At 48.7% G+C, this 72,089-nt stretch overlaps 1 protein-coding gene across 1 annotated transcript; it reads left to right on the top strand.

Annotated features, from left to right (window-relative positions):
- The first annotated feature begins 3,636 nt into the window (after positions 1-3,636).
- LOC146179722 (uncharacterized) lies at positions 3,637-47,575 on the top strand. The gene is made up of 2 exons (XM_084580257.1): positions 3,637-4,805; positions 47,398-47,575. Exons 1-2 carry the CDS (start codon positions 3,637-3,639, stop codon positions 47,573-47,575), a joined length of 1,347 nt encoding a protein of 448 aa, XP_084436383.1.
- Positions 47,576-72,089: the final 24,514 nt, after the last annotated feature.

A 72,089-nucleotide genomic window follows, 5' to 3' on the forward strand; every position in this document is an offset into this window, starting at 1 on the left:
GAGTCGCTTTGGGACGTTAAACCCCACAAACCACCCAAACGAACCAGCCTAGTATAAACAGCAATAAAAAAATATTGAAACGAGGAATAAAGTAGTTTACCAAGCCATGGGTCCATGAAAGAAAGCAACCCACAGCGCTTGTAACGCATAATAGTTTAGGTGTTTGTCAAGCTTTTGCACTCACTGTTGCCCTACGTGTAAGCCAACCAAGCCCTCGGTCATCGCCACGCTTCCAGAAATGTTTACATACAAATAAGATTTAGGTACCAGCAAAATGGTGTCCTCGCTGCTGCGCTTGCCGGTTTTGAAGCTTTGTCGCACCATTTTTCTTGAAGGTTTGTGCTACAGCTCCTTTTTCCGCAAAATTACGTCCACAGTAGCTGAGAAGGACCAAGGAGCTGGGGCTTTTAAATTTGCCAGCGCTGTGAAACTCCAGATGTTAAAATGATTTCAGTCCACAATATGGTGCTCATAGACATCGAGAACATTAGTTGCAAGTCGTGAAAGCAGGCAGCAAGCTCCAATGATCAAAAGGTTGTAATTGTTAGAGCGGCAGCGATGGCCTGCGCACTTTTAAACATCCCAACATTATCATTGCAGCCATGACATGCAAAAATATTTGCAAGGTTCCCAGTTGTGAGATTGGCAGCCTTACTTCCCTCCCCTTTCTAGATAATAGTGTATTAAAGCAGGCTCACAGGGTGCGTATACAATCAGCCGCAAAGTTTTTCTTTTGTAAACTTCACACGTCAACAATACCTGTTAAAACGTGCCTTCGTGCACAATGAACTTTTGTGTCATGGTCTATGCACTCGCCTGTGTCAGCAGCCAGAAACTATAGAAACTATAGAAACTTTGTGTAATGCCGTGATTTTTTTTAATTGGTTCACAGGAAAGGAAAGGCGCAGTATCTGTCACACTAGCTCTGTGGACACCTGAACCGCTCCGTAAGGGAAGTTAAGAAGATGGAACTGAAAGTGGAAAGAGAAAAAAGAGAGCCGTAGTGGAGGGCTACGAAGTAATTTCTACCACCTGGGGCATTTTAATGTGCGCTGACATCGCACAGCAGACGGATGCCACTTCGTTTCACCTCCATCGAAACGCAGCCGCCGTGGTCAGGTTCGAATCCAGGAAGTTCGGCATAGTAGTCGGGCGTCTTACCACTGCCCATCCCGGTGGGACATTGTCGTGGTGCAGGTTTTTTGGAGGGGGACATTCTCCAAACGACTCTCAAAAGGGACATTGATATTACGCCCTAGACTATCCCTAGTGAAAAATCCCGTATCGCGACAAACGGGTTTGAACCGGTCCTGTATTACCCCGTATAAATTTGATACCGGTTTGCCCAGTCCTGTATGAAGCTTAAACGGGTTTATATCGGACAGGTAATGTCCGGTATGAATTTTAATCCGGACGGTCCAGTCCGGTATAGAGTTAATACAGGGCAGACCATTTCTGGTATGCATCTTATACATGACATCCCAATCCGGTATTGATGTGAAACAGGGCGGACCAGTCCTGTACGAAGCCTAAACGGGTTTATATCGGACAGGTCATGTCCGGTATGAATCTCAATCCGGACGATCCAATCCGATATCGAGTTAATACAGGGCAGACCATTTCTCGTATGCAACTTATACACGACATCCCAGTCCGGTATGGATATGAAACAGGGCGGACCAGTCCTGTATTGAGCTCATATACAGGACAGGCCATGTCCGGTTTAACAGAAACCGGACAAATCCGATATGAATGAAACTGATACGGGACAGAGTATTTCCGCTTCTCAGTACAACACGGACGGATCGTGAAGCTCAGCCAGGATGACCACGTCGGAATATGCCTTCACGCTAAATAAGCATGAAACCATACTTAAAATACGTTAAAACTTTTCTGTATATGTGGAGTACGCGTTGTTTCGTACATACCTAGAATATATGAAGCCGTGGATGTGTGCGCTAGCAAACGCACATGCATCGCGTTTTGTTTTTGCGTGTGCAACAGTCGCTGCAGCTTGTACGATCTTGCGGTGCATCTTCATAATCTGCGACTGAAGATCTGCCATCTTCAACGCGAAAGTGCAAGCAAGAACGTAGCGTTTCGTCAGCGCGGATAAAATGCGCTCGAGAATAAATGAAACATCGCTGACCATCGAAATATGCACAGGTCAGCCGAATATCGGGAGTCGCTTCCTCGAGTGTTTACGCATGCAAAACACTTGGTCAGAAGTAAATTCATTGACGTCGCGGCTCCGCGCTGGCAGCAGGTGAAGCTAAAACAAGCAGTATTACAAGTGTTGGTGCACCGCATATATCTATATGTAGCAAAAATTGCATGCGTCGAAGACGATCACAAAACACATAAGCACTAGTAAATTGTGACATTCGGAGGTTTGTCTGCACGAAAGCGATACATTGTAAAGATACGGGACACGGATAACCCTTCGTGATAGCCAGGAAAAAGATGCAGCGTGTTTAAAGGGCGATCGTTCAATTATGACCACAAATTCTACACCCTACAAAAGTACACAAACTACAAAAGAGCAATCTCGACTACATAGGTAGATATATAACCACCATCACTGTGTCCAGCTGTAGTGCAGTGGTTAAAGTGCATGCTTGCCGGCCTAAAAGAGCGAAGTTCGAATCACATGTGACTTTTTTTTCCTTTTCTATTTTCTCTTTGTTTCTTTTTCTTTTTTTCTTTTCTTTTCTTTTTCAAATGTAGTAGTGTTATGTATTATTGAGCCTGTATCAATTAACCAGAAACCGGACGAACGCGTCATTTCTGGAACTGATACCGGGCAGAGTATTCCGCTTCTGAACAGAAGCCGGGCCGATCGACGAAGCTCGACCAGAATGACCATGCCGACACGCCAGCGCACTAAATCAGCATGATACCAAACATGTTATACAACTGTTCTGTATATCAAGGGCGCGCTTCGTTTCACAAATACCTCGAAAATTCGAAGCCGTCGAAGTGTGCGCTAGCAAGCATATACGCGCGTCGCTTCGCTTTTGCGCGTACAACAGTCGCTGCAGCTCGTACCATCTTGCGGTGCGTCTTCATATCTGCGACTGAAGATCTGCCGCCTACAACACGAAAGTAGAAGCACGAACGTATCGTTTCGCTAGCGATGACAAAAAACTGTTCGAGAAAAAATAAACAAACATCGCTGACCATCGAAAGATGCGCAGATAGCGGCACACCACGCGACGCGTTCTCGAATGTTTACATATTGAAACCGCTTAGTCGGAAGTGTATTCATTGGCATCGATGCTCCGCTGGTAGCACGTGAAGCTAAAACGCCCAGTATTACAAGTATTAGTGCAGCGGATATCTCTATGTAGGAAAACTTACAAGCGTTCGTAGACGATGAAAAACACATCAGCACTAGTAAATTATATCTCGAGGTTTGCCTTCAATAAAGCGACGCATTATAAAGATACGCCACATTTGTGAACCCTCGTGATAGCCTGCAAAGATATTCAGCGTGTTTAAAGGGCGATCGGTGAATTACGGCCACAATTTCTACTACGAAGGAAAATATACAAGTACGAAAGAGCAAAAGTAGCTACATATACTGAATAATAACCACTGTAACTATCTGGCGCCGCCGTAGCGAATGGACGTGTTATGTTGGGCTCCGTTGGAGCGGGTACAGCGGTCATGTCTGGCCGCGGAAACAGGCTTTTTGGTTCGGACAGTGATTATCAGGTTGTACTGCCAAGTTTGCCTACAGGTCGATTTGTTGAAAATACTGTTTTTTTGCACGGTGACATCAGGGCCCGCCCATACCGGGTGGAAGACTTTCGTGATGCGCTTGCTCCGCTTTCGCTCATGCCGGATGTTATCGCCCTGGGGGCGTACCGCATGAACCACGTCTGGGCCGTGACCTTCAAGGACGCTGACTCGATGAAGAGGATACTTCGCTTTGCAGACCTGCAGGTTAAAGGTGCTCGGTGTCTCGTCATCGATCCTGCTAACCGAGACGTCCGAATGAAGGTACACTGGTTGCTGCACAGTGTACCAGACGAAGACGTGCGGCTCGCCTTTGCTACTTTCGGGAGGGTGACAGATGTTGCAAAGGAGAAGTGGAGAGCACAGGGCGTGTCGGATAAGGGTTCAACAACAAGACTTGTGACACTCAAGTTGAATCCAGGTGTCAAGCTCGACGACCTTCCGCATCACTTGAGCGTCAGTGGCGAATTGGCTCTAGTGGTAGTGCCTGGCAGGGCCCCGCTTTGCCTGCGCTGCCAAGGTACAGGTCACATACGGCGTGAGTGCCGCATTCCGCGATGCAGCTCTTGCCGTCGGTTCGGACACGAAGAGAGTCAGTGCACTCGCACATACGCAAGCGTCACCGGTCCCGGCAAAAGCGATGAAGCGTTCGAGCTGTACATGGATGAGGCGGACGCTGAGGAGACTTCGCAAGCAGGAAAAGGACCAGCGGACAAGGAAGTATTGCAGCCTAATCTTCAAGTCCTTGTGCCGCAGAAGCCTAGTGTTCACGCTAGCCCACCGAGCAAACCAATAGTTACCGACCAAGAGGATTCTGCGTTGGAAAACGCGACGAACGACGACGAATCGAACATCGAGGGCGCCGAAGCACCCGCAATGGACGTTACTCAGGGAGCAGCTGGCGTCGGTGCCGGTATACTTCCCGGAAAGCGGCCGCGTGACCAGAAAGATACCGAGAGTGAGCAACTGGACGGCAGTGGCAGCGGGGAGCCGCCACCAAAAACAACCGGGAGACGGCCGGCCGTCAAATCGCGGCCGAACCCGAACGTCCCATCCGAGTCAAGGCAGGCGGTGAAACCGCCTCCATAATCCTTTGGCCTGTGTGGCCAGGTGGACTCAGTAAAGACGGTGCTGGCTGTGATCTGTACGGCGCCTGCGAAAGACTGGATTGGGGAACGCTGCATGGAGGCTTTATGCACTGTGAGTTTAGTGTTTTGTTACCCGCCACGAACTCTTATTAGCGGGGCTTTTGTTACTAAACATGGCGGTTAATCTCGATGTAACACTTCGTCTAGCATCTTTAAATGTCCGGGGTTTGGGAGCAAGAAGACGACAAAGTCAGCTGCGACGCCTAATTCTTGAAAATGACCTTGACCTAATCGCTATCCAAGAAACTAAGATTGAAAGCGAAGAGCTAACTGATCGTATGGCGTCGTCCTTTTCTTCTTTGTATGACGTATGCGTCTGCCATTCCGTCGGCGCGTCGGGTGGCTGCGTTTTATTTATTCGTAAAAGTTTAGGCATCAACGTTGCTTCCGTTGTGGCTTCCCAATGCGGTCGCCTTCTTGTTGTTGACTTTTCGTTTTCAAATTATAGTTATCGTGTTGTCTGTGTTTATGCTCCGAACGCGGTGAGCGAGCGCAGAACATTTTTCGAAAGTCTCGAAATGCATCTTAGGTGCGACAAGGTAGTAATATTGATAGGAGACTTCAACTGTGTTTGTTTCGCTCAGGACCGCGCAAAAAATTTGCCAGTGAGGGATAAGAGTGCTCAGCTGCTGCACTCTTTACTTAATGAGTGTAATCTCGAAGACGTTGGCTATTTGTTCTCTTACGACGCACACCCTAAATACACGCATTTTCAAAGGGATAGCCACGCCAGATTAGATCGCATTTATGTCTCTGTTGAACTGGCTTCATTGTGCACAGAGTATGACGTTAAGCCCGTAAGCTTCAGTGACCATTGCTTAGTAATTGGAACATTTGGCAGGAAACAGCGGAGGTCACGATTTAACTGGCACCTGTGGAAATTTAACGTGAAGCTTTTAGAGGACGACAGTTTTGTAAGAGAGACAACGAAAGAACTCGATAAATTACTTTTGACGCAGGCCGAAAGCTATATAGTTGAGTGGGAGGAGCTAAAGCAGAGAGTAAAGCTTTTAGCTATCAAAACTGCAAGCGCAATTCGATATGAGGAAAAAAGAAAAGAGAAAGAAATGCACGAGGAGCTTGAGTTTTTGCTTAGCATGGATAGCATCCAGCCGGGAAGATATGCAGAAGAAATAAAAGCCTTGAAACGACAACTTGAAAACATTGACACTGAAAAGTATAAGGCAGCAGTGATAAGAGCAAGGTCGGAAAAATTTTGGGCGGGGGAGACGCCAACTAAGCGAGCGCTGTCAGATGAGAAACGGCACGCGTATCAAAAGGAAATACGGCAAATTGACAACCGAGGTGCTGTAACTAGTGACCCTGCTACTATCAAAAATACCTTTATAGAACACTACAATGAATTGCTTGGCCGTAAACGCGAAGTCAAAAATGGCTTTCAGGCAGAATTTTTGCGCCAAATGCCAAAGCTCGATGAGGATGTTAAAACGCGTCTAGAACGACCCATAAGTTTGACAGAAATAGAAAGTGCGATAGACGACCTTCCAATGGGAAAGTCGCCAGGACCTGATGGGCTTGGCGCTGCTTTCTACAAAGCATTTAAAGATTACACTGCCCAGATTTTGCTTAAAGTGCTAGATGAGTCATACGAACGTAAGCAGGTCCCACCTTCGTTTTCTACCTCGCACATTGTTTTGATTCCGAAGTATGATGAGCCAGGAAAACGCCTGTTGGTGGGTTCTTATCGGCCGATAAGCCTCACCAACGTGGATTACAAAATATACATGAAAGTGCTGGCGAAAAGGCTTCAAAGTGTAATACCGAGTCTGGTTGGGCCACACCAGACGTGCGGCATTAAAGGTCGAAGCATCGCAACTAATGTGCACGTGGTACGAACTGTTTTGGAGTGTTGTGACGCGATTGGATCTCGAGTGGCAATGATACAGCTGGATCTCGCCAAAGCATTCGATCGCGTTTCGCACGATGCCTTGTTCGAAGTATTGACACACTCAAACATAGGGCGAGTGATTGAGGAAGGTGTTCGAATGGTGTATGCGAACTGCACGACACGGATAATTGTGAATGGAGAGCTCACTGACAGCATTCGTGTGCTGTCGTCAGTGAGGCAAGGCTGCCCCCTGTCACCCCTACTGTTCGCGGCCTACCTCGAGCCTCTCTGCCGGTCTATCATAAACAATGAACGTATAACTGGTTTTATGCTGCAGTCAGCACAGGTCAAAATGCTGGCATATGCAGATGACATCGCTGTATTCTGTTCAAGCAGAGAAAGCATTCAAGAAGTTACTGCCCTTGTTGAAAAATTCTGCCGACAGACAAGCTGTGAAGTAAATTGGGAAAAAAGTGCCGGTTTCTGGCATGGAGACTGGGATGTTACGCCTGAATACTTTTCTCGTTTGCAATGGTCAAAATTGCCGACCCAGTATTTAGGCGTGCCGCTTGAATCGTACCAAGATCCCACCCCATTCTGGGCTGGCCAAGCAGAGAGAGCGAGAGAGAAAGCTGATTCATGGCAGGGCAAGCCGTTGTCAATGTTCTCACGCGCTTATGTGTGCAATGTTTTCCTTGTGGCAAAGATATGGTACGTAATGAATGTGCTTTCGGCGACGCGTGTTAGCATTCAAAAAATTCATCGTGTCTTTGCCGTTTTCATGTGGTCATCAACATGGGAAAAGTGCAGCAGAACCAACCTCTTTCTGCCTGTTAAGGCGGGGGGCTTGGGCCTTGTGCATCTCTTTTTGCGACAGGTTGTCTCGCGTTTTTTTTTCCTTCGTGATCAAAACGACAAATTCTTGAGGACGGTCATGCAAGTACGACTGTGTAAAATGCTTCCAGAATACGTTGTCTGTTCTGGTGAGAATATGAGTGGCGCTTTAAAAGGGTACATGCGCGAAGTTGTCTTGTCTTTCAGAATGTTGCATGCGCGTTTTTCAATGGAATACTTGAGCAAAGTGTGTAAGAAGAAGCTGTACAAAGATCTTCTGGATGTGATGATACCGTTGCCGATTTACCGTGCACCACACCGTGGAGGCCCCGGACAGGATGTCTTAAAGCGTGTGAAAAAGATGCCAGTTAGGCCTTCAGTTAAAACGTTCTTCTTTAAGCTACATTCCAACACATTACCTGTTAAAACCTGGTTACATGAAAGAGGCTTATTCGTTCCCTGGACAACAGACTGTCTCCTTTGCAAAAAACCAGAGACAATCGAGCACGTCTTTCTGGATTGCTGGGACCCAGTCTTTCACTGGGATGTTCTCCAGAGAACACTAAAGAAAGACCTTCCGTTAGATCCGTATGGCATACGGTTCCTTCCAGTCGAGAGTGAGGGTATTCCTTTGGATTTAGTCATGGTCCTGAGCCTCCACAGCCTGTGGAAAACAAGGATGCAGGTGCAACATGCAGATGTCAACACGCGTTCTGTACGCGAGAACTTTATCGAGAGTGTGCTGCTCCTTAGAGAAACGTATCGGGTGCTTTCTGATCCACCTGACTGGATCAGTGTGCTTGATGAACTGGCTGTCCTCAAAAAATTTTAAACCTTTCGTGACAGCCGAAGTCTGGTTGTTGCGAGTTTTACCATTATCGTGGATCTTTTTTGAATTGATGTGAACTCAAAACAGGCAATAAAGAAAAAAAAAAAAAGCGCCGTAGTGTAGTGGTTAAGGTGCCCGTCTGAAGACTATAAGGACCGAGGTTCGATTCCACATTCAGTACGGAAATATTTTTTCATTTTTTTTTAATTTTATATATTATTTTATATGTAGTCATTTTATTTTATATTGTTGCATGCTTTTTCTACCCTGGCGACGCGTTTCTTTCCGGAAACGAGGGCCATCAACCATACAGGCCATTCCCGTATCAGAGCTCCGCGCGGCTTCATTCCGGACTTTCCAGGGCAGTATAGGAATTTGCTGAAATAGCCCCCAATCCTGTATCCCAGATCCTGTACAATAAACCTGTATACGATTTCCTGTACGAATTTTATACAGGATTTTTCAGTAGGGATGTGATATTTGCCTACAATAGAGGCTTCTGAGGCGCCATTTACCTGCATGATATATCGGCACGCAGAGCGACCACGTTCGTCGAAGTCTCTGTTCAGAGAACAATGCTATGGTGCGGGGATTTATGTTACGCATTATTGACCTCCTGCCTGTTTACATTTACTAGATACATGTATATGTGTCCGGAAAGTTTGACGTGCGGCCAAAGTGAGAGCTCGATGCTGATGAGCCTGTATATGACAGGTTGCGAGATTCAACCTGGTTAAATTAGCTCCAAGTACTTCCATGAAATAAAGAAAAAGCAATTTGCGTGGCGGAGCGGTTAGCGCGAAAGCGCGAAACGCTACGGAACAAGCGGTTCTCCTAGAACTTGTTTCTTTGTTTTATTTTTCAGCTTTTTGATTGTATTTTAGGGTCTTCGTGCCTTTTTAGTTTTTGCTTTTTATCCGAACCCTTTTTTTCACCTGACGATCAGTGCCACCAGTGCAGAGCGTGCAACGCAACCCAATAGTACTGGAAGGCGATCCTGCTCGGCTCGCACTAGTTACAGGCCCAATAAGCCTTAGTCGAGCGCGCCCGAGCGGGGGCAATCGCCACTGGTGTCCCAACCTATGGGCCTCGACCTAGTACTTGTAAGGACTGGTTCCTGATGAGCTGTTCCAAACATACCTCCTGGCCCTTGTATAGCTAATAAATGTTCTTACCACCACCATCGTGCCAGTGTGCCGCGTCCAAGTGCTCCCAGTCTACAGCATCATACTGGGCCCATCATCAGGTATGATGCGGGGACGCTGGGACACAGCGACGCTGGATTTTGCAATAGGAATCACACCTTCCTGCCGTCTTTGAAATGCGTAAAAAACGTCTAGAGGGTCTTTGGACCACTAAAGTGCTATGGGGCGAAAGTGTGGTAGATCGTAACCCTCCACAACGGCACTTAATTCGATCTCCCTGTATTCTTTCACTCCCACCTTCCTCCCTTCCTTGAGATACTGCGCCCTTTTTATCCTGTAAATCAATTTGAAGCGTCGCTGATGCCTTCTGTATTTACGCCCTTTAATGTCAAGGTACATTTTCGTACTCTCAGTGTAGGTGGCATGTACAGGAAGGCGGACATAATCTACGTAACAACGTTCACAAATAATAAAAAACCTGGAAATTATAAATAAAAATGCGAATTCCTTAGGATTTTGGAGGAATTCATATGGGCTTAAATTGAAAGCTTTCAATGTTTACGTTCAGTAGAAGCATAATTGTTTTTATTTCGGTATGTTCGAAATATCAAAGCATCAAAAATACCTAGTACGAGGCTGAGCTGGGTTTTCTGCAAATATAAAGGCCACTTGTTATCATAGACACTTCCCCTGTAGTATTAAGCGAAAGAGACCTTCCAGGATTCGCAAGCCATGGATTACAATGCAACTATTTGAAAAAATAAAAACTAAACACAGGCTATACGATAAATTTATCAAATCACGTAATCCAGATGACTGGACTGAGTTCAAACGCTTTCGCTATAGCCTCACAAACGAACTGCGCAGCGCTAAAACCAACTATCATACCGACCTGTTTAAGTCATGTGAAGGCGACAGTCAGAAGACTTGGAAACAACTTAATGTCTTACGGAACCATACGCCGAGTTCCCAACTACCTGTGCAGATTGTTAAAAATGGTGTACAGATAAGCGATGAGTCACTGCCTGACTCCTTTAATGAATTTTTAACCAGCACTAATGACATTCCCGTATGTATGACCGCCTGCGATTTCATACCAACAAGCATTCTGGATACTATATTTATGCATCCAACCAATGAATCCGAATTAACCTGTCTCTTTTTTGAACTTAGCAATAGTCGTAGTCTGGACGTAGACAGCCTGCAGATAATGCCAATTAAGTATATCCTAGATATCATTGCTCCAGTGTTGACATATGTTTACAACTTATGCCTAAATGCCGGAATCTTCCCGCAGAAAATGCAAGTCGCTAAAGTAATCCCGTTATTCAAGCGTGGTGACAGGACCCTAATAACAAATTATAGGCCCATATCAATTCTGCCAGTTTTTTCAAAAGGTCTCGAAAAGATAATATTTAAACGTCTCTCTGCATTTCTTGAGGATAATTGCCTCTTAACTCACTGCCAGTACGCGTTCCGCAAACACCTGTCTACTCAGCTTGCCCTCTTGGAACAAAAAGAATTTATCCTTAGGAACATTGAACATCGTTTACTTACACTCGGTGTACTAATAGATTTTACAAAAGCTTTTGACTGCATTAATCATGAACTTCTACTTAAAAAGTTAACTTACTATGGTATACGTGGCGTTGCTCATGAAATAATTAGGTCATATCTGGGCTCTAGAGCTCAATATACACATGTCAATAACATATCCTCTCAAATAAAAAACATAAGAATAGGAGTGCCGCAGGGTAGTATACTTGGACCCCTCCTCTTCAATATTTATGTTAATGATATTGTTAATATTGATCATGACACCAAATACATCATCTATGCTGATGATACCACACTCCTGTTTTGTTCTCATGATACCTCACACTTAATAAGAATTGCTAATAAAGCACTAGAAAAACTACATGTATGGTCGATCAAAAACGGTCTCATAATAAATGCAACTAAAACAAAAGCCATATTATTCCAAGCCAAGAACAGAAATGCTACACTACCTGCAGACATCACACTTAATATGGATAAAATTGAACTAGTGAATTCAGTAAAATGCTTAGGAATTTTTTTCGACCATGACATGTCATGGAACAGCCATTCATCATCACTTGTAAGCAAACTATCCCAGGTAGTTGGACTAATTTTTTCCCTTAGGTATCTTCCCCGTAATATAAAATTGCTTATGTATAAATCTCTCTTTATGAGTCACCTTAATTACTGCTGTCTTGTCTGGGGTACCACGTCTGCCACAAATGTAGGTCGGTTATTTTTCCTTCAGAAAAAATTTCTGCGCGCGATATGCAATGTGAACTGGGATTTCCCAAGTGAACCTTTGTTCCAAGAGCTTAACATATTGAAAGTGCATAATTTATACAACTACATGTTAGTACACGCATACATTAAAGAATGCAAATTGAATAAGTTTGCCATCCGTTCAACAGCCAATCTTAAACAAAATCTACTTCACTACAAAACGCGATGTCCGGAATACTGGTATGTAACACACACGCGAACTAATTACGGTAAGCAAATGATTGCTCACACCCTACCTGCCTTACTCAATGCACTAATCTCGGAAAATATTGATGTTTTACATGTTTCATTATCTACTCTACACAATTATTTTGCCACTAATATTGAGTGTGTATTTATATTGTCAACCATTGGGTTAGTCATTGTAAATTAGCACTATATATGTTCCTTGCCAATTGTACTTCTTTTGTGACTGAGTGAGATTATTTTCATGCTGCTGTATTTTTTTTTCCTTTTTTACTAACCTATGTAGCTTTGCAGATTCACCTTTTTTGTTTGTTATTTTTGTTTCTTTCTTCATGCTTGTGCTTTATTGTATTGAAAGCATTGCCATTCCGCACAGCTGCTGCTGCCAACGAACGGGTTTTATGACCTGTCAAGCTGTTTCCGCAGCTTTTTTCCTCGAACCTGTCCGTTTACAACTGTACTTTGCAAACGGAAAATAAAGCACTTACTTACTACTTACTAAAACAGCATCAATGAGCGCGGTACCATATAATAATAATAATAATTGATTCACAGGAAGAGAAAGGCGCAGTATCCGTCACACTTGTGTCTGTGGACATCTGAACCACGCCGTAAGGGAAGGGAGAAAGGTGGGAGTTAAAGTGGAAAGAGAAAAAATTGGAGGCTTATCAAGGTAAGCCCAGTGGATGCGAAGCATGTTAAGCAGCTGCCTCAGTGTGGATGGGGCTAAGTAACGGAGACGTGGTTTTAGGTTAATCGTCGTAGGCATCTTGATCGCATACACGCCCGGCGCAAAGACGCTGGCGCGGTTGCGGGCACAGAGACTGACGCGACGGCGGGCGAGCGCCGCTTCATCCCTGGCGTGACGTCACATATCACGTGATGCAGCGATGGTCGCGCCGCCGCCGCGTCGCGCGCGACGGCGCGAACCGAAGCGTGGAGGCCTCCGCCGGGCGACGTCCGACGGCGCGATATGAGGCCCCATCTGCAGCCGGTGTGACGTCATCCCGTGACTTCACATCATGTGATCTCACTTCAAGGTCAATGGTGGCCACCGCCGGGAGGCGACCGACGGCGCGATATGAGGCCCGATCCGCAGCCGGTGTGACGTCATCACGTGACGTCATGTCACGTGACCCCACTTCAGGGTCAATAGTGGCCACCGCAGGGAGTCGCGCGAAGGCCCGAAACCTACGTTAATATGCTTCGTATAAAAGAGGAGCCGTAGTGGTGGGCTAAGGAGTAATTTCGACCACTTGGGGATCTTTAACATGCGCTGACATCGCACATCACACGGACGCCTCTTCGTTTCACCTCCATCGAAGCGCTGCCGCCGAGGTCGGGTTCAGTCGGGCGTCTTACCACTGCACCACCCCGGCGGGGCAGCGGTACCATTGCCTAAATTCATTTTCGTCTTCATCCAATAAACAAGTGTATTTGTTTGGTTTGGTTTGGTTTTGAGGTTTAACGTCCCAAAGCGACTGAGGCTATGAGAGACGCCGTAGTGGAGAACTCCGGAAATTTCGACCACCTGGGGTTCTTTAACGTGCACTTACATCGCACAGCACTCGGGCGCCTAGCTTTTCGCCTCTAGGGAAAAGCGGCCGCCGAGGCCGGGATTCGATCCTGCGTCTTTGGACACAGTAGTCGAGCGCTCTAACCACTGTGCCACCCCGGCCGGGCACAAATGTACTTCAATAGCGCAACTAGAATAAAAGCTGCATGAGATGGAATCTCAGACACACCCTTGATATCGGCCTTCTATAAATATATATATACACACATGTGTGGAAATATCCTTTGACTCCTTCATACCTCATATACAAATGTACTTGTATATGAGGTATGAAGGCGTCAAAGGATATTTGCACACAATATATATATAAGATGAGGCAGGGGCGCACAAACGAAAACAAAGGTCGGGGCCCGGCCGAAACGTCGGAAATAAACCTTTGTTTTCGTTTGTGCGACTTTTATGAAATATATATATATATATATATATATATATATATATATATATATATATATATATATATATATATATATATATATACATATAATAAATGCTCTGAGAAGGCCTATATCAAGGGTGTGTCTGAAATTCTATCTCATGTAGCTTTTATTCTGGTTGTGCTATAGAGCTTTTTAATTGGTTCACAGGAAGGGAAAGGCGCATATCTGTCACACTTGTGTCTGTGGACACCTGAACCGCGCCGTAAGGGAGGGAAGGTAGGAGTTGAAGTGCAAAACGAGAAAGAGGAGCCGTATTGGAGGGCTCCGGAGTAATTTCGACCACCTGTGGACCTTTATCGTGTGCTGACATCGCACAGCACACGGAAACCTCTCCATTTCGTCTCCATCGAAACGCAGCCGCCGAGGTCGGGTTCGAACCCAGGTATTCCGGACAGTAGTCGGGCGTATTGAGTTTGTAGTGTTCACAGATCTCGTGGTACCTGTTTAACTACTAAAGATTTTCCACTACGCATAAAGAGGTAAACAACGAAGAGGTTAAAAGTCTTCGCAGACTACAGGCCGGAAATTGTCCCAACCCAGTATGGCTGTCGAAAACTGTAAACAATGTGGACAGAGAGGTACACTAGACTACATAATTTGGCAATGCCCGTTTTCGCCTGGGGCAAAGGCCAACATTCAAGATTCGTAATTTTTGGGAGTTTCTTCTACAAAGCGAAAACCTTGAAACCTAAAATGAAGTCGTCCACCTTTCGGCTCAGGCGGCGAAGAATTAGTGTATTCTTTCGCGCTCCATGTCGCGTTGTCCCACCCTTCCATTCTGGTCTGCATAACTGAGTAGGGGAGTATGAGAACCTCTTATATCTGTAGAGTTTTCAATCAGTCTAGTTGCACTATACATGCTGCGGGCGATATTTGCAATAAGGTCTAAAAATAAACCAAAACTACAAGCGAAAGAAACCGGTCGCATTTTGTTGACAGGAAAGTCAAGTGTTTGTTTTGTAAGTATTGAATTCAGGTTGTTTGTTACTAATGATAAATATTCGCTTTAGATAGTAAATTAGACTTACAGAGTAGCAGATTGCTTTCACAAATCCCAATTTCATCATTTGCGGTAAGGAAACATCACTTGTACTATTATTTACACTCGCAAAGAAATTCTGCGAAATGTTGATGCCGACTCTGTTGCCATCAAATTCGCACGCCGCTATACTGCTGCTCTCGACATGATTTCAGGAGACGAAACAACCTGCAGCCATGATGGGTGGCCCCCTTGTACACTAAGGGTGGTATGCTGATGATTATTGCTTCGCGTCCGTATTTGGTGCCCATGAAGGCGGGAGGTACAGTGAACGAGCCGCTCGCACTTTGCAATGGCGATAATGTCTACCAAAGGGTAAGGACATAAATGTGCGGAACGTTATATGTCAGTTGTAACCAATAAAAGCAAATACAGTCGTGTTAACGGTATTGCTGCCACGAACGAAGAAACCATCGCCAACTTATAGGTCTACCGATGCACTGGGCTGTAGGGCCAAGCCGAGGCGGCAATTGCATTTTCCATCGATCTGATTTTTGGGGTTGCTATACTTTATCAGAATAAAGTATAGTAACCCCAAAAACACAAAGATCAGATCGATGGAGAATACTTTATCTGGATATCACAGCCCTTCACCATAAAAATGCAGTTACACCACAACTCATAGAAATACACATATCAACAACCTCTGCTCGAGGACATAGTTTTGTTCGGTTCCGAGTCATGTCGGCAGTGGAAGCAATGAGAGAGCAGACTTTCGCGCTGCCCAAGCCCATGAAAAACGAATAAAGAACATAGATATACCATACATAGACTGCATGATGCTAGTGAACAGCAGACTAAAGGACGAATGGCAGTTATCATGGAGTAGGGATGTAAATAATAAACTGCAGTTGGTGAAGCCCACTTTAGGGAAATGGAAATCATGTCGCCATCAAGAACGTTTTATAGAAGTGATTTTATGCCGTCTCCGCATTGGCCACACACAGATGACACACAACGTTTTGTTGAGAAACGAAAACAAATCTCTGTGTGAAGAATGAGGGCAGGAACTCACTATAAACCACATTTTGCTTTCATGCAGAAGACTTGAAATGCTAAGAAAAAAGTATTTTAATCAATTTTACGATGAACACATTTCTTTTTATCCAGCTTTGATTTTAGGTGAAAGCAGACTTGTCGATCCATCATGTATTTTTAACTTTTTAACGGAAGAAAATGTTTTACGGAAACTGTAGAATAACTAGTGTACGCCCCTTACAACCTTGTGCTTGGCGCATGATAGCCTGAGCTGCTTATGCGCCATTAAACCCAACACAACACGCAACTTTATCTGCTTGAAAGACTGATCACATCAGGGCTCTTTATCGAAAATAATGAAGCGTGGTTCGTGCAGGTGTTCTTCAACGAAGAAATTGTAGAAGAAGGACGTTCAGGACGGCGTCGAGGTCGACGGGGAAGCGGGGCGATCAAAACCAACACGATCTGCGCGATGGAAATTCCACACACCTTCTTCTTTCTCATCAGCGTCCAGCGAAGGGGTCCATCTTCTTCTTCACAGGGCCCCCCAGGGAAAAAGGAGCCATCCTGGCGACTTAAGGGGACGAAGACACAATGGGGTCATAGAACGGCTTAAGACGCTGCACATGAACATTTTCACGGCCACGGCGTCGCAAATCGGAACATGGCTTAAGCGGCTCAACAACATAGTTATCTGGTGAAGTGCGCTCGACGACGCGGTAGGGCCCATGATACTTTGAGATCAGTTTTGTTGAGAGGCCGGGGCTGCCGGATGGAACCCATAGCCACACGAATGGGTCGGCCTCGAAGTGCGGTGCATTCGTTTGAATGGTGTCATGGCGATATTTTTGGCGCCACTGAGAGTCGGTTGTGAATGTCCGTGCAATCTGGCGGCATTCTTCTGCGTGCTGTGCATCTTCGGTCACTGTGGTACATTTTGATGCGTCAGGGTTGTAGGGGAGGACAGTATGAGGGGAGCAGATGGATACCGACCGTAAAGCAATGAGAACGGAGAGAAACCCGTGCTGGATTGCGTAGCAGTGTTGTACGCGTAGGTGATGTAAGGAAGGACAATGTCCCAGTTTGTGTGATTGATCTGACGTACTTCGCGAGCATGTTACCGAGGGTGCGATTAAATCGTTCAGTAAGGCTGTTGGTTTGCGGGTGGTAGGCGGTGCAAGTCTGGTGAATGATTTTGCACTGAGCGAGCAGGGCTTGAATGTCGTCAGATAAGAAAGTACGGCCTCTGTCGCTGAGTAATGCACGGGGAGCACCGTGACGGAGAATGAAGTTCAATAAGGAACCGGCCACATCGCTGGCTGTTGCAGCTGGGAGCGCGGCGGTTTCGGCATATCGCGTCAGGTGGTCGACGGCGACAATGACCCAGCGATTGCCGTCAGCTATGTGCGGAAGAGGGCCATAGAGGTCAATTCCAATGCGGTCGAAGGGTCTAAGCGTGCATCTGAGAGGCTGTAACTCACCAGCCGAACGGTGAGAAGCAGGTTTGCGGCGTTGGCAAGTCAAGCACGATCGAACGTACCTAAGTACCGAGCTGTACATACCGCGCTAATAGTAGCGAAGACGGATTCGAGTGTAGGTCTTGAAAACTCCGGTGTGACCACACTGCGGATCGGCGTGAAAAGCTGTACATATTTGAGTCCGTAGATGGCGCGGAATCACGAGGAGCCATTTCCGTCCACTCGAGTTGTAGTTGCGCCGGTAAAGGAGGTGATCCCGAATCTCATAGTGGGAAGCTTGATGGCGAAGTGCGCGTGAAAGGGTAATCGCTGAATTGTTGGAAAGGTAGACAATAAGGGATGCGATCCATGGATCCTTTCGTTCTTCAGCGGGCATGTCATTGATGTCGAGGGAAGATACTGCAGAGTCCGAGACGGAGCGGCTGGCAAGGTCGGCTGGCAGCGGTGAGAGAGACAAAGCGTCGGCGTCTGTATGCTTGCGACCAGATCGGTAAATAACACGGAGGTCATATTCTTGTAGACCAAGAGCCCGCCGTGCCAAGCGGCCGGGAGGGTTCTTGAGTGATGAAAGCCAGCAGAGGGCATGATGGTCCGTGACTACATCAAACGAAGGGCCGTAAAGGTAAGGGCGAAACTTTGTGAGGGCCCACACGGTGGCCAAACACTCGTTTTCCGTTACAGAGTAGTTTGTTTCGAGTTTTGTGAGAGTACGGCTGGCATACGAAACTGCGCATTCACCAAAGCTGGGGGGGGGGGGTGGAGGGCGCTGAGCAAGCACAGCGCCGATGCCGATACCACTGGCGTCTGCATGCACTTCGGTGGGCGCCTCAGGGTTAAAATGGCGCAGGATGGGTGGGGCTGTGAAGAGGCGGCGCAATGTGTTGTAGGCGTCCTGCATGCTGGTGACCACAGCGAAATATTTGAGGTATTGCCGAGGAGCTGAGTCAGCGGGGCGACAATGGAAGCAAAGTTCCGTATAAAACGCCGAAAGTATGAGCACAGCCCCAAAAAACTTCTTAATTGCTTGATGGTAGTAGGCGTCGGAAACTCGGTCACAGCTCGAAGTTTGGCGGTATCAGGACGTATACCCTTCTTGGACACAACGTGGCCTAAAATGGTCAGCTCACGAGCAGCGAAACGACACTTTTTCAAGTTGAGCTGCAGGCCGGCGTTCGCAATGCATGTCAAGACCTGCTTCAGACGAGAGATGTGGGTCGCAAAGTCCGGCGAGAACACCACGATGTTGTCAAGGTAGCAGAGGCACGTCTTCCACTTCAGGCCACGCAGTATAGTATCCATTATACGCTCGAATGTAGCAGGGGCATTACAGATACCGAAAGGCATGACGGTAAATTCAAAGAGGCCATCGGGGCTGACAAATGCGGTTTTAGGGCGATCTTCCGCAGCCATGGGTACCTGCCAGTAGTAGGATCGTAAATCGAGCGAAGAACAGAGTTCAGCACCTTGTAAGCAGTCCAATGCATCATCTATACGCGGAAGGGGGTAGACGTCTTTTCTCGTGATTTTGTTCAGGCGATGGTAGTCGACGCAGAAGCGTATAGAACCGTGTTTATTCCTTACTAAGACAACAGGAGAGGACCACGGACTGTTAGACGGCTCAATCACGCCATTCTCAAGCATAGTATGAACTTGGGCTTCAATAACTCGGCGCTCGGTGGCAGACACTCGATAGAGATGCTGGCGCAGAGGAGCAGGCGAACCGGTGTCAATATGGTGGGCAACAGTTGATGTGCGGCTCAAAGCAGGGTGATGAGAGTCGAATGAAGAGCGGAACTGATGAAGCAGTGCGAGGAGTTCAGAGCGTTGAGGGCCAGGAAGACTAGCATCGATGGAGCGGAGAAAACCGTCGGCAGAAGACTGGTCCAGCGCAAGAACAGGCGGTGTGAGTGCAGCCAAGTGAGCGGCCTGTGAAGCGGGTGTTGCGTCACAAGGGAGAATAGAATCAATGAGCTGGATGTTACCGAGGCATTCACCGCGACGCAGGGATAGGGGAAATAAGAACGGATAAAAAATTAAGATCGCGGTGAGGCCAGCTGATATAGAAAGTACAGCATAAGGCAGGGGGAGACTTTTGCGGTTTAGAAAGGTAGGTGATGGGGTGGAAACTACATCGGTACTGCGGGAAAAAGCAGAAGCGGTGGGCACAAGAACGAAAGAGCACGCAGGAAGATCAGTATCTCCGACAACGATGACTTTGGGATAAAGAACGTCCGGCGATGGTTCGTCTAGCGCAAAAATCTCCAGTTCGACACGAGCACAGTTAATCACCGCATTATGTCGCGACAGAAAATCCCAGCCCAAGATGAGAACATGCGAGCAGGAAGTCAAAACGACGAACTCTATTGCGTACACAGCTTCCTGAATGACGACTCGTGCTGTGCACACCGCTATAGTCTATCGTCGGGGCATTTGCCGTGCATAGCGACAATCCTGAAATTGGTGTCGTCACTTTGCACAATGAACGGCAAAGACTTGCAGCCATGGCAGAAACAGCAGCGCCGGTGTCGACCAGAGCCAGTACTATAACGCCGTCAACAGAAACTTCAAGCAGATTTTCAGGAGATACGTGAGGCCTTTGACAGTTCGCTCGTTGCGCAGTTCTCGCCTCAGGAACTGCGGCATGCAGTTTTCCTCATGCGCAAGATTGGGACGCCGACGCAGAGGAGATAGGGAGCGGCAACGCGGCGAGGTTGAGCGGAAAGTAGAAAAGGTAGTACGGTCTTTCGCAACGAAACCTGCAGATGAATCGGCGGCTGCGTACTGATCCCGGGTTGGCTGCCAGGAATGTGATGTTCGGAGCGATAGAAACTCATCGGGAGTGCGATTTCGGCAGTACCGGGCAGTATGGCTAGCACATCCACAAGAATAACAAATGGTACGGTTATCACTTGTTCGCCATGAACTGCGGCGCTGAGGTCGAGGCGGGACGAAAGGCTGTGGCGCCTGAAGATATTCCTGTACAGGCGCTGGAGGCGTAGCGTACATCACAGGGTAGCTAGGTGGCCGTGGTCGTGCAGCGACGGCAGCGTACGTCAGTGGAGCGACAGGGACGTTGGTGTATGGGAGGGGCTCCACGGCCGGCGCGGTCTGAGGCATGGGCGCTGGCGGAGGGGCAGATGGAAGGGCCTCCGCCACGCGGTCGGCGATGACCTGTCGAAGAGACGCCAAATTGCAGGACAGCTTGCAATTTGCTCGCAGCAGAGATATTTGGCGAGCAACTTCCTCGCGGATGAAGTCTTTGAGCTGCTGCAGCAGCGAGGAGGTGTCAGATGTTGCGGAGAGGCCAGAAATTGACTCTGCAGGCGCGGAAGGCTGTCGAGGGAGGATGCGCTGTTTGCGCAACTCATCGTAGCTCTGGCAGAGGTTTATAACTTGAGCAACGGTAGTCAAATCCCGGGAATTTTACATTTGAAAGGCGTCATGTTCGATGCCCTTCAGGATGGGCTTTATATTCTGTGGCTCGGACATCTGAGCATTTACGCGACTGCACAGGCAGAGTACATCGTCAATATAACTTGTAAATGTCTCGCCGAGCCGCTGTGTTCGATCCTGAAGACGTTGTTCGGCGCGGAGCTTTCGTACTGCTGGACGACCAAAGACGCTTGTAAGACTAGCCTTGAATGAGTCCCAAGTTGTGATATCGGCTTCGTGGTTACGATACCACAAGTTGGCAACGCCGGTCAAATAAAATGTGACGTTTGTTAACTTTGTGGCGTCGTCCCACTTATTGTACGAACTCACTCGCTCGTAAGAAGCAAGCCAGTCTTCGCAGTCAGTGTCGTCAGTCCCGCTGAAGAGCGCAGGGTCTCGCTGGCGTAAGCAGTCAGAGCAGACAATCGGCGGGGTCATCGGGTTAGCTGGGGGGTGTTCGTCGTTAGCCATACGAGTTAAAGGGAGTGTGCGGGTGCGATGCTCCAGCGTGAGACAAGGGTATCAGGCCGCACCTCCACCAAATGTAGAAGGACGTTCAGGACGGCGTCGAGGTCGACGGGGAAGCGGGGCGATCAAACCCAACGCGATCTTCGCGATGGTAATTCCACACACCTTCTTCTTTCTCATCAGCATCCAGCGAAGGGGTCCAACTTCTTCTTCACACAATTACTGTTTCGTGAGTAAGGTGAATATTCAGTAATTATTGTAAATAGTGTCAAATAAAAATTGCAAACGAAAACTTTCCTGAGGCGCTCAAGGCCTCCAGTATGTAACTCGCTTCCTTCGCCTGCCGCTGAAATGTATTTTTTTATCGCTAGCATCAAATTAGCCGGAACACGCATTGCATGCTTAAAAATGGTGCACCCTATATTTCAATCGACTTCATATATCATCGTATGACTACAACAACGAAAATCACCACTGATCACACTGAAAGTCTTGACAATATTTGCATGACAGCCTTTTATCACTTGAACAGGCTATAAATCACTCATATGAGGGCAGAATGGAAGCTAATGCTTTTGAAATATTTTCTAGGATGCCCGAGTGACACGTGCCCATGAGTGAAGTCCTCCGGGAAGGCCGCAGTAGCAGTCAAGCGATGGCTCGTAACAGGGAAGGATTGGAACGGCGGGCACAAGATCAAGGAAACATGACATCTTCAACTCAATCTATAAGTTAAAATCCGGAATAAATTGCCGTGAAGCCTAGCAATAAGGTGCGGTAAAAGCGCTACGTTTTATCAGGAGGGTTCTAGGTCTGTACCGAATATTTAAGAAAAAGTAATAAAAAGTGCTTTTTGAATCTACCTTTGTCGGTTCGCAGATCTATTTAAACTACGTAAGTATGGGTTGTTTTTAACCTTCCTGGAGAACATCGACATTGTTGATGAATGTAGGAGCTCGCATGGAGGAAAATATGGAGCATAAAATATACAGTCGTATTGCAGACGTTAAATGTGTGCACCACGGGTCATGAATGAGTAGACCACTGATTAGACATGGATAAGCAACCGGAAACCGAATACTGCCAACATGGTTGGACCATGCGTGGATAAGCCAAGGCCCATGTATGACCCTAGCGTGGCAGTAGGCCGGCCAAGTCAGCCTCCTCGACAGCCCTTCTTAGGCCATGGTCAATCACCGACCTCGGGCCGAGATGGGCGTACATGGTCGGCCGTTGAGCTTTAGTTAGCCCTATTTGCAAGGACCGAACGCAGGCCGACCGTGGGCTTCCCGCTTATGGCGTGCAGGACACTCTGACTAGGCGGTGAGTAATTTTCAATTTCTAATTATGAAGTTTTTTTCTTCTTTGCAGGTTGTTTGTTGGTGTTTTAGGACAGATGTCGATATCTTCTCTTGATCAGGGGACATCCCCCTGGTCAGCCAATTTTCCCGTAGACGAGTTTCCCCTGGACGCGTTCTCTCGAACTTGCATCAGCAGCGTTCCTGTTGCGTTTATCTCTTCGGATGGAGGCGTAATTAGGTTAAACAACTCTGACTCATTGCTGGCGGCGTTGAATGGGATACCTCCTTATATGCACATGTCTGATGTCCGATAGTTTGGCAGAGGATGCATCTTGTGCAGATAAGCAGACCACACCTGTTTGAAGAACTTCTCTAGTGTTCAACCTTCGGAAGTCACTCGGCGAGCGTTTCTAATCTCCTGCACTTAGCGAGTTCTGAAGTAATAGTGCGAGGTGTAGACTCGCGGTTAAGTCCTTCGGAAATCCTTGAGAAGCCCTCCCCTGCAGGGCTGATCTCAATGCGTCGTTGTCCAGTTTAGTTCATAGAGTTAAAACACCAACAGTCAGTAATTGCAACATCTGCTGGAACCATATGGCCATCAGAGGTAAATCAATGGCCCCTGCTTTTTAGGGTTGACCAGTTTTTGCCGCGGGCCCTGCAGTGTCGGAAATTTCGACACAGAGCAAATGTCTGTAAGTCAAATTCTATGTCCTGTGCGTGTGGTGCGCAGCATGAAACAGAACAGATCTGTGAAAAAAAAAGAGACATGCCTTTTGTTTAATGGTGGCCATCCTGTATGCTACCCTAACTCTTTTGCGAGGACACAGGCGATAAAAGGTTTGAGATAATAGATAAGCTTCGTTGCTTAAGGAGTGAGGCCAATACAATTGTGAAGAGAAGATACATGGTTACGCGAGTGTTGCAGCGCGACAGACACGTGAGGGATTGATATCTACAGCCATAGCAGCAGCGGTATAAAAGGCTATAGCAAAGGTCATCGACCATTTATTAGAAGCAGTTACGACTAGCATTGCTCAGCTAATGGCGCCATATATTTCCCCACTTATGTTAAAGCCAAATGCCTCTAAGGTACCTACGGCTGATTCCGCTACTGCTCCAGATAAGAATGTAGAAAAACCTTGTATTTCTTTACTGCACACGCAAAAAGAGCGCCCATTTCCAACTTCTGCCTCAATAGATTTGACCAGTGCAGCGGATGAGTAAAGTGACATGATGGATTTAGATTCTCTTGCTCTAAAACGTTGCCGTCTTCCGTTGGAAGGTGCTGGCTCTTCCTGCCTTCAAAATCTAAGAAGAACAATTCAGACACAAAAGTTCAGCACAGTATTTTGGAAAAAGCACTTGCTTCCGCAGATGAATGAACGACAGTTCCATTGCAATACTTTCAGAGACTTCATTCTGGGTATGTGGAACTGTCGTTCATTCAATCAACCTATAGTGATTTACTTTGTTCTTACAAATCAACATTTAGCTGACGTAATAGCGATTCAGAAAACTTGATTAACTAACGAAACGAAATTCAGCATGGCAAAATACCGAATATACAGGATCAATCGATCATCAAGGGGAGAGTGGAGGCTTAATGCTGTTAATATCGTCCTGGTATTGTCGCATGTTAAATTTAATATTTCCGTGGATTGGGGGGGGGGGGACTCCAATAGTGAAATTTTGGCTGTGGATATTTCCGTACCTGTATTTCATCCTATACTATCGGTAGTGTGTATTTTAAATGTGGAGTTCTCAACACGCTTCCTATTGATTCATTACTGTCCGCTGATCACCGGAGCTGTTGATAGGAGACTTTCATTCCCACCACACCACTTGGGAATTTAGAACAGATCATTATGGTCCTCATTCGTCGGATTGGGCCTGTCAGATTGCCCTGATCTGCGCGAACTCCCGTTGTCCAACTTTCACCAGTATCAGATTCAATGCTCTCCACTATGCGAGTACCAGTCCCTTCCTCTACTCCTGTAGGCTCTGCAACAAATTGTGATCACCTTCCAGTCAGGTTTCAAATTGTGTGTTTAATGGTGTTGAACTGTGGATTGAGCTAGTATTTAATCAATTATCGCCAATCGCCATTTTTAAAGATCACTACCTAGGGAACTGATAACAGTCCTGAATTTCTCTAATAAATGTGGAGCGACAGCCATTTGCCCCACTATCGATAGAAATTGGGAGCAATCTGAATATATGTCGGGAATGGTAAATTCATTCCTCCGGGTCCTTGGCGAAAGGCAGCCTGTACAAAAACTGTTCACAATTAATGCCCCGAAAATAAATATATTACAAACTTATTGCTGCAACTTTTAAGCGAATAGCGTCAAGGCAAATGATTATGACGAATAGAATTATGAGCATTTATCTCATAATTCACCCTCACATGACACACATCACAAAAACAAGATCACAAAACAGACGAGCAATGATTAGCTTGCTGGCATTGAGGAATAGATTTCCAATGCTGTGCAATGCACCCTCAAATATCTTCATCCTAGGGGAATTTGGGAATGTCATTAGAAACAATAGGTAGAGGTCTAGAGCATGATTATTCTGCGGTCGTTCCCCGTGCCCTCGAAACAAGTAATCAGTGTGATGACTTTGTTTATGTATCTATTTCTGAACTCTCCCAAATTATAAATCAATTACTTACTGCTTCTCCTGGCCCAGACTGGGGGACCTCTGTGATGATTAAACTAATTTTACGAGTCACCCAAAGATTTGCTTGAGCTTGTAAATAGTCTATTAGGACCCCATGGATTCCGGATGCCTGGCGTCTATCAGATGTTTCCTGTTCTTACAAAACATTGTGAAGGGTTAATCTTACATAATGTTAGACCGATTTCTTTAACTTCGAACCTGGTGAAATTGGTGGAACTTGAGCTATATGTTCCAGTCATTCTCCTCATCACAGTAAAGAAAAGGCTGAGTTCCTGTTAAATCGGTTTAAGGCCGGGCTGCTTAATATGACTTGCGTATAGTGACATTAGAAAGCCATGTCCGATTAGCCCGCTGGGATCGCCAATATGGTGCATCTGTTATTGTGGACATCAAAAAGTGTACGACATAGTTCAAGATCGGCTCCACCTGCGCTGACTCTACGTTCTAGGCTTGCCAGGCTAATCTGTTGTATCGGTCAGGAAATTGTACTGTTGTGAACGTAGGTTATTCTCACCTAAATTCAGACAGACACCAGGGGTGTCCAAAGGTGCGGTTCTGTCTCCCTTGCTTTTCAATCGTTTACTCAGGTCTGTTCCGACAACACGTGATGTGTCTACATACGTATTTAATGATGGCATAGCTTTCTTTGCAACAGCGGATTACTTAAATTTAGCGGCTCCACTATACTGTGGAAGGTGATCCTATTAGTCTCCCTATCACGGATCTCCGAAGAACGCTCAGGCCGAAAGCATGAACTATACACCAGCCGTCGTGCTGGTAGACCCAGGTCTAGGAATCTTTCTGTCGGTGTGTTGATGGGAAAGGGAAGTGCGGATCAAGGCACCCAAAGCGTTTGACATGTTTGGACAATTGTAGGTATGACGTAGTGTAAAGCACGCGGCTGAGGACGAAGGCACGGATAAGGCGACTAAGCTCGGGCTCATTCATGCCCCTATGCTGGCCCGAATCTCTGCGGATGAGGTGCGGTATCTCGCCTGCCACCTGCTTGAGTTTCTTTAGGGTGGTGGTGTTTTTACCTTTGCTCTGGATGTGTAGGTCCAAACGCGGAGGGTTTCAACCTCCGGTACCGGGCTCCCATTCACTTCAATAGTAATAGGGGAGCGGGGGGAATGGCGATTCTTGGGGCGGATGAGCAGCAGGTCGGACTTATGTGGAGAGCAATACAGTCCGATGCTCCTTGCGTAATTTTCGGTCTGGGTGGCTGCTTCCTGTAAGGTGTCTTCTATGCCACCATCACTGCCGTCAGTGGTCCACAGCGTGATGTCGTCGGCATAGAAGGGGTGTTTCAGATGCGGGATGTTTAACAGTTTTCGGGCGAGGGGGATTTGGGTGACGTTAAACAAAAAGGGGGAGAGGACGGACCTTTGCGGGGTGCCAACACTTTGAAGCGTGTAGAAGGAGGCAGAAAGAGGGCCGAAGTGTACCTCAGCCATGCGGTCAGTGAGAAATTCTCGAATATAAGTGTACGTTCGCGCACCTACATTCAATACGGATAGGGCAGTCATGATCGCCTGATTTTCGATGCGATCAAAACCTTTGGAAAGATTCAAAGCTAAGACCGCCTTTGTATGACAAGAAAAAATTGGGTCAAAAATGTCGTGGGTAAGTTTCAGCACGGCGTCCTGTGCGAACAGATGGGGTCGGAATCCCACCATGCTGTGCTCATATAGATTGTTGTCTGCCATATGTGTTGAAGCATCGCTAACGCATGTTCGAAGAGCTTCCCGAGGGAAAAGGTTAGAGATATTGGCGAAGGTTTTTAAGTGTAAGTGGTTTGTTAGGTTTGTGTATAAATATAACCTTCGCATGAAGCCAGGACTGCGGTAGAACACCCTCCACCCAGCACTGGTTAAAGTGTTCCTTAATATTGATGATGTACTGGTTTTCCAGATTACGGAGTATGGTGTTTGTCGTTTGTTCCAGAACAGATGTGGAGTTTGTTCGGAGACTAAGGAGGGCTGGTCTGAGTTCCGTCTCCGTGACCTCTGTGTCCAGTGTCGTATTGGGCTGTCCTGTATACGGGGGTAGAGGTGTGGGTGCTCTCGGAGAAATGTGTTCTGAAGTGTGTCTAGGAGGGCGTCAAGATCTTCAATGTTTTCGCGTATGAGGCGTGTCACGCGGTGTTGTGTTGATGCGGTGCATTTAGGGTTAATGAGATGTCGGAGAAGTTGCATTGCGTGTTTGGTGGCCAGGGTTTCGGCGATGCCATTACATACTTGTCCCCAATTAGATCTGCACAGCTCCTCAGACTATTGTTCTAATTGTGTCTCAAGCGCGGCCAGCCGCTTTTTAGATCGTCCGTTATGATTAGTGTTTTCCAGCGTCCCAGGATGCTATGATAAGCCTCCCAGAGGTGGGCTAGGCGTGAGTCAAGGGTAGGGGGTTAGGTTGTGGTTAGCATGTGTCGCGTGTTGTAGTAAACGTCACCCATAAGTGACTGCACCTAAGCATCGATGATTTTGATGGAAGCGTCTGAATGGGCGTTTCGCAAAGCGCGAAAATCATCCCAGTTAATGAGTTTGTGTGCTGTGCACATGTGACGGGGAGATTTGTACGCGACAGTGATCTGTATAATGTAGTGATCACTGCCTTGTGTATGTTGTGTTTTGTTCCGGGTAACACTGCGTAGATAGCGGCTCAGCGTCAGATCTGAACTAGTGTCCATGCTGACACTGTTTCCAATCATCGTGGGAGTATGGAACGTGTTGTGTACAGTGAGTTGGAGGTTTTGCAGGAGCAGCCAGAGCCTGTGATAGGTGATTTTTGTGTATCTCCAGTAAGCATTGTCACAGAAGCCAGTAAAACTGGGTAGGTAGGTTTACTTTCACCTACGCAAAGGCACCGGCAATAAAAATGCACGGAACCGATTGGCGGGCGAGCACCGAGAGTGAAGAAGACGAGCGGGTGCCAGTCTCCAGAGCTCGCCGCATGGCGGCGCAAGTAAGATAACATTGCGGCATTGCCCCTCCTGGTGGAAAAAGCATCGTACCGATGCCGAGTGGCGAGGGCGAGGATAACCGTAGTCGGAGATGATGCCGCGTTTACATAAAGCAGTTAAGGGAGCAAAAAAAAAGACACATGTAGCTTGAGCTAGCGGGAGTAGAAGGGGTTCATCCTGGCGATATGTACGACTTCCGATTGTGCTTGGCGTTGGGATGAGCGTACAGTTCCTTGCGTGGTCATAGGGGGAAATGCATTGGAAAAAAAAAACAGCAAGCCGATTCCGAAAGTGGACAGCGAGAAAAATCATCAGCGTGTTGGTGGGATGGATGGAAACAACTTTATTTAATAAAAAAAAAAAGTCTTCCAGGGTGGTCTCCTACTAGTGCAGGCGTCCACGGGCTTTGGCTTCACATAGAGCCCGATCGACCAGCCATTTCTGACCGGCGGGTTGAGCTGTCCGCAAAGCAGCCTCCCAGGAAGAAAAGGTGGGATGGGGGATGGGGGGCACTGCCTGGGGGGAAGGACATTCCCACAGGTAGTGGAAAAGTGAGGATTTTGGCTCGCCACAGGTGTCGCAGTGAGGTGGGCAAGCCAGGGTGAAGGCATGAGAGATGGTAGGGGGAAATGGAACAATTCGTCTGCAATTGTCGCCATGTAGCACTGGATAAGGGTGACAAGGTGCTGTGGGGTGGTGGCAGTGTCATGCGCTTGTGTTTGTAGAATGTGGTGATTTGGTGGTATGTAGAAAGGACCGATGCGGCCTCCTGCGCGGAGTTGGGTGCCTGATCATCCGGGGCTCGGGTAGAGAGTTCTCGAGCCAGCGCATGAAAGCGCTCATTACCGGGGATCGAGATATGCCCTGGGATCCACGTTAGATTAACCGTTCGGTCGAGAGAGGTGGCGGTGGTAAGAATATGATGCGCGGCCGGTGTCGCCACGCCGTTTAGGTAGTGGCGGTATGCCGCCTGAGAATCTGTACAAATTTCGGTAATAGCTTCATCAATGGCTGAATGGGCAAGCGCGAGTGCGATGGCGGCTCCTTCCGCTTCTGCAGGCGAATTAGTTCGAATAGTGGCGGCGGCCCCCACTCTGCCATCTTCGTAGGCAGCGACTGCAGTGAAAAATCCAACTTTAGAATTCCCTGCCGCGTCGACATAAAGGATATCAGAGCGGTTGCGGTATCTTTTGGTGTAATAGCTGGCTCTAACTTTCCGTCTTTCCTGATAAAGGCAAGCGCCCATGTTGCGTGGTAGGGGCTTCTGGTATATGTGATCCTGCGTTCCCGGAGAGATCATGAAAGGTGTAGCACTTGCTGGGGTGGCGATGGGTGGATTGAGACGGAGTTGTCGCATTAGGCATCGTCCTGTTTCCGTGCGACTCAGGCGGACTAATTGGTTGGTGCGTTGAGCTTCTATTAATTCGTTCACTGTATTGTGAGTACCAGTGGCCAGCAGACATTCTGTGCTAACCGTCCGTGGAAGACGTAGGGCGGAGGTTACGGCCATGCGTATTAGGATGTCCGCCTGCTCTGTTTGGCGCTGAGTGAGTATATGATATGGGAGGTGGTATGTGATTCGGCTAATGATTAACGCATTGGTCATATTGAGGGTTTCGCGTTCCGACAGCCCATGGTTGCGCGCAGCCACACGACTGATTAGTCCAGCAACCTGCTTAGTCTGTCTTTGCAAGAGTTGAAGGGTGGCGGTTGCATCAAGTGCGTTGTTAATGAGAAGGCCGAGAATCTTCATCTGAGACACAATGGGCACTGGGTTTCCGTACATGTGAAGTTCAATGGGGGGATCACCGGGTAAGGATTTAAGCTGCATTAGTTCCGATTTAGTTGGGGAGCATCGGAGGCCTGTGTTTTCTAGATAGGTGGTGGTGATGTCTATGGCAGACTGCAAGATATCCTGGGCTGTTCCAAGGGATCCGCTTGTTGTCCAGAGGGTTATGTCATCTGCATATAAGGCTGTGTGGAGCTCTGGGATAGCAGCAAGGGCCTTTGCTAATGGCGCTAGGGCAACGTTAAAAAGTAGCGGTGATAGGACCGCCCCTTGAGGTGTTCCGCGGTTAGGCAGGGGGAAAGGCTGGGAGGCAATATCCCCAAGGGAAAGTTGTGGCGTGCGTCCTTTAAGAAAGGCCCGAACATACTGCCATATGCGCGTGCCGCAGCCCGTGGTGGCTAATGTCGTCAGGATATGGTCATGGCTTATCGTGTCGAATGCCTTGTGAATATCCAGGGCCAGTATGGCGCGCGTAGAGGCTGTACGGCGCTTAGTGTGTAAGAGAGACTCTTTAAGGGCGAGAAGTACGTCTTGTGCCGAGAGGTTTGGGCGGAATCCAAATTGAACATGGGAGAGAAAGCCTGTTGCTTCTAGGAACGGTTGCAGACGATTGAGAATGACATGCTCGAAGAGCTTGCCGACACAACTCGTTAAGGATATAGGGCGCAGGTTTTGAAGAGTGAGGGATTTGCCCGGTTTGGGTATAAATCGCATGCTGGCGTGGGTCCAGGTTGATGGGAGCGTCCCAGCGTGCCAGTGGTTATTAAAAAGTTCCGTGAGTTTCTGGAGAGAGACTTCGTCCAGATTGAGTAATGCCTTGTACGTTATGCCGTCTGGTCCTGGCGCCGTGGAGCGGCGAATCTTAAGGAGTGCTCGGCGAACTTCACTTAAGGTGATGTCAGCATCAAGTTCGGAGTTAGGCGGAGGTGGATTTAGTGGATCTGCTGACTGAAGGGATATGGGTATATAGGTGTCCCGTAGTTGACCAATTACGTCGGTGCCTTTTTGGAGTTCTAGCTGTATCAGACGTTGTGTATTTACTTGTGTCTGTGCTTTAGTGGTTGTTGGATCTAAAAGAGCGCGTAGGAGGGCCCACGTGCGTTTAGTGCTTAATGTACCCATGAGGTCGTTACAAAAGGTTGCCCAGTTTGCACGGGCTAAGGCGTTGGCGTATTCTTCTGCCTCACGAGTGAGAGCGGCTATGCCGCGCTGTACTACCACCGCTAGCCTCCTGCAACTGTGCATCCATAACACATAGGATGCGATCGCGGAAGCGGTGCGCACTTCACAGGTAGAACAGCTCCGCCTAACCGCCGCAGGCATATTCATTCTAGAAAAACTGAACATCGACACTTTGGGAGGCGCTCACACAAAATCTGAAATAGACATGGCTGTACGGGACAGGCTATGGATACCTCCGCTGCCAAAAAACATGCATCCCGAACACCATACGGAGCGTCGGGAAAAAAGAGCTGAAATGCTCAGTAAGAAATTTAGCCGCTTGCCGCCGGAGGAAGTAGCCTTTGTAGATGCTGCCGGAGTGGCAAGCCCCTTTATGGTTGCAGCGGTAACGAATGGGTCGGGTAGACCGATCACCGCGGTCACCCTCAAAACTAGATCTCCTGAGACAGCTGAGTAGTGGCTGTAGCTCTAGCCTGCGCCCAGACAAAGGCGCGTTTCGTGATCTGCGACAGCAAAACTGCCATACGAAATTACAGTCGTGGGTTGATTACTCCCCAGGCAATTCGGATATTACATCAATCCCCAATCTCGCGAACTATACAGCTGATTTGGACTCCAGCGCACACTGGCGTTCTCGGCAACACATCCGCCCATGCTATTGCTCTAGGGCTGTACCACCGAGCCGGCGGCAGAGAGGGGAGGTTTGGAGCGGGGACCATAGTGTGTACCAAATCTTACAAAGAAATTCTGCGGCATTATAGACTCAGTAGACGGGTGGCTGTTGCGCCAGCCCCTACCCTAAATCGCAGGCAGGCCATCGCCTGGCGTCGCCTTCACACTTGGACATTCCCACACTCGCTCCTGGTGAGCCATATGCTCCCAGGAGAAACATCAGAATTCTGTGCAAACTATGACTCGAGAGGGAACCTCGAACACATCCTCTGGGACTGCCCCTTTCCTTCCGGGAGGGGTCTAAATCTGACGCCGCAACACTGGGAGACCATGCTGCGCTGATCGGACCCTGGGCTCCATCCAGCTAGCCGCCATCCAGCTGGCCTGGGACGCCGCCGGCCAACAACGTCGGCCGGCCTGCGTTTGAGGCGGGGCACCCGCCATCCATCACAAGCGACGGAGGGCCGGAGCCTCTTCATCCGCTGGAATAAATTAAAAGTTCTGCTCTCTCTCTCTCTCTCTCTCTCTCTCAAAGTGCGCTGACATCGCACAGCACACGGACGCCTCTTCGTGCAGGTGCAATGACGGCATACAGCAGACAAGAATTCGGTGATATAGCTAGCCCCCGCCGCAGACGGCGGTGACCTACCTGTCCCAGCCCCATCAGGGCCAAGACCATCCACCCTGCCCCTATTCGGCAAAGGAAGGAAGGTGGGAGTGAGTGTATTTGAGCTCTCTGAAGCGTGTCTTTCATAATTTGTTTACAGGAATGGAAAGACGCAGTATCTGTCACGTTTGTGTGGACACCTGAATCGGGCCGTAAGGAAAAGAAGGAAGGTGGGAGTGAAAGTGGAAAGAGAAAAAGAGGAGCCGTGGTGGAGGGCTGCAGAGTAATTTCGACCACGTGGGGATCTTTAACGTGCGCTGACATCGCACAGCACACGGATGCCTCTTCGTTTCGCCCCCATCAAAACGCAGGTGTTGAAGTCTAAGGAAAGGAAGGTTTATTTATAGGAAGGGAAGGGCGCGGTAACTGTCTCACTTGTTTTTCTGTGGACACCTCAAACGTGCCGTGAGGGAAGGGAAGAAGGTGGGATTGAAAGTGGAAAGAGAGAGAGAGAGAGAAGCCGTAGTTGAGGGCTATGGAGTAATTTCGACCACCTGGAGATCTATAACGTGCGTTGACATCGCACAGCATGCGGACGTCTCTTCCTTTCGCCTCCATCGAAACGCAGGACAGGTAGTAACCGCAGATCCGGACCATGAAAAGGAAATAACAAGAAGAATAAGATTGGGATGCAGCGCATTTCGCAAAGCACTCGCAGATTATGACTAGCAGCTTACCGGTATCGCTCAAGAGGAAATTATACAACAGTTGCATATTGCCTGTACTCACCTATGGGGCTGAAACGTCGAAGCTAACCAAGAGAGTTCTACTTAAGTTGAGGACAACCCAGAGGACTATGGAACGAAAATGATAGGGGTAACATTAAGAGATAAAAAGCGTGCAGAGTGGGTCAGAGAAATAATTAAGTTACCGACATTCTAGTAGAAATTAAAAGAAGAAATGGACATGGGCAGGACATGTAGTGCGAAGAGAGGATAACCGATGGTCGCTGAGGGTAACAAACTGGATTCCAAGGGAAGGAAAACGTAGCAGGGGGCGGCAGAAAGTTAGGTGGGCGGATGAGATTAAGAAGTTCGCAGGGGTCAAGTGGATGCAGCTAGCACAGAACCGGGTGAAGTGGAGAAATATGGGAGAGGCCTTCGCCCAGCAGTGGGTATAATCAGGCTGATGATGATGAAACGCAGCCGCCGAGTTCGGGTTCGAACCCGGGTACTCCGGCACAGTAGTCGGGCGTCTTACACTGCGCCACCCCGGCGGGGCAGGGAAAGGAAGGTGGGAGTAAAATTGGATCTGGTTATGAGGGACAACACCGACGGCGACATTTTTTTCTTTCTACTTTTTCTTCTCAGCACCTGGCAGCAGAGGTGGCTCAGCTACAGAGCCAGTAGCATGCCTGTGCTTTTTCTTTTCCTTCTTCCTTCAGTCGCAACAACGACCAAAAACCCAGGAAAGGGCGCCAAAGAGCTGCGCTCTAAAACAAAAATCGTATCTATCGCGATATAATGGTCAAGAAGATTCTAAATAACCGCAAATCGGATATCCATCTCCCGGAATCCAAGCCGAGCACTTCAGCTCCGTCACGCACGCGATAGTGCAACGCCCATCATATTTCTCGCCCCGCCGGGGTGTTGCAGTGGTAAGACGTCCGACTACTGTGCCGGAGTACCCGGCTTCGATTCCGATCACGCTGGAGGCATTTCGATGTAGGCTAAAGTGGCTTCCATCTGCTTGCGATGTCAGCGCTGTTTTTGTGGCTGTAGGAAGAAGGGAAAGAAAATGCACGGGCCTGCTACTGGCTCTGTAGCTGAGCCACTTGAGGCGGGGTAGAGGACGCTCATTTCCGATGGAAATAAAAGTTGTGCAACCAACCAACCAATCCGCTGCCTCGTACGGACAGAAATGTCAGCGCACTTTAATGATCCCCAGGTGGTCGAAATTACTCCGTAGCCCTTTGAGAATGGGCGATCCAGGTCTGGATCCGGGTTTCTAACTGGGAAAATGGAAACTACTGGTGCAGGCGTTAGGCTGGTGTGTGGGAAAAGGTGCGTATTACTTCATCTTCAACATCGGCCGGGTTGCCATTGAAAAAGAGAACGGCGAGAGATGGGGCTCCGCGTGCCTTACCATTTAGGCATCGAAAGATGCGCAAAAGTTGGGATAGGCCAGGTACTTGTCCAAGACGGTCGCATGTAGAGTGCCAAGCCTCACTTTGCAGGTGAAGCTGGTATGCCCGGATAAGCTTGAATGGTCGTCGAAGAAGCACGAGATCTTTGTGACGTTTTCCGCATGTCCGAAAACGTTGCGTGAGGTGATCTGCGCGACGCCAAAGGTTAGTCAGGTGAGCATCCATGCCAACTGTGCAATCGTTACAGGGGACATATTCGAGGGCTTGAGTGCGGGCATCTCGGAGTACAGACAGAAAGGAGTCAATATCCGAGAAGGGGGTCGTAGTATTAGCACGAAACTTGTCCCAGTTGAAAAACGAACATGTTGTCCGAACGCGAAGACATTTACGATTGAGAGTGAGCAAAATGGGCAAGTGATCACTACCCCAAGAATTAGAAAGGACTTCCCAGCGCCGAAGAAGACGCGGTGATGAGAATGTAAGGTCCAGTGTAGTGTCCGCTTGAGAGGATGGAGACCGATACGGGTGGGCGCGTTAGGTTCGTTGCGCGGGGTAAGAGTTTGATGAAGGGCGTCATATAGGTGTTTACTACGTTAATTAGGCTGAGATGAGCTCCACGCTGCGTGATGTGCGTTCAAATCTCCGCCGATAAGAATAGGATAAGGGTGTGCTGCGTTTTCAATGTTAGGGAGCCAGGTACAGGGTTCTGCCACGACGTTACCTGGCCGGAAATAGGCTGATGCCACGACGAAAGGTTTTTGGCTAGGGGGAAGCCCATTCCGATAGGGAGAACTGCAAGCAGCTCTCGGAAGAGGCCAAGCTCGCGCTACACCCGGGCATGACCTAGACTGTTCGCAGGAGCTTCGCAATCTCGAATCGGCAGCCCAGGATGCCCTTCTCGACATCATTAATTCTTCCTGGGAGACCGGAACGGTACCGGATAATCTCAAGCTTTCTCTTATTCTTCCTATCCCTAAACCTGGCAAAAAACCTCGACTTCCCAGTAATTTGTGTCCAATCGCCCTGACTTCACATCTCTGTAAACTCATCGAGCGCCTGCTACATACCCGAATTAGTCACTACATTGAATACGTCAGTCCTGGATTTCATCCAGCTCAAGCCGGCTTCCGCCTTAATCTCAGGACGCATGACTGCCTTTGGCTTTTGCGAAGAGTTCTGAATAGAGCTCATCGTAAAGCGCTACCGGACTATCTCCTGGCTGTCGATATACACAAAGCCTTTGACAATGTTCGCCATGAGGTTATTCTGTAGGAACTCGTCAAACGCTTTCCTAGTACTCGTGCCCAAATCTGGATCCGCAATTTGTTGTCATCTAGACCCATTCAGCTACATGGCAAAGCTCCGGGATGGGTGCCGAAAACCTATTGCTTGGATAGGGGTGTACCTCGGGGCTCCATTCTCGGACCCATATTGTTCAACTTGGCCATGAAACGCGTCGCCGAGAATCTGGAAATCAGCACAAGCGCAATATTCGCTATATATGCCGATGATATTACTGTCTGGACTGAGGCAGCGTATTACGCAGACAAATATTCTATGCTGACTGAACTTCAGGCGGCCCGTCTTTGCTTTGAAGATACACTAACCAAAATTGGGCTCGAACTCGCACCACATAAAACAGAATTGATTAGTATCTACGGAAAACATAAAACCAACCCCGGTATGCAGATCCATCTTCACATCGGAGGCAACACCATCACCTCCTCAAATGGGCAAGTTCGCATTCTTCGCCTGCTAATCAGAAGCTGCAACACTCCCCAGAAATTGGTTCATCAGCTACAACGCCTTTGGCCAGCATTGCTACACACTATTCGTCGCCTGTCCAACCGGCACGGCAACATGCCTGCCGTGCGATGGCCCGAACAGCGGCGGTCAGAAAAATCCTCTATGGCACACCCGTCCTCCAACTGTCGAAGACTGACTTCGCTAAGGTTGAACGCATTCATCGCGCAACACCACGCACTATTACCGGTCTATGATATTTGCCACGTATGGCTCGCTTAGTGGCCTGGTTAGAGCAATGTGATTCGAGTGACGACCTAAACAATGAAGATTATGTCGACTGCCCTTTATCCCCATCCATGGCCATGAGCCTTCCCATTCAGTAAAGGACATTCAATCAATCACCTAAAAAAACTCCTATAGCCGAACTTGAGCGTTTGGCCGCTCTTCCACCGCTCACTACCATCGGTACCGAGTCACAGACGCGTCACCGAATACGTCTAAAAAACACTGTCCAAGGGCGTCGACTGCTGGGCTGGGATGAACAGCGTAACGACAAAACATCAGCCCTATATGCATCTCTTCCCCCTTGGGAGATGCCAGTAGTCACGCACCTCCATCGCCGACCTATGAACCGCGATTTTGTCATTCTCAGGGAGCTCCTCGCTGCCCATCACCGACAAGAGCGATATGCGTTGACAACCCTTCCCTTTCAGGCGCTTATGCCTGCCACCTACCTCAAGGTATCCCTCTTCATGCTGAACTCCTCGCGATTTGGATCGCCTTGTCAGGAGTGCCTTCCACCGGAACTGCTTCAATACGTATTCTTACTGATTCCCAAGGAAATCGCTACTCCGAGTTCACAAGATGCAACAGATACGGCCATACAGCGTCTCCTTAAACGCCACCAACTCGCGACCAGAACTGTCGCTATTCACTGGACCTCAGGTCATTCGGACGAATCAAGGGGCAATGCGACGGCACTCGCCGCGGCTACCTTGGCAAGTGGGACGTCCACATTTACTTCCCCACCCCCCTTGATTAATCCTTACTCAACCTTGGGCGGGCAACTCACCCCTTCTCTTGCCCTTATGCACTATACTCGGACCAATCTTCGTAGCCTCAGTCAGCATTGCACACAAGTGGCCACACCAGACCCACCGTTATCGAGAAAAACCCACCTCACCCGAAGTCAAGATGTCTTTGAACAAGCTCATTGCCCATGCGGCTTGTACGCCACGTATTATGGCCCGCTGGCGTCAGTATAATAAGAAAATGATTACGTGCCCCCACTGTACGACTCTAACTCGCGGCGGCATATCTCATCTACTCTGGGATTGCCCTGCTGTTTCTACAGGACGCTCCGAGATCAAACCCTACCGCCTGAACTACCGTTCCCTTCTAGAAACTGATGCTAACATACAGATGATATTTGCCATGGATGGCTCGCTTAGTGGCCTGATTAGAGCAATGTGATTTGAGTGACGACCTAAACAATGAAGATTCTGTCTACTCCCATTTATCCCCATCCATGGCCATGAGCCTTCCCACTCAATAAAGGACTTTCAATCAATCTCCGTAGCCCTTCACTACGGCTCCTCTTTCTCTCTATCCACTTTGACTATCAACCTTCCTCCCGTCCCTTGCGGCGCGGTACAGGTGTCCACAAAAACAGGTATGACAGATTCAGCGCCTTTCTTTTCCTGTGAACCAATTATTATTTTTAATTATGATAATTCTCCTTGTCTATCGTGAGGGTAATATTGGAGTGACCGATACTGGGCCTTCCATTTCGCGCTACCAATTATAGAACAGTGGTAAAAATCGATGCATTCAACAGAATGCTGGTTGTGTTCGACAAGGGGTGCGCAATGCACTGTGTGCAGCAGCAAACCTCAGGGTTTGTGATTTCTGCAAGCAGATTCTTCAGTGCCCACGGAATTTCGTTTTTATTGCGAAAGCAATACTGCGCCAGGTTTAGCCTTTTCGCTCTGTGTGTGTGTTTGTGTGTGTGTGTCTGTGTGTAAAATATTTATTCGGAGGAAGCTTGAGGTAGCCGGGGCCCGGAGCCTGCCCTTCACGGTCGGTGGTCAGTCATGTGATACGAGAGCGAGAGACGGGGTAGCAATTCAGCCCTTCGGCGCGCCGTAGCTACGCTCCACGGTCGAGCGGTGGCGGTGGTCGGTCACGTGACTACTGGCATCATACCGGAGTGAGAGACTGGGAAGCACGGCGGCTCTTTAGCGCGCCGCAGCTACGCTCCACGGCCGGTCGACCACCTGCGAACGGCGGCAAGTGATTAACGTCATACAAATAGCAAGAGCTTGCAGGCCTTGCTCCGGTTCACTGGGCTACAAAAAGAAGAATCCGTGAATGAAAAAATAAGTCTGGAGACGTCTAAAAAGTATGCGTTTCATTTCGTGGGTACACAGGAGATTAGCAATGTGCACCACCACAAGCGAAACACTTTGCGTAGCAAAGCGGACATTGCTTTCACTATTTCCAGGCTTAACTAAAGCTAAGCCCCAGCTAATTGTTTTCTGCAGACACCTGAACGATAGGCCGCCGTTGCACCCGCTACCGTTTCGGTGGCAAACGACGGCTGCTGCGACGTGCGTCTTTCTCTCTCTCTGTCGTTTCTTTTTTGTTTCTTTTCCATTATTCTTGTGTCCGCACGAGGGCCCGGAGGTGGCTCAGCTTCCGAGCCAGTAGCCAGGCGTTGCAATTTATCTTTCTTCTTCAGTCGCAGCAACAACACCAGAGCCGCATAGGAAAAATTTCTTTTTCTGCACGCGGACGGTCAAATGAACATCAAGTTATCAGAGACGTTGTTGTGGATGTAGAAAGAAGCAAAAGAAAATGGTTTGGTTTCGTTTGGTTTCTGGGGTTTAACGTCCCAAAGCGACTCAGGCTATGAGAGACGCCGTAGTGGAGGACACCGGAAATTTCGACCACCTGGGGTTCTTTAACGTGCACTGACATCGCACAGCACACCGGAAAAGAAAATGCTCGGCCTGCTACTGGCTCTGTAGCTGAGCCGCTTCCGCTGCCTCGTGCAGACAGAAGAGAAAATAGAGATGAAAGAAAAGGAAAAGGGAAAGACAGCCGTCGTCCACCACCGTAACGTTGGCAGGTGCAATGACGGCCTACAAAAGATAAAAATTCAGAGGCAGGCTAGCCCCCGCCGCAAGCGGCCGGGACCCACCTGTCCCAGCCCCATCAGGGGAGTACCAGTCCCCGCCCTGTAGGACCAGACGCGAACCGCGGCCCTACCTAGCAAAGCGAAAAACTGATTTATTTATAGGAAGGGAAAGGCGCGGTAACTGTCTCACTTGTTTTCTGTGGACACCGCAACCGCGCCGTTGGGGAAGGCAGGAAGGTGGGAGTGAAAGTGGAAAGAGAGAAAGAGGAGCCGTAGTGGAGGGCTACGGAGTAATTTCGACCACCTGGGGATCTTTAACGTGCGCTGACATCGCACAGCACACGACGCCTCTTCGTTTCGCCTCCATCGAAACGCAGCCGCCGAGGTCGGGTTCGAATCCGGGTACTTCGGCACAGTAGTCGGGCGTCTTACCACTGCACCACCCCGGCGGGGCTAGCAAAGCGAAGCTTCCACTTTAAAAAGCAGGTCGTGAGAAAGGAGGTGCTGCGCGAGGTATTCGTGACATGATGATTCAGCGCATGCGCAAAAGCAGCAAGAGTATCTGTCGCAAAGCGAACGCTCAGAAGTAGCAAGGTCTTAGTCGTCAGGATTAGATCCATCGAGGTCCAGTTTCCCTGGTGCAGCGACGAGAGCAATTTCATTACCTGGCCGCAGCGCTCTCCTGAGCGTCATCAGAAGGGAGTCCACTAATGAAGCGAAGACAAAGAGCAGGAGTACGTGGACCAATTCACCTGACTCGGATGCCAGGCTCCTCATCTCCCGCCAGCATTTTGCTCCGGTGTTCGACTCCCTGGCTTCTACGAGATGTCCCAGGTAGGTGAGATTAGGCGTCTCAGCGCGTGCTTTCTGCAACTGTCGTGGGCACAGCTAAAGCTTTCTGTAGGAACTGGGAAGAGCACCACAGGTAAGGAGCCCTATTGATATATAAATATAATTGTTGTTAGAATTACATTTATTATTTTACCCCGCCGGGGTGGCGCAGTGGTTACGGCGCTTGGCTACTGTTCCCAAAGATGCGGGATCGAATCCCGGCCTCGACGGCCGCTCTTAGATGGAGGCGAAAAGCAAGGCGCCCGTGTGCTGTGCAATGTCAGTGCACGTTAAAGAACGCCAGGTGGTCGAAATTTCCGTAGTCCTCCACTACGGCGTCTCTTATAGCCCGAGTTGCTTTGGGACGTTAAACCCCACAAACAAAACCAAACATTTATTCTTTTCATATATTTCATGCAATGCTTCCAAGCTGACCTTCGTTCGCGAACCCTGCTTACGTGACGAAAATTAATGCGTTGCTTATGGTTAGCGGCTAAAATTAATGCTTCTTCCAGAGTCGAGAGTACATGCTAGCATGAAATGCGCTCGGACATAGCACATTGGTTCTGCGAATATACCAGCCACGTTATTGAAATGGGGCTAGTGCATAGCCCAACAAACCACGAGCTTTTTCTGCCAATGAGTTAGCGCGCTTAGTCGGTCTTTCTCGGTCTTTTTCTGGTCGCGCTGAAGCGATCGGCTTCAGTGGCGCGGCCTTAAGATCGTAGAAGCCTTGCAGTCTTCGTGAGCAGCCGCATAATGTTAGTGTTCTCGGCAGGGGCGACCATCCTTAATTCTGTCATGGCCGAATACTCCAAAAGGGATTCCTTTATGGAAGTCTGTTTCAGCCTCTTCTTTTCATCAGCATTCATTGCTCGGGTTAAAGTGAAATGTAGATTGATGAAGGTGCGGTCGTGGCAACGAAGACACGCTTGCCTGATAAGAACGCAAGAGAAGCAGCGCGTTGGCGTCTTCCACGTGTGTCTATAAAACCATCTGCTAACGAAAAAAAACGCTATGAGATACGTAACGAAGTGGCCAATTCAATTCGAAAAAAAAATTGTAGGGGGCGCTTTGGACTACTAAACTATAGGGAGCCTACATGTTGCGTGTATTTTGCGGTAGAACAAAACCCTCCACTACGACACTCCTTTCCCTCTTTTAAGACCATCCTTTCTAGGCTCATGGACCAAAATCCCGTGCGCGAGAGTTTTGCGCCAAATTTGTGCGTGAGACCTGTCATATTTATGATTCGGCGCGATGTTCTTGTTTAGTGTTCCTTCTATCTACAATTCCAGATTTGAACGCGAATCAAGGATCGCAACGCGACAGGAGCGATGGTGTACCAATGGTGTCCAATGTCAGTGCAATTTAAAGAACCCCAGGTGGTCGAAATTACTACAGTCATCCACTACGGCGTCTCAGAGCCTGACTTGCTTTGAGACTTTAAACCCGGAAAAAAACAAACCATGCCTTTCGATGGAGGCGAAACGAAGAGGCGTCCGTGTGCTGTGCGATGTCATCGCACATTAGATCCCCAAGTGGTCGAAATTACTCCGTAGTCCTCGTCTACGGCTTCTCTGTCTCTTTAAATTTTAACTCCTAACTTTCCCCCTTCCCTTACGGCCCGGTTACGGTGTGCAGAAACAAGTGTGGCAGATACTGTGCTTTACCTTTCCTGTGAACCAGTTTATACTAAAATACGACGGTGTAACGGATACTCTCCTGTAAACCAAATATAAATATGTATAGCACTGCATTGAACGCCGATAAAGGCAAACGGTGAAAGACAAATGATAGGAGAAGGCAAACTGTTCTTGCCTCCCACCTTTTTTACTTCCTCACGGCTCATTTGGCGTCCGCGGAGAATTGAGATACTGTGCCTCTTGCTATCTATTTTAAATCATATTAAAACGCTGCTGATGGATGCTGTGCTGTGTCTGCATGTTTATGCTGTGATGTGCGGCGTTCGAGGAAGCCGCAAATGTAAGCCGCGGCACGGAAGCCTGGATCGGACGCCACGCGGGGTGAGCTTGTTCACGTGACATTTAAGCCTTACTGGCAACCATGGCACGTACAACTGATTTATTTATAGAAAACAAAAAGGGTGGTAACTGTCTCACTTGTTTTCTGGGGACACTTAACCGCGCATTAAGGAAAGCGAGGAAGGTGGGAGTACAAGTGGAAACAGAGAAAGGAGCCGTAGTGGAGGGCTACGGAGCAATTTCGACCACCTGGAGATCTTTAACGTGTAACTCCCTGATGGGGTTGGGGCAGGTAAGTCACCGCCGCTTGCGGCAGGGGCTGGCCTGCCACCAAATTTTTATCTGCTGTAGACCGTCATTGCACCCACCACCACTTCGTTGGTCGACAACGGCTGTTGTTGTGGTGCGCGTCTTTCTCTCCCTCTTCCTCTTCTTTCTTTACTTTCTCTTCTGTCTGCACGAGGCAGCGGAGGTGGCTGAGCTACAGAGCCAGTAGCAAGCCCGTGCATTTTTAACGCGGTAGCGTTAAGGAGCTCGTGTCGCAGAAAAGCCGGTGTCGTCGGCGGCGTTGGCCGTGAGCGATAAATCCCGGCATGCACTTCATAAATAAAAAGGCGCAATAACTGTTTCACTTATTTTCTGTGGACACCTCAACCGCGCCGTGAGGGAACGTGGTAGTGAACGTGGAAACAGAGAAAGAGGACTTGTAGTGGAGGGCTACGGTATAATTTCGACCACCTGGGGATATTTAACAAGCTCTGACATCGCACAGCACACGGACGCCTCTTCGTTTCGCTTCCATCGAAACGCAGCCGCCGAGGTCAGGTTCGAAGCCAGGTACTCCGGCACCGTAGTCGGGCGTCTTACCACTGCACCACCCGGCGTGGCTGGGGACACCTCAACCGCGCCGTAAGGGAAGGAAGGTGGGAGTAAAGGTTGAAAGAGAAAGAGGAGCCGTAGTGGAGGGCTACGGATTAATTTCAACCACCTGGAGATCTTTAACGTGCGCTGACCTGGGGCGAACAGAAAGAACTTAAAGAGAAGCAGGAGGGAAGGACGCGTGCCGAAGCAACACCGGGTGCAAATAAAATTCGGTGGCAGGCTAGCCCCCGCCGCACGCGCTCACCCTGGAGTTGGTGAAGAGTGGCTGTTCCTGGCCCTACGGGGCAGTTGTTGTGGCTGTAGGAAGAAGGAAAAGAAAAGCAACTTCCAAGATGAGCTGGGTGGGTATCGAATCAGGGTCTCCGGAGTCTGAGACGGAGACGCTACCACTCAGCCACGAGTTCGATGCTTGAGAGCGGTACAATAGCGCTTCTAGTGAATGCGGTGTTGCCTTAGAAACGTGCCGTAGAACGTTATACTGCGGTGTATATCGGTAATTATGAGCATGTTACTTACAGAAGTCGCAGTTACAAGAGTACCGAAGTACGTTTCCGCTACATTTCTTCTGCGCTCTGCGCACATCTTGCGGCAAACACAGAACCCCTCCTCGCAATGTGCGGCGCTGCCCCAACACGTGGCGCGCCACTCGCCCCTGACGTTTCGCCGTGCATCCTTCCGGGTTGTAGAACCAAGCATCGTTCCTTTCTTTAGATCAATGTCTTCGCTCACCCGCTTCTCCCCTTCGGGCCGCGCGGCTACCGGTGCGAGGATGCCCCAATACCCTTGCGTTTAATGTTTTCTCGCTGTCTCCCCTTCCAACATCCACCGTGCGTCACTCGAACAGTGGTGTTTAGGCGACGCGGCTCCTCTTTCCGCTAACAGCGCGATTGCTAGGTGCCGCGTCTGATGCCGGACGCCTCTGACGTGATCGCTGCGCCGTAGCGCTTCTGCTATGAAGCGTCCCCTGCGATGTGTGACTGACCGACATACTGAGTGCGTGTGAACGCTAAAGGAACACGGGAGCAAGAAACGTTGTAGTGTGCACAACACAGTGCGATAATGTAGATTGTGAGAAGCACGTGTTGGAACAAATAATTAGAAAAAAGTTGTACAGTGCTCTTAGAAGTGTTGAGTATGAAAACTATGTGTGACTCAAAAGCATACCGAGCGAATGAGTGGGCGGTGCGAACGAGGTGCAATAACGCTATCGCTTTCCACTCTTGAAGGCGAAGCTTAAGCGTCCTCCAAAATTTCTCGCTCTCTCCCCTTCCAGCATCCAGCGTGCGTCACTCGAACAGTGGTGTTTAGGTGACGCGGCTCCTCTTTCCGCTCACAGCGCGATTGCTAGGTGCAGCGTCTGATGCCGGACGCCTCTTACGTGATCGCTGCGCCGTAGCGCTTCTGCTGGGAAAGCGTCCCCTGCGATGTGTGCCGAGCTGCTTCCGAGGAATCATGCTTCTGCGTGGTGCTCCCAAGCGAGATAGAGGACGATGCCATCAAGGCGTCAGCCCCATGATCGCGTCCGCCTTCATGGCGCGTCGCTGCCCGGCTGTCTCCCTCCGAGACACCGAGTTCTTTAGTTCGTTCCGCTTGCTCAGGCGCACGTTTCGTTGCCGCGCCGAACGCTGCGTTGCTCGGAGCTCACCGCGTGATTCGTGAGTGCAAAGTCCGACGCGGGGCGCCTCATCAGTGATTGCTGCGCCGTAGCGCATTGTCTTACACTCCTTGGCAGGGTGTGTTGACTGACCGACATACTCAGTGCGTGTGAACGATAAAGGAACACGGGAGCAAGAAACGTTGTAGTGTGCACAACACAGTGCGATAATGTAGATTGTGAGAAGCACTTGTTTGAACAAATAATTAGAAAAAAGTTGTACAGGACGCTTAGAAGTGTTGAGTATGAAAACTATGTCTTTGTGTGACTCAAGAGCATACCGAGCGAATGAGTGGGTGGTGCGAACGAGGTGCAATAACGCTATCGCGTTCTACTCTTGGAGGCGAAGCTTAAGCGTCCTCCAAATTTTCTTTTCCTTCTTCCTACAGCCACAACAACAACGCTGACACCGCAATGCACACGGACGCCTCTTCGTTTCGCAGCCGCCGAGGTCGGGTTCGAACCCGGGTGCTCCGGCACAGTAGTCGGGCGTCTTACCACTGCACCACCCCGGCGGGGCCATGATTGATTTATATAGGAAGGGGAAGGCACGGGGTTTTCTGTGAACGCCTCAATCGTGCCGTAAGGGAGGGGAGGAAGTTAAGAGTGAAAGTGGGAATGGAGAAAGAAGAGCAGTAGTGGAGGGCTACGGAATAATTTCGTCCACCTGGGGATCCTAACGTGCGCTGACATCGCACAGCAGGCGGACGCCTCTTCGTTTCGCCTCCATCGAAACGCAGCCGCCGAGGTCGGGTTCGAACCGGCGGGACCATGGCACGAACAACGAAAAAACTGATTTATTTATAGGAGGGGAAAGTCGCGGTAACGGTCTCCCTTGTTTTCTGTAGACACCGCAACCGCGCCGTAAGGGAAGGGAGGAAGGTGGGAGTGAAAGGGGAAAGAGAGAGGAGCCGTAGTGGAGGGTTACGGAGTAATTTCGACCACCTGGGCATTTTTAAACGTGCGCTGACATCGCACAGCACACGGACGCCTCTTCGTTTCGCCTCCATCGAAACGCAGCCGCCGAGGTCGGGTTCAGGCCCGGGTACTCCGGCACAGTAGTCGGGCGTCTTACCCCTGCACCACCCCGCACAACGAACTGATTTATTTATAGGAAGGGAAAGGCGCGGTAACTGTTTTGTTTTCTGTGGACACCGCAACCGCCCCTTTCCCGTAAGGTTGGAGTCAATGTGGAAAGAGAGAAAGAGGAGCCGTAGTGGAGGGCTACGGCGTAATTTCGACCACCTGGGGATCTTTAACGTGCGCTGACATCGCACAGCACACGGACGCCTCTTTGTTTCGCCTCCATCGAAACGCAGCCGCCGAGGTCGGGTTCGAACCCGGGTACTCCGGCACAGTAGTCGGGCATCTTACCCCTGCACCACCCCGGCGGGGCCCCGCACAACGAAAAAGCTGATTTATTTGTAGGAAGGGAAAGGCACGGTAGCTGTCTCACTTGTTTTCTGTAGACACCGCAGCCGCGACGTAAGGGAAGGGAGCAAGGTGGAGTGAAAGTGGAAAGAGAAAGGGGAGCCCTAGTGGAGGGCTACGGAGTATTTTCGACCACCTGGGGATCTTTAACGTGCGCTGACATCGAACAGCACACGGCAACACCGCCTCACACACACGCCACTGTTTCGCCTCCATCGAAACGCAGCCGCCGAGGTCGGGTTCGTACCCGGATTCGCCCGCACAGTAGTCGGGCGTCTTACCACTGCGCCACCCCGGCGGGGCAAAATACTCGAGGGCAAATCCCGCAGACGCGAGATTTTCTAGTGTGTATACTTCGTCTCAAAAGATGTATGCAGCACTGCGAAGGATACGGCCCTCTCGTCCAATGAGGACTGCGCGCAATACGTGCGTTTTTTTTTACGCTCCAGTCACCCCTACAAACGGCTCCATCCATGTGAAAGGAGGCGTGCTAGTAGCTAGCTTCATTTTGACTCTAGCAGTTGGCACTTAATGTCTCTTTTTTCTTTTTGTTTTCAAAGGGGAACACCCGTTTCAAAGGAACGGGCCCTACTTTTTTCATTAGTCACCACCTATTCGTATCAGATCTTCGTTTTAATCTCAGATATTTTCAGTGTGTCTGCCATGTGCATATAAATTTATTTGCTCCATAGTGGCCACTGCAGTTAAGCTGGGTCGACTGCAGGTTAGGGCAGCGGAATTTCGATGGTAGCGGAATGAAAAACAATCGCATGTGCAGGTGAACGTCAACGCACAAGCACTCAAAATTAAACAAGAACCCTCACTACGGCGCCTGTCATATCTCATGAGAGACGATATTGTTCTCATTTTTGTTGTTCTCGCTTCGACTGTAGTGAATGGTCCCGACTCATGCGTATGCATTTCAGGAATAGCGTTGCACATTCAAGGGGCTTATCTTATCGTCCTCATCACACTCCATTCAGCGCTGTTGGTTGGGTCGTCATCCAGGTTGGCAGCAACAGCCGTTGCTTGGTTAACAACATCGTCGAGGATGTGTTCCAGTTTTCGCGTCACTTCATCCTCACTGAAAACAGGCCGCACTAATTCTTCTATTTCTCAGCTGTCACTTGTCTGATGCTTCGCCAAACCAGAGGCTCAACGTCTTGGAGCTCAAACGTCCTGTTTCGGCTAGCCACGAAACCCTTGACGTCGCTCCAAACAAACTCTATCGCATTCAGTTGGCAGTGGTAGGGGGGCAAGTGCACAACGAGTTGGCCAGCAGATTCAGCGATGCAGTCTACACGGTATCGGTCACCACCTGTGTTCAAGTTGTTGGCAAGCTGCATGAGCTCGGCCTTCACCATGTCGCTGCTCTACGCGACACCTTTTCCGGACAGCCAAGCCTGCATCTCTTTTTAGAGACTACTCATCCGCGGCACCTTATCCTGCTGCAGAAAATGATATGGCGCCTTGTCCATCCCTATAACGCTGCCGGGTGCTAGTAGTGGGATAAGTTTCTTGGAGAACCGCTTCTCCTAGTGTTCCCCGGTCATTTCCTCGTGGTAGTTCCCCGAGGTTTTTTTAGTTCGGAAAAATTCGGCTGAGTCTTCAAAACCTTGTTCACTGCCGCAGTGCGTAACAGTGAGCTTGGCACATTTTCCAAGGGGGTTTGTAGACCATTCGACAATCTGGATCGATGTGCTTTGTGCGCAGATTGGAGGGTGCAATGATTCCTCACTTCGCGTGTGGCCGTCATTGAGCCACGTTTCGTCAGGTGAAAAACAATGGTCTACCCTGGCGTCGCAGCTCCGCTATCTGACGCAGGTACCGGCGGCGACACTACACGATATCCTTCACGTCGATTAGCATTGCATTGCGAGAGCCCTTCTGTATTGGAAGCCGAGTGTATTAAGCATCATCTGCATTATCGCTATGTACGCGGTAGCGAGTCGTCATTTGCGAATTGTGCTACATCATCGGCAGTATCGCTGTGAACACGGCCGGTAGCCAGTCGTCATTTGCAAATTGTGCTCCACCTTCACAAAAATTGGAATTTTGCCTCTGCGGAAAAAGCTGTGCACCGTGCACTATCAGCAACACGCTCAGGTTCTTCGTCCGCTCGCGACCTCTTCAGCCAGCATGCTTCTTCGGTGATAGCACTCGGCCCGCCTTCAACGCCTTCGTTGTCCACTGGTAGAGAGTACACTCGCTCACCTGAATGAGTTTTGCCGTCCTCTTAATGAGCGCATTCGTACTTGATCGGCTCCACTAGCGAAGCGGAGCACTTCAGAAACAGTTACAGCCAGCTGTTTCACCTGCTTGCAAAAACAGCGCACTGTCGGTGTGCGGCACTCAGAAGACACAACCAACGATGCCATGTTGAAAAATAAATCGGGGAAAACTTCGTAAAAACACTTGTAAATGCTTGGTAAAGGGATAAAAATTTTTCGGAAGACTGTATACTGCTTGGTCGCGGTCAGCACGCGTTGAACATGAATGGTAGAAGCCACATTTTGGTCTAGAATAATTCGCAGTCTGATCCTTGCTACCCATAGATTAAAGCAAAATACTTAATAGGCGAAGTTGGTGAGGCGAAAACGGGGACGCGCAAATTGGATGCGAATTTTCAGGCTACGAAGCTTAAGTTGGTGTATTACAATGAAATTCTTAAGGCTTAGTTCAGATGTCCACAGAGAAAGCGTGACAGATCTTATGCCAGGCATTTCTAAGCTAATTGCATGAACGAATTAGAAGGCTGTGCAAAACATGACGATAATCAGTAGTGGTGATAAGTAGTAACAAAACATGTGGCTGATAATTATAGTGATAAATATAAAAGCCAACAGAATGCCAGCAAAATAAATAAAATAAAATAGTGAAGAAATACGTAGAACGTAAAATAAGAACAAGTACAACATAAGTACAAATTACAAGAACAGTCGCCACCGATCTAGTTGTTTCGCATTCACCCAGAGTAGTTTCTGCCGCGACCTCTTGATTTTGCATTACAGAAATGCACGAGTGCTGCATTATTCTGTTGGCATAAGCAGTCTGTCAAGAAACAATTTTATTCGCTTTTGTGCTCGTTGTAAGCGTGGGGGACCGCGAGAATGGCGTGCCTGGTTTCTGAAGACTAGTTATGCTGGTTTCATCAACGTGTAGTTCAAAGATGTAAATCAACGATGGGTGCACTCCTGCTAGAGACGTGTAATGGGTTAACGACTGCGACCCAATGTAGATGGCGCATAAATACGGGCCAGCGTTGACTCACAATGGAGGAAAAGAACTAGGAAACTAACTAGTAAGCATGCTAGTCACAAGGACGGAGAAATAAAGAGAATCAAGCAACACAGAAGGTAAAAATTGGGTAAATTCGATGGAAAAGAAACAGAGTGTGGACTTATACCGAAAGTGGAAAATGCAGAGCAGGAAGGAAGATTTCTTTGATAACTCAAGAGGCAGTGCCCTACATTTTGAAGCTAGATCAGTGTGCCTTAGAACACGCCGCTACAAAAAGAAATTTAACAATGGAGATGACGCATGTGCTGTATGGGGTAACTCCAGTGAAACAATTAACCATATTATACTCGAATGTAATGGTATCCATCCGGACGTTGATGCAGGCGCAATCACTGTTCCTGAAGCTCTGGGGTTTAGAGATAACAGTGGCCGGGGGAATAAACCGGCGGTGGAAACTAGCGAAAAACGACTGGAAGATTGGTGGCTTAAAAGCAGAGAAGTGACATAATGTTAGTAATGTAGGAACAAAAATTTAATATATAGAATGATGGTTTAGTTAACCATTCTAAATCAATAATTAAGATATAGGGAGAAAAATTAGCATGATAGCTACTGCTACCACCCCGTTTCAAAGGGGACGCTCCTATATTCCATCCATCCATCCAGCAATGCGATTAGTGTCGACGTTAAAGTCTCCGAAGATGGCAGGAGCGTCCAGTGTCGGTGCAATGCATATGCCTCGTTGTGAGAGAGAGAGAGAGAGAGAAAACTTTTAATTAATTATTAGTAAGAATTCGCAGGAGCTGGGTGGTCGGTGCCCCTAGTCCAGGGCTCCGCTGGCAGCAGCTGACTTGCGGACTAGCTGGATATTCCAGATTGTCGCTGGTCAGGGCCGCCTCCCACTGCTCGTGTATTTTGTTGGGCTTATCTTATTTAAAATGTGAAGATTAGGGAATGTGTTTGTATGTTTCTCCAGTCTATAGCGTCCGAGAAAGGAAGTTGTTTGTGTGGTGGTGAGAAAATTCTTCTTTCTAACCGTAGGTGTTCCAGCCTGTCGCCGTAGTGTCCTAGGAGAGGGGTGAGGTAGGGATGGGGATCCGCCCGGTTTGTGAGAGCTCGGGCTATATCATTCCCTACCTCATTTCCTTCTAGGCCTTCGTTTCCAGGTGTCCATGTAGTTCTGTGCCTCTGGGAGATGGTACGTAATATAGCACACGCTCTTCTGTGAGGTTTTCCGGCCAGGTAGTCCCCGCAGGCGAAACGCAAACCTGCCCATGTGTTGTGTGATGGCTGTGCACGTTAAGGATCCCCAGGCAGTCGCAATATGATTTTTAAAATTGACTTGCAAACATGCGTTCCCTCTTACTGTTCGTCTGCACTGTGATTACATCGATTCGTACCGAGCAGGTTGATGGCATCTAAGTGGCATAAGGCTCCCGTTGCAAACTGTTCATTATAGATGCATGGCAATACCACGCTGCGAGTTTTCAATAATGTCTACTGTATTTGTATGCAGGAACAGGAGGTCAGTATATTATGTGCTGTCTGGCGCTACTTCTGCTGATGCTCCTGTGCTTCGGAATATTTGTCATCAGCCCATATTGATTGAATATTCGTCATTACCTGCCCGTATTGCTTCCCTCAAGGTAAGTTGGACACCGCGAGTCTTTAGGCGTTGGATGCCATTGTGTTCTATTTGTCACCCATATACGTCCCCAATATAATGTCGTATTTAAGCTAATAAATTTTTGTGGTATTAAAAATCATGTAAAGCAATTGTACTTTTCACTTTCGTCCAGAACCTTCCCAGCCGAAGGTAATAACAACAAAAAAGCATGCGACAGCAGATAAGTGCTCATAATTTATCTTTCTCTGTGTGTGATCGACGTTATTACGCGCGGTGATATTTGTTTGACGGAAAGTTGTGAGGAGAGACCGTGAAATGCTACCCTCTGCTTTTGATCCTGCAGTTTTATTATTACCTATGCAGGCTTAGAATAAACAGAGTGCTAAACAAAAATTGAGGAGAGAGCAAAAACTTTCAGGAATGTATTATTTGCTGATGTACGATGTTCGAGTATTTAGGCGTGTCCACTGAGAAAAATTCACCACAATAGTACATACAAAATTACACCACAAGTTTCATGCAAGGCAGATGTTCTAAAGGTACTCATATTTCTTTATGCGGTCTTCGTTCGGTTGAAAATTCGTCGGTTTTGTCGACATCGCGTGTCAGATAATAATCGTGGGCTGATCAAAAAATTTTATCATGGTATTTTTTTGTCTTAGTGATTGATGATTGATAGGTGTGAGAGGGGCGATGATGAGGAATAAATGTTTGCAAACATGTGCGGAATTTAAGAACAACAAATATTTTGAAAAGCGGGGTTTCAAAGGAGTCCAAACACTCAAAATGAAAAAGTAATACTTGATGAATGTAATTACGAAAATCGATCAATTTTTATCAATTTTCAGTAATCGATCAATTTTTAATTTTGAATAATGAAAAAAAAAAATAAAAAATTAAAATGTTTCAAATTTGTCAAATTTGTCAAGACGAAAAGCCAATGCCTGATGATGGTAATCGATAAAATGAAGTGCGTAATTGATCTATACAACAATTGAAATATTTGAAAAATAAGAAGGGGAAATAAAAGGTGTAAAATCTTTCAGTTACCCACTCTAAATTTTGTTAGTCATATCAAGCAATGGCTTTTCGATCTGAGCATTCTGTTTTTAAACAATATTTCCGGTTATTAATAATGTCAAATACATAATCGATGAATTTCACTCGAAATTTTCCGGCTTTAGCATCTTAATCATTTCGATTTTTCAGATCACTTTCCCTCTGTCGTGATAGAGTGGGTAGGGCGCTGAACTGTGCCCAAGGATGCAGATCCAGTTCCGGCCGTGGCGACAGCTTTTCGATGGAGGCAAAAAAAGAAAAAAAAAAAGCGCCCGTGTGCTGCACGATGTCAGTGTATGCTAAAGAACCCCTCTTGGTCGACATTTCCGTAGCCCTCCATTACGGCGTCACATAGGCCGAGTCATTTCGGACGTTTAAACCGCAGAAACCAACCAATAATTTCAGCCTTTGGCACCTTTGAAGCCCCTTTTTGCAATTTTAATTTTTTCAGGGCTTTGAAACAAATGATCACGCGCTCTATAGTTTCGTCATAACTATCAAGGTTTTTACTTCGAGTCTTTTTATTTTTAATTCATTTAAACCCCCTTTTTATTATTTTTCATTTTTCCTTTTTAAATATTCGATTCATACAAATTTCTTAAATTCATCACTTATCACAGATCAGGGATCAATAACAACAATGACAAATTACCATGATACGATTTTTTGCATCCCTCAACTATTTCCGACACACGTGGCCAACAACTGCTACTAGTACTACGGCTACTATTACTACGACGCCGACGGTTTTCCCACCTAACTGTATAATATGTGGCTTATATATAAGGCGAGTTATTTGTCCTTTTTGCTGATGGTATAGCATCCAAGAACGTAACAGGTGAATTTTTGACTATAAGCTCCTGCATTCACACGAGCTAACTATCGTTGAGAAACGCGGCATGCAGGCACTCCGGGCGGTTGGAGCGGCCGAATGAATACGTGTACCAGTATGCACCGTGGCAGCGGTGTCGTCGTGAAACCTGCTGGTGGAATCGGTCTATTTATTGAATTGATGGTCTCTTGAGAAACCCGAACATTGTCCTCTGTGGCTAAATTAGTCCCTACGTTCTTACTAGTTGTAAGTTTCTGGCGGGTACATATTATGAAATACATTGCGCACTTTGCTGCAGAGCGCTTTTCACTTAAACCGGCGAAGTGTCACTGATTTCGCTGAGCTGAAAATTCCAGGCCATTGCATCCACCCTGACAGTGAGATGACCACCTTGTCGGCGTTTACGACACCACTCGAAAAGCGCTTCGTGCGCCATTTTGGGACAATTTTGTATACTACCGGTGTATTGCTGCCGCTTTTTACAAAATTACATAGCCAATGGCTCGCCTTACTTAGAAAGCATTTCCTTTTCTTTTGGGGCCAATAAAAAAAATGCATGCGCTGACCTACAAAGGCATTTCAAATCGTCTGTCATTTGGCCACTTACACGAGAACGCGCATCGGAAGTCTGCACAGACGCGAGCAGTGTTGGTCTTGGTCCGTACTTGTACAGTGGCACAACGAAAATGAGCGCGCCAATCGCCCACACCACCACTACAATATATCGTTCCGAAAAGAACTATTCGATAACGAAAAAGTAATGTATCGCGGTGGCGTGGGCACTCGATACATTTAGACTACCTTTTGCGCACCACCGTTCAGATTCGTCAGTGACCATAAGTCGTTTTGCTGGTTCGCGATCCGCGATGACCTTTCTGGACGCCTTGTCCAGTGCAGTTTGCGACTCCAAGAGTTCGAACTTATTGTGGTTTTGTCACGTGGTGGTGACAAGGCCGTAGGGCACAAATGAACAGACTGCTAGGTGTAGCACTGGAATGAACTGTTTGTTGGAGTGACTTGCGCCCGCAAACAAACCTACCAACTCCGCAACGGCAATAGCAACGAACGCTCTCGCTGGTCGTCGAACATTGAATGCCCGTTTCAGTCGTCAGCGCTTCTTTTAAAGGCAGCGAATAAAAATTAGGATAAATCGGCGAACGGTGACAAGCACAACCTGGAACATTGTAAAAAAAGAATTCAAGCGTGCGGCTGGAATACTTCGAGATATACCTCGAATCACCTGCCGCAACAAAAGAAATGATAAAGCCGCGTCAATCGACCACGAGCATGTACAAAGATTACTGAGTTGATCCGTGCACATGCCAGCGGCTGTCGAGAAAGAACAAATATTTGAATAGTTCGCGGCATTACTTCCCCCTTAAAAACATCACATAGATGTTTCAAAATAAATTAAGAAGGCTTAGAAACAGTAGAAAGTTTGAAGATAACGGATTCTTTAACGCGCATAATACGGCTCTAGACATACATACAACATGTGCGACTTCTGAACGCCTGCGTCACTGTTGTGATCATGTCGTCGTCAGGAATGACTCCATAGTCCAGTTTTCCAACCCAGCGAAGGATTATATACAGCTCAAAGTGTTGACGTATCAACAGCTAAGGCGAGCGGAGTCCATTCCCAGACTTGGTCTCCCGCCTTGTACTGTGCGTCGCGTCGTCGGAAGTTAGTTTTGCGTTGTCGGTGCGTTGTTACAATTTAATGCTCAGCCATGCGAACTGTCGAGGTTTCTCTGCACGCTGAATGTAGGCGGCGACGTCGAGGTTCCCATCGTCTGTTACGTGCGGCAGTATTGCGTCAAGCGTGATTGTGGGATTGTCATAGACAAGCTGGAACGGGGTCGCCTTGGTCGTCTCCTGTACTGCGGTTTTATCCGGGAAAATCACGTAAGGCAAGATGAGGTCCCATGTCTTGTTTGGCATCGACGTACACGGTAATCACGCCCACAATCGTTTTGTTTAGAAGCTCGGTAAATGTTTCTCTGCGGATTCTATACCATTGTACTCGGTGGCTTGTATGGCTATAGGTCAAAGTGGACAGGCAGATACGCCATAAAAGCTGTTCCACTGTCCATGATGAATACGGTGTCTTGTATTAGAATGTGTTCGATGAAAGCTTTGGTAACTTCAGTTTTGGAACCGTTAGGCAGGGCTTTTGCTTCAGAGTAGCGGGTCATGCAGTTGCTGGCCATGTTGATCCACTTGTTTCCCACGGAAGTAGGGAAGAGTCCGACGAGGTCAATTCCTATTTGCTAAAAAGGCTTAGTTGGGGTTGGTATCTGATTCAATAGCCCAATTCGCCAAGAAATGCGATCGTTGTGCCCTTGTTCAGGTGCTGGTATTGCTTGGTGACGTTCGTGACCAATACCGGAGCTTCTCTATGACAGAAGGGAACGATGTTCCTTGCGGTGCCCACTTCTCGAACCAGTAGCAACTGCTTGTTACCCTCGACAATGCCTATGGTGGTTTCAGCAGCTCCAGCACCCAAATAGATTGCGACGCTTGATTGGGCGGTTAAGCTCAGTTCTTCGTCGAGGATGTTGAGAGCAATGGGTCATGTCGAAATTTCAACAATAGGTATTGCGTTTTGCGTCGAATGTTTGGTCAGCTTCGAGCGAAGGTCGATCAACTCCAGATAATTGTTCAGAAAATCCATGCCAAATTCACGTCGCGGGAGCACTGCTCCAGGACCTCAAAGCTAGTAGGACAAGTGCGTTCATTCACTGTTACACTTGTATTGCATTATCCTCACGGCGTAATAAGGTTGTCCCAGCGGTTCGAATCCGCAGGCCATCCCTAGTCGTCACTTTCTTTAGATGGGCGGTGAAAGCTCCACTGATAACAGAATACTCTGCTCCGGTTTTCACTAGGGCGTTAATCATGCGACTGTCGACAGTAATTGCAAGGTAACTTGTTCGTGTCCTCGTATTGATTGTTGGCTTCGGTGTTCGATCTATACTTCGTCGTGTGCTTGCTGAGGTCAAGGCCAGGCCACGCCGTCGTTATTTCTTCGAGCGGCGGTGTCAACGTGGACTTTGGTCGCTGTGTCTTCGGTGTTGTCTGGTGTGGCGGCGGTGTGAGATTGAAGTCTGGACGCGTGACCGTCAAGGGCGTCTCATAAGGAGTGTCGGCGTATTGGCGGCATCGTCGCCATTCGTCGTCGGCGGCAGAGGACCTTCGTTAGTTCGCCGTATAGCAACCGCTATAGCAAAGTAAACATTTGAATGGTTTATGGCAGTATATAATTCTGACCAAAAGCCCGCCGAGGCAACATGTTTACGCGCGCAACGCTGCAAACTCCACTAGACTGACTCTGATGTAGATGACACCTTCCTTGCAACATTCACGTCAATGCTCGCTCAAATGCAGCGGGAAGGTATTGAGGTTTCCCTTAAATTTATACCTTTTGAAGGCCGCATCCTAATGCCCCCTCACTGTTTCTCGAGTGCGCTAGCCTTGTCTTCCTCACGCAACGACGTCTTGACAGACGTACATTTGCAGGCTCTCAGGCCATGTACCTCTTAGTCGCACCTGTAGTCTTCCGCCGTATATCCGAACACCTGTCACTATTAACCAATGTGTGGACATCTTGGCTTCAGTTTTACATTGGCACGAATACGTCAGAAGTATTACTGGCCCTTACTTGAAGCCATAGTAGAGACATTATGCGAACTCTGGTCATGACGTCGGGTATCGTAAGACACACCCTCTGAAACCTTCTTGCTTGCTGGAACCTGTTCCGCCATTGAAATCTCCGTTACACCATCGCCTTATTGGGGCCGTTTCATACGTCGTCTTATGGGCAGCGGTGGATTGTTGTCGCCACAGTGCATTTATCATGGTATTGCGAAACAAAAGTCCTTTATCATTGTACTGCTGCTGAAATCACTAAGTTGTCTGTACAAACATTTTGCACCTCCATGGCTCTCCTGCAGCTGCTAGCACTGACCGTGGAAACACAATTATGCACATCTAGTAGAGGAAGTAAAGGGGTTCAGTCGCACAGCTCACTGGATAGGTACCGCCTATCATCCCGTACGAACGAACTGATCGAATGCTTAAACAATACCATGGACAATAGATATCCACGTACAGCCTTTGTCAAACCTTTAAGCGCAGAAGGTTTGCTTTTAAGCCGTATGTTATGAGTTCTTTAACAATCGTGGAAATACTAGCTATTGGAGAGGGTAGGACGAAAATGATGTCTTCAGCAAGTTTGGAAGCTAGTATGTCTCAGAAGTAGAGCCCCTAGGCTCTAAGAATTTGCCAAATGCTGTACGTAGACGTCGACCACAAGAACTGGCCTGCTTTTCTGCCTTATGTCACGTTTGCATATAAAAACGCAGTGCATACAATAAATTGCCGGCTACACAACTTCCCGCCTTATTCATGAACGGCAAATGACTACCACGTTAGATGCATTGCTCCTCCCAAATCGCATACAACTGCTTCCAGCTCTGGCGCCGAAGAAATCGCTAAGATTGGTGAATACTCTCGCGACTGGTCAGGCTTCGTACTCATCAGTAACAAAGCCGTGATGACAAGCGGTACAATCTCTCACCGCGACGTCGAATGCCATCGTGGTGAGTAGGTTTAGGTACGGACCCCCATCCGCCACAGAAGTCAATCCGAAAAACTGTTCTGCCGGATTTTAGCCCCTATAGGGTCTTTCACCGCCTTAGTGATGTGGGTGACGAAGTTCTTCCTGAAGACACTGTCTGCTCGACGCGTCGTGGTCCTCAGTCTGACATTGTGCATATCCGCAGTCTGAAATGTTATCACTCGCGTTATGTACAATTTTTTTTGCGCGCCACTGTTTTGGTGCCTGATACTTTTTTCCGTTGTCTTTCTTTTCCCACGTATTCTTTTACAACCGGGACAATTGTTCCCTTGAGAATAGGGTAATTCCACATATATTCTGGAACAGATGTGGCCCCTCGTGTGAAGACGAAGAGAACGAAGTGTGCTGGTGATCACAGGCCAGCGCTTGAGCTCGCTTGACGATCGGCTAAGTATTGGGTTGCTGGTCCTGGTTTTGTCTTTCCCCTTTGCTTCTTTTGTTCTGTGTTGACTAACGCACGCGGTGACGTTGTCAATTTAAGGTAATGTCGACGCAGTCCTCCGGCCAAGGGCGCTCCCCTTGGTCGGCTTCCCTCCTGACCGATGATCTGCCCTTGGAAGCTTTTCAGAGCTCCGGTGTCCGCAACATCCCTGTGGCGCTCGTTCCTAAGGATGGGGGCACCATTAAAATGAACAACCCAGGAGCTGTTCGAGCTGCCCTTCAGGAAACCACTTCCTTCTACGAAGGAATAGCCGAGGTGTACCAATTTGGTCGCAGCGGGATTCTTTGCCGTTAACCAGACCTGTCATGTATAAAGGATCTGCTAAAATGCTCTACTTTTGCCTCTCATCAGGTAAGCAGTTTTATCCCTTCACATCTGGCCTGCACAAAAGGTCTAGTCCGAGGTGTAGATTCCTTATTAAGTCCAGAAGAAACCCTTGACCTTCTTTCCGCGGCAGGCGTTGTTGCGGTCTATCGCTGTAGCCGGGAGGTCAGTGTAGTGTTCATGGGCAACACTAGGTGCCCTTAGTTAAGTGTTGTCAATACCCATCAACAGATGGCGCTAAGGCTTTATATATAAACTGCTGCACACTTGAATAAAGTCGGTCTCGTGTGGCATGAGCTGAGTGATCTATTCCCGCGGTCATGCGCCGGCTAACACGACAACCTGGCGACGAGGATGGGATACCACGCAAGGATGGCTTCAGCCGCGCTTTCGCCGCCGCCGCCTTTTCCTTCCACCCCGGGCACTCCTGCCATATCATGGCACCGCTGGATACGCCTATTCGAAAATTTTCTTCTCGCGTCCGAAGCTGCCGAGCTGCCTGCAACCCGCCGTCGAGGCCTGTTGCTGCACTGCTTGGGAACAGAAGGACAACGCATTTTCGGTGCGCTTCCACCGCCAGTGACGCCCCAGTTGCCGCCGTCCAAGCAAGTGACCTCCGGAACAACTGCAACCGCCGAAGACGCCGTAGCGACGCGTCTCCCGGACGAATACGACGTGCCCCGCGACACTCTGGCACGACATTTTGCCGAGACGCACAACGTTCGACTAGAACGCCACCAATTCCGCGAACGCCGTCAGTTATACGGTGAGTCCATATCCGACTTTGTACTCTCACTTCGAGAACTGGCAGCGTCTTGCAATTTCGGAAATCAAGCCAACGAAAACATGTTCGAGCAGTTCATTACTGGAGTCGCATCTCCACAGTTGAGAGAACGCCTGCTCTTGGAAGGCGACGCGCTCGCGTTCGACCGTGCCGTTGAAATTGCGCTACTTCGTGAGCGAGCTCAACTCGAGTCCGAAGCTTTCGCTAACCCCGTTCAACGCATCGTACAGCAGCAGCCACGCCGGCATAACGCAGTCGGATGGAACGCGCAAGATAACCGGCGTTTCAGCAATAACGACGGACGCTCCGGTAACCAGAACAGGCCCAGTTTATCACGCGTTCGTTCTTCTGACCAGCATACTTCAGACACGGACGCCGCCTTTGTTACGTCCAGCGGAAGCCGGAAGAAATGCGGTAATTGCGGTACTACTGGTTGCGATCCGTCAGTTTGTCCCGCTCGCGGTAAAACCTGCTTCGCTTGCGGCCGCCGTGGCCACTTCATGCAAGTCTGCCGTAATCCCCGCAGCGCACAAGGACGACGCCCAGCTCAGGTCCGCGAAGTGGTACCTGAACAAGATGCACCAAAACTCGTAAGCATTCTTACTGTTCACGGAAACAAGAGCATTGGTGTTACATTGACGTGACAGTCGCACCAATCACTTCCAGTTCGCAACCGCGCGCTGTGAATTTTTTAGTCGACACTGGATCAGCTGGGTCAATTATGGGAGAGGAAGAATTTCAAGCATGTTCGAAGACAAAATACCCTTGACTAGCTCAAAACTTACGTTGCTGGACTTCCAACGCAGGAAGATTCCTGTACTGGGCCAGTTTAAGGCCAGCGTGTCTTTCAAGAAAAAAACAGCTGTGATAACAATTCATGTCACACCCGGGCGAACTTCCCTTCTTGGTCTGTACGCTGTGTAAGCTTTAGGACTTTCTATTCTGGGCACGCAGCTACGTTGCCTGCACATGGCTGCCGAAGAAGGTTCAGAACCTATCTGCAATGAGATGGCAGGCCCTCCAAAATTCGGTATGCCAGCTCTGTTATGGTCAAAGTTTTATCATTTTGTAGTGAACTACACGAGGATATACGAAGACAAGGATGAAGTAGGCGAGAATACCACGAAGACGAGGATAAGGACGACAAAGTGCCGCTGCGCTGCTCGAGCTCGCTTGTGGAAGGCCTAGACTGGCTGTGCTCTTCTGTGGTTCTTTGTGGAACTTGGAGAGGGCTATTATCCCTGTTAAAGGACCGAAACACCCCCTTTCACTTGGTGGAGGTCAGGATTTCCTGCCGTCCTGGAGCTTCGAAGCCGCACACTCCCGACACAAGCAATGACCGACGCTACCACCCCCAGTCCAACCGGCCCCTCATCCGCCGTCTTTTGCGCTGGAGCTTTGCGCCAGCGTGATCCTCCTATCTTCAGCGGAACCGGCGACCATGACGTGGAAGATTGGCTGTCATCATATGAGCGGGTCAGTACGCACAACAAATGGGACGACGGTCTCAAATTAAATAACGTGATATTCTACCTGACGGACGTTGCCAACCTGTGGTTCCGCAACCACGAGGCCGATATCTCCTCGTGGTCTGCTTTCAAGACTACTTTTTCCGATATCTTCGGTAGGCCTGCAGTGCGCAAGCTGCGCGCTGAGCAACGCTTGCGCCGCCGTGCACAGCTACTCGGCGAAAATTTTACGAGTTATATTGATGATGTTGTAGATCTGTGCAAGCGCGTGGACGCTTCAATGACAGAACAGGCCAAGATTAGTCATATTTTACAAGGAATCGACGATGACGCGTGCCAGATGCTTCTGGCCAGAAACCCAGCAACCGTGGTCGACGTCATCAATGCCTGCCAAAATTTTGAGGAATTACGCAAGCGCCGTCAAATCACTCGTTCTTCGCTCTCACACCAGGAGCCTCTTGCAGCTTTAACAGCTGACGCAGAACAGTCCCCCTTGCTGCAACAAATCAAGCAGTTCATTCGAGAAGAAGTTGCCCGTCAACTGTCCCTCGTTCCCCATCGTCCTGACGCTTCCTCTTCTTTGGCGCCAAAGTTGCAGCAAGTCATCCGCGAACAAGTCGCAGAAGCACTTCCTACGCTTCCTGAAGCTCCTGCCGTCGCTCCTTTGACATACGTCGGAGCACCACTACAATATAGCCAACCGTCTGTCCCAGCCCCTTTGACCTACGCGGCAGTGGCTGCGCGGCCTCCGCCTGAGCCGTTACCACCCGTGCAGCCTGTCCTACGCCATGCACCGCTTCCTCAAACGGCTCCGCTTCATCCTGCGACTCCGCGCTATTACAACCCGTGGCGTACTTCTGACAATCGCCCAATTTGTTACTACTGTGGTTGCCCTGGACACGTTGCCCGTCGATGCCGTCGCCGCATGGCTGCGCGTCCCGAGCCTGCGTCTTCGGAGTACTCCCCACCGCTGCTTCGTTCTACTCCGTCTTCTCCTCCATACGCCGCCGAACAGCGTTCGTACACGACCAATCGTTCTCCTTCTCCACGCCGCAGGTCACTGTCACCAATGCGCCGGCGACCACCCCCTGCTGATGAGGGAAACTAAGCTCCGCGGTTCCTGAGGCAAGAACTGCGTACTCTGCGAAAAGCTCAAGGCCTCATATTTCTCCCACGAACGTTATAATGATTTCTATCGATGGTCTGTCCGTATATGCGCTGGTCGATACGGGTGCTGCAGTGTCAGTGATTCATGAGCAACTCTGCCGACGATTACGAAAAGTTACGACGTCATTTAACGGTTTGTCACTCCGCACTGCCAGTGAAGAGAGAATTGCACCTTTAGCAGCGTGTACAGCGCGTGTCGTCATTGAAGGTATTTTGTACAGTGTCGAGTTCGTCGTTTTGTCATCTTGTTCCCACGACGTGATCCTCGGATGGGACTTCTTGTCTAAACATAACGCCGTGATCGATTGCGCCCGAGCTGAAGTAGAATTTTCTGCACTGTGCGACGCACTGCCCGACGACAACCGTTCAGTGTGTCCTCAAAAGCTCACCATCGCTGAAGATGTCGACGTAGCACCAGAGGCTTGTGCCCTTGTGCCTCTTTTGTGTCCTGCTGTGTCAGACGTTAGTGTTTTATTTACGCCGTCTGCATCCTTCATCCACCGCAAGCACCTGCCGCTGCCATCTGCTGTTCTCGATGTTCACGGTGGCTTCACGAAGCTACTCATCTACAATCCGTCTCCGCACCCGATTACTCTGCTACGTGGGGAATCTCCGGGTTCTATTCAACCAGCCCACCTTCTCTCTGACCTGGACGCCTCCGAGACCTACCGCAGCAACTACATTGATGCTCTGCAGTCCGATCCGACGCCTGATTCGTTGCCAGACGACTTCTTCCGAACCGCCATCGATGACGCTCTTCCTTCCACCTACCGGACTCAGCTTGTGGCCCTTTTACAGATATTTCGCTTCGCCTTCGACGCCGCCCACACACCTCTCGGCCGTACTTCCACAGTCGCGCATCACATTCAGACCGGCTCTAACTCGCCTTTTCGACAGCGCCCCTATCGTGTGTCAGCGGCAGAGCGTCGCGTGATCAGTGAGCAAGTTGAGGACATGCTACAACGTGGTGTAATCCGTCCATCACAAAGCCCCTGGTCTTCACCAGTGGTGCTAGTGAAAAAGAAAGATGGCTCGTTTCGCTTTTGTATCGACTACCGGCGCCTCAACAAGATTACCCACAAGGACAATTACCCCCTTCCGCGTATAGACGACGCTCTTGATTGCCTCCAAGGTGCCGAGTACTTTTCATCTCTTGATTTACGTTCAGGTTACTGGCAAGTACCAATGGCCGCCTGTGACAGAGAGAAGACCGCATTTGTGACGCCGGATGGCCTCTATGAATTTAATGTGATGCCCTTCGGTCTGTGCAATGCGCCCGCCACATTCGAAAGGATGATGGATAACATCTTGCGGAAGTTCAAGTGGCACATCTGCCTCTGCTACTTGGACGACATTGTTGTCTTTTCCACCGACTTCGCTACGCACCTAGAGCGCTTGCGGCAAGTTTTGGTTTGCCTTACTGACGCCGGCCTGCAACTGAATCTCAAGAAGTGCCACTTCGGTGCCAGGGAGTTGACTATTTTGGGGCACATCGTCTCTAAGGAAGGTGTTCGCCCTGATCCGGCCAAGCTGCGCGCAGTGGCGGAGTTTCCTAAGCCGGTTTCGCTCAAGCAACTTCGAAGCTTCATAGGTCTATGCTCCTATTTTCGGCGCTTCGTGCAGAATTTTGCTTCAATAATTGCACCCCTGACGAAACTACTCGGAGGAAACAATGACTTAACGGCGTGGTCGGTCGAGTGCGACGAAGCGTTCAACGCATTGCGCCGTCTTTTGACTTCGCCACCAATCCTTCGCCACTACGACCCGACAGCACCCACCGAGGTCCATACTGATGCGAGTGGCGTTGGCCTCGGAGCTGTCTTGGCACAACGGAAAAACGGTTTTCACGAATACGTCGTCGCGTACGCGAGTCGTGTCCTCTCTAAAGCCGAATGCAACTACTCAGTTACGGAAAAGGAGTGTTTGGCAATTGTGTGGGCATTGACGAAATTCCGACCCTACCTTTACGGTCGCCAGTTTGACGTCGTCACGGACCACCACGCGTTATGTTGGCTGTCCTCTCTTAAAGACCCGTCCGGCCGCCTCGCACGATGGGCTCTCCGCCTACAGGAATTTGACATCCGCGTTATATATCGCTCTGGCCGTAAACACATGGACGCCGACGCACTGTCTCGTTCTCCCCTCTCCAACGAACCTGCTTGCTCTACGGCGGCTGATCCCGTCCTCTCCTCTCTAACCATCGCTGACATGCCTGCGGAGCAGCGCAAAGACCCGTGGCTCGCCTCTCTTATCGACGTCGTGTCCACTTCTAACGCTGCTGCCCCTTCTCGGGCTTTACGCCGTCAAGCACCACACTTTGCCCTACGAGATGGTCTTCTCTACCGCCGCAATTATATGACTGATGGTCGACGATGGCTTCTCGTCATTCCTCGCCATTTACGACATGAAATTTGCGCCTCTTTCCATGCCGACCCTCAGTGTGCCCATCCTGGTGTCGTCAAGACGTTTCAAAGAATCTCTCAACGCTACTATTGGCGCGGCATGTACGGTTATATTCGCAAATACGTCCGCTCCTGCATCGCCTGTCAGCGCCGGAAGTCATCCACACCTCGTGCTTCTGGCCCCTTACAACCACTTCCATGCCCGGCCCGGCCTTTTGACCGCATTGGCGTTGACCTTTACGGGCCACTTCCCTGCACGGTTTCTGGGAACCGGTGGATTATCGTCGGCATCGACCACCTCACCCGGTATGCCGAGACCGCCGCTTTACCCGCCGCTACTGCCCGTGAAGTTGCCCTGTTCTTACTCCATCATTTTGTTCTTCGCCACGGCGCACCGCGAGAGCTGCTAAGTGACCGAGGACGCGTCTTCCTATCCAACGTCGTTGAAGCTCTACTGGCCGAATGTCGCGTCATACATCGGACCACAACGGCCTACCACCCTCAAACTAACGGGCTGACTGAGCGCTTCAATCGTACTCTCGGAAATATGCTGACGATGTACGTTGCCGCTGATCAGACGAACTGGGACGCTGTTCTTCCTTTCGTGACATACGCTTACAACACCGCCACGCAGTCAACTACTGGATTTAGCCCTTTTTTCCTCCTTTATGGGCGTGAGGCGTCGTCCACGATGGACACTATTTTACCATATCGTCCTGACTCCTCCGAGTGTACTCTCCTTTCAGACGTTGCCAAACATGCGGAGGAATGTCGCCAGTTGGCCCGGTGTTTTACATCGGAATCTCAAGGCCGCCAAAAGCATCACCACGACAAAGATGAGACGCCACACGTTTTTCCTGCAGGATCCCTTGTTTGGCTTTGGGTTCCCGGCACCCCACCGGGACTGTCATCAAAATTTCGAACCGAGTATCACGGCCCCTACCGCATTATCCGTCAAACCTCCCCTGTGAATTACATCGTGGAGCCACTCACTACCTCTTCGGACATGCGTCATCGCGGCCGCGAAACTGTGCACGTGAGCCGCCTTAAAACGTACTACGATCCGCTCCTCTTGCCCTCACCATAGGTCGCCAGGATGGCTCCACCTCGCCCCGGGGGAAATTGTAGTGAACTACACGAGGATATACGAAGACAAGGATGAAGTAGGCGAGAATACCACGAAGACGAGGATAAGGACGACAAAGTGCCGCTGCGCTGCTCGAGCTCGCTTGTGGAAGGCCTAGACTGGCTGTGCTCTTCTGTGGTTCTTTGTGCAACTTGGAGAGGGCTATTATCCCTGTTAAAGGACCGAAACACCCCCTTTCAATTTGTTCTCACCAGGCCTTGGACTGGCCAAAGGCGTTCAACACGAAGTCAAAATGAAGTCTTCTGTCCCTCCAGTTGTGCAGAAGCTCAGACGTTTGCCACTTTCTCTGCGCAAACCTGTTAGCGACGAGCTTGAGCGCCTTCTTTCTGACGATGTCATCGAAAGGGTTAATGCCTCTGAGTGGATCTCTCCTATCGTTGTAGTCCGCAAGAAAGACGGCAGCATTCGCCTTTGCGTTGACTTGAGGGAGGCAAACAAAGCTATTGTTGTCGACAGCTTTCCGCTGCCTCATATGGAAGAGCTATTACACTCGCTGAATGGAGCGCGCTACTTCTCGAAGCTCGATTTGGCCTCTGCCTATCATCAAGTCTTACTTCACCCCAACAGCAGAGACCTCACTGCATTTATAACGCACGATGGCCTTTTTCGTTTTAAAAGGGTGTGCTTCGGACTAGCATCGGCTCCAGCTGCGCTTCAGAAACTCATGACGACGGTCCTGCAAGGATTGAAAGGTGTCCTCTGCTATCTAGACGATATCATCGTTTTTGGCAGAACTGAGGCAGAACACTTGAGGAACCTGGAGCAAGTTCTCCAGCGTATATCCGAAGCTGGAATGAAACTTAATGAAAAGTGCATCTTTAATGCATCTGAGCTACCGTTCCTTGGGCATCGAATCAGTGCGGAGGGAATAACACCCCTACAAGATAAAGTAGACGCAATCGTCCACGCTGCTACCCCCACGGATGCAGGCATGCTGCGTTCGTTCTTGGGTCTGATAGAGTATTATGCCAAGTTTATCCCTCACCTGGCTGAAGAGGTAGAACCTATGCGTAGGCTACTTCGCAAGAACATTCGTTTTGAATGGGATGACGCTGCCGAAAAGAGTTTTAAAAAAATAAAGAAGATTCTTGCTTCACACAAAGTTCTGCGAATGTTCGACCCGACGCTTCCAGTTATTGTGGCTACAGATGCGTCTGCGTATGGCTTGGGGGCAGTACTTCAGCAAGCTGACGGCCCGCATGTTCGAACTGTTGCTTTCGCATCCCGAACGCTCACAGAGACAGAGCGAAAGTACTCGGCAGGAGAGCGGGAGGCCTTGGCCTGTCTGTGGGCGTGTGAGAAATGGCATATTTATTTGTGGGGACGACCATTCACTTTAGTAACAGATCATCAAGCACTAGTGTCTTTGCTTTCGACACAAAGCACAGGACAGCGACCACTTCGCATCACAAGGTGGACCGCTCGTTTGCTACGTTACAACTTCACTGTTCAGTACAGACGTGGGCAACACAACACGATAGCGGATGCTTTGTCCCAGTTACCTGTTGCAGACACAGAAAATGGCGTTCAAATTGAAGAGGAAATCGTGTCCCTCGTAAATCCTTGATTCACAAAAATGACCTTCAACTTGCTACAACCGAGGATTGCGAGCTACAAGAAGTTGCTCATTTTGTCCAGACATCAGGCCACACAAGAAAAGATTGACAACAGAATTGTCTCCTTATTATGAGGTTCGTGAGGAACTCTCCGTCGCCGACGGCCTCCTCATTCGCTCGGAACGCATTGTAGTTCCAGCGAAGCTCAGAGCTACGCTTGTTCAGCTGGCCAATGAATCGCACCCGGGAATAGTGAAGACAAAACAACGTCTTCGGGAGAAGTACTGGTGGCCAGGCCTAACAAACAGGTTGAGACTGCTATCCGCAGCTGCATGATCTGCCAAGCCGCAGACAAAAGTGTAAACGTATTCTGCTCCACTGCAACCAGTGCCCCTTCTAGACAGACCATGGAGCAAGATAGCAATTGACATTGTTGGCCCATTTGAGCGTGCATCAGCAGACTGTCGATTTGTAATATCTTCAGTTGATTACTTTTCTAAATGGCCAGAAGTTGCTTTCTGCAGGGATGTCACCTCCCGTACAGTAATGGATTTTCTCCTATCTATTTTTGCCCGGGAAGGATACCCTGATGAGTTGGTCTCAGTTCATGGGCCACAGTTTACATCCGGAGAATTTGAGTCATTTCTTCAAGACAGAGGAATCAAGCACATATTTTCTGCTGTGTATCACCCGCAAGCAAATGGCCAGGTGGAAAGGTTTAACCGTGTGCTCAAATCATATGTCCAGGTTGCCATATTGGAACAGCAACCAGTAAAAACAACTGTCACACAGTACTTGGGCATCTATAGAGCCACACCTCATAGTGCCACTAAAGTTTCTCCTGCTGCGCTTCTGCATGGCCGGCACATGAGGACATCCTTGGACGTGATTGGACATCCTACTCCGACTTTCTTCGCAGACCCCGCTCAGGAAATGTGTTCGCTTCGGAAGAGGTTAAAGGAGTACCAGCGCCAAAATAAGGTGTATGCTGACCGACGAAGCGAGGCCCGAGTACCAAAGTTCTAAGTCGGAAAGTATGTGAGAGTTAAGAAACCGGTCCCCGGCCCGAAAGGATCTCCAAGTTTTGCACCACCGCTGAAAATCCTCAAGCGAATAGGACGTTAGTCCTTCGTCCTGGAGGATGGACACACCTGGAACGCCTCGCAGTTAACTGACCGCAGTACCAATGGAGGCATCGCCACAGCATGCGGTGCTAGACGAGGCCCAAAGTGACCGAACTGCACAGACATCTGTTGAAACATCATTGCCGTTTGAGCCATGTCAGTCATCACCAGGTCAACTACAACAGAGTGCACAACACACGCGACATGCTTCAAGTGATGGTGATGGTGGTGGTAGTGCTGGTGGTGATGGTGATGGTGCTGATGGTGAGAGTGGCGATAGTGCTGGTAGTGACAGTGCTTGTAATGAACCTGATGCCGAGCTACCAACACTCCGTGGGTCTTCAAGGAATCGGAGGCCACCCGCAAGATTTCAAGACTATGTGCAGTGATATTTACTGCTTGTACATATCTGTATATGCTTGGCACCTCCTTTAATACTTGTATATATATATATATATATATATATCTGTTTCTTTTTAGGGAGAAATAGATGTAGTGTTCATGGGCAACACTAGGTGCCCTTCGTTAAGTGTTGTCAATACCCATCAACAGATGGCGCTAAGGCTTTATATATAAACTGCTGCACACTTGAATAAAGTCGGTCTCGTGTGGCATGAGCTGAGTGATCTATTCCCGCGGTCGTGCGCCGGCCAACACGACAGTCAGTAATGTTCGTGTGCCGACAGAATCGGTTTTTGCTACATTTGCAGGCACAGTCTGTCCATCGGAGATTAAAGCGTGGCCTTTAATATTCAGAGTAGATCCCCTACCATCAAAGCCTCTGCAGTGCAACAACTGTTGGCGTTATGGCTATACTACTGGCGGTTGCAAATCCACTTTGCAGTGTTGCAAATGCGGCCATGCCCATAAAGAACACTTATGCTTGGATCAAAATGTCAAATGTTGTCTTTGCGGCGGACTTCACTCAGCAAATTCTTTGGAATGTCCTTCTAGAGCGCATGAAATGCAAATTCTGGAGATTATTGACCGCAAACATTGCTCGAGGCGTGACGCAATTAAAGAAAAAAAAAGAGAGAGCTCGTGAGTATGCAGGTGTGTCAGCCCGTTCAGGAGAATCATTAGATTCCACGAGGTCTAAAACCATAATAACTGCTGTGGAAGCAACCATGACTAAAGCGGTGGATAGGATTGTGACAGTCACAGAATGCATATCGAACCTTCTGGCAGCTCACATTTCTCAAACTGTGCAAACTGCTATGGTTTCTACTATGGCACCTGGGCATTCACTATCAGTGCAGCACTCCTTACCTGCATTGTCTTGCTCGCAAAATGAGTCTCTTTCCCCATCACCTATGCAAAATTCCGACAAGTAAGACGAGGCTCATGATGCAGATATGGGAGAGACAGATACGAGAATTCTAAAACGCAGTGGATCACCGTAGTCAAACCCGTCATCACCTCGCCCACAAGTAAAAATAAAAAAAGCAACAGCTCGGCTCTAAACCAAAGGAAAACATTTTGGGGCAGGTTGTTGCTGCTGCCCGGATTACATAGGAACGTTAAAAAAGATCTTCAGTGGAACTGTAGATCTCTTCTTTCAGCTACTACAGATTTAGTTTTTGTTTTGCAAGAAACTTGGCTTACAACTGAAAAACATTTTCACTTACAAAATTATCGATCATTCCGACAAGATCGGCAGTCAAGAGGTGGTGGGTTACTAATTCTAGTTTCTTCAAAATTTTCTCTTAGGGCTAAGATTTCTTTTCAATATTCTACTTTAGATTCTGAATTATTGGCTTTAGATTTTGAATTTCCAGGGTTCAGTCCGTTTACATTCAGTTCAGTTCAGTCGTTCAGTCGTGTCCGACTCTTCGTGACCCTATGGACCATATCACGCCATGCTTTCCGGTCTCTCACTATCTTCCTAACATCACATAACTTCATGTGCAGTGCCTCGAGGATGCCATCTAACCATCGCGTTCGCTGCCTCCCCCTTCTCCGGCGACCCTCAACCTTTCCCAACATCAAATCCTTCTCCAGCGACTCCTCTCTTTTCATCAGATGACCAAGGTAGCTGAGCTTTAACTTTAGAATTTGACCCTCCAATGAGCAGTCAGGGTTTATGGTCGACAATATCGACTGATTTGATCTTCTGGCAGTCCAAGGAACTCTCAAGAGTCTTCGCCAGCACCACAATTCAAACGCGTCAATTCTTCGGCGGTCAGCCTTTTCACAGTCCAACTCTCGCATCCATACATCACAACTGGAAAGACCATAGCACGAGTTATACGGATCTTGGTTGGCAGACTAATGTCTCTGCTCTTTACTAGGCGGTCAAGGCTAACCATTGATCTCTTTCCCAGAAGCAGGCGTCTCCTAATTTCATGGCTGCAGTCTCCTTCCGAGGTAATCTTGGAGCCCAAGAAGAGAAAATCTGTCACAGCTTCCACTTGTCCCTTGATGCTCCAGGACTTGATAGGGCAAGACGCCATGATCCTTCTCTTTTTAATGTTCAGTTTAAGCCCAAACTTCTCACTCTCTTCTTGTACGCGCATGAGAAGTCTCTTGAGTTCCACTTCACTTTCTGCCATTAAAGTGGTATCATCCGCATATCTAAGGTTGTTGATACATTTTTCAGCAATCTTCACTCCAGCTGAAGACTCGTCCAGACCGGTCTTTCTCATGATGCATTCTGCATATAGGTTAAATAGGCAGGGCGACAGTATGCAGCCTTGCCTCACTCCTTTATCAATCGGAAACCAACCAGTGAGACCATGCCCAGTTCTAACTGTGGCCTCTTGCCCTTCATACAGGTTCCTGAGGCGACAGATGAGGTGAATTGGAACTCCCATGTCTTGGAGAGCTTGCCACAATCTGCTGTGATCTACGCAGTCAAACGCTTTCGCATAATCAATAAAGCAGAAGTAGATGGGTTTCTGGAACTGTCTTGCTTTTTCCATGATCCAGTGAAGGTTGGCAATTTGGTCTCTAGTTCCTCTGCCCTTGCGAAACCCAGCTTGCACGTCCGGAAGCTCCCGATCCACATACTGCTGCAGCCTACCTTGGAGGATTTTCAACATCACCTTGCTAGCATGCGAAATAAGCGCGATCGTGCGGTAGTTGGAACAATCTTTGGCACTGCCTTTCTTTGGAATGGGGATGTAAACTGACCTCCTCCAATCCTGTGGCCACTGCAGGGTTGTCCAAATCTTCTGACATAATGTATGCAGAATGTTAACAGCGTCATGGTTGAGGTTTTGAAGCAACTCCGCTGGAATGCCATCAATTCCGCTAGCTTTGTTCTTAGCAAGGCTGGCCAAGGCCCATTCAACTTCACTCTTCAGGATGCCCGGCTCGAGATCAGTAATCACAATCGTCTTAGGTTGGGTTTGCACATTCGGGTCCTTCTTGTACAGTTCTTCTGTGCATTCCTGCCACCTCTTTATCTCTGAGGCTTCAATGAGGTCCTTGCCTCGTTTGTCCTTTATCACGCCCAGCTTAGCACAGAAGCTTCCTTTAATATCTTTGATTGTCTTATACAGAGCTTTTGTGTTCCTTAATTGGCTGTTGTCCTCAACTGCTCGGCACTGTATGTTCAGGAAGGCATTCTTATCTCTCCTTGCTATTTTCTGAAAATCCGCATTGAGAACCTTGTATCTTTCTCTTTCCCCCGTAACTTTTGCCATCCTCCTTTCCTCAGCTATTTGCAAAGCCTCTTCAGATAACCAGTTTGCTTTCTTGCATTTCTTTTGCTTTGGAACTACCTTAGTAGCAACTTCTTGTATTATATCACGAACATCAGTCCACATCTCTTCGGGCTCTCTGTCTTCTAGATCTAATTCTTG

This window comes from Amblyomma maculatum, chromosome 9, assembly GCF_055883805.1.
Source record: "Amblyomma maculatum isolate TAMU_Amacu chromosome 9, ASM5588380v1, whole genome shotgun sequence".
In the NCBI taxonomy this organism is placed as follows: Eukaryota; Metazoa; Arthropoda; class Arachnida; order Ixodida; family Ixodidae; genus Amblyomma; species Amblyomma maculatum.

Coding starts and splice junctions, on each gene's coding strand:
- LOC146179722 (XM_084580257.1), top strand. CDS start 3,637: ATGTTGGGCTCCGTTGGAGCGGGTACAGCGGTCATGTCTGGCCGCGGA. Junction 4,806..47,397: donor AACGTCCCATCCGAGTCAAG/GCAGGCGGTGAA, acceptor TATGCATTTCAG/GAATAGCGTTGCACATTCAA.